Source organism: Trifolium pratense, linkage group LG7 (genome assembly GCF_020283565.1).
Source record: "Trifolium pratense cultivar HEN17-A07 linkage group LG7, ARS_RC_1.1, whole genome shotgun sequence".
Classification (NCBI taxonomy): domain Eukaryota; kingdom Viridiplantae; phylum Streptophyta; class Magnoliopsida; order Fabales; family Fabaceae; genus Trifolium; species Trifolium pratense.
The window spans coordinates 11,000,654-11,072,742 of record NC_060065.1 but is presented as its reverse complement, the minus strand read 5'-3'; the positions used below and the strand labels follow the sequence as shown (position 1 = coordinate 11,072,742).

General features: G+C 32.3%; 6 protein-coding genes across 10 annotated transcripts in view; 4 read left to right on the top strand and 2 right to left on the bottom strand.

Annotated features, from left to right (window-relative positions):
* Positions 1-68, bottom strand: part of LOC123896944 (heavy metal-associated isoprenylated plant protein 24) — a 1,260-nt gene extending 1,192 nt beyond the window's left edge. The window contains exon 1 of the mRNA XM_045947386.1: positions 1-68. This exon is cut by the window's left edge and continues 332 nt beyond it. The gene's annotated coding sequence lies outside the window, so the exon portion shown is untranslated.
* Positions 69-26,305: 26,237 nt separating this feature from the next.
* On the top strand, positions 26,306-28,534 carry LOC123896942 (protein FANTASTIC FOUR 3-like). The gene is made up of 2 exons (XM_045947385.1): positions 26,306-26,358; positions 27,351-28,534. Exon 2 carries the CDS (start codon positions 27,466-27,468, stop codon positions 28,345-28,347), a length of 882 nt encoding a protein of 293 aa, XP_045803341.1. The 5' UTR covers positions 26,306-26,358; positions 27,351-27,465; the 3' UTR covers positions 28,348-28,534.
* Positions 28,535-30,722: 2,188 nt separating this feature from the next.
* Positions 30,723-33,481, top strand: LOC123896941 (F-box/kelch-repeat protein At1g22040). Of its 4 annotated transcripts, none has more exons than XM_045947382.1 (2): positions 30,723-31,004; positions 31,676-33,481. In XM_045947382.1, the coding sequence occupies exon 2, from the start codon at positions 31,701-31,703 to the stop codon at positions 33,135-33,137; it is 1,437 nt and encodes a 478-aa protein (XP_045803338.1). In that variant the 5' UTR covers positions 30,723-31,004; positions 31,676-31,700; the 3' UTR covers positions 33,138-33,481. The 4 variants fall into 4 exon arrangements, with proteins under 4 accessions (XP_045803338.1, XP_045803339.1, XP_045803337.1 ...); XM_045947383.1 differs by lacking the exon at positions 30,723-31,004 and adding an exon at positions 31,014-31,100; XM_045947381.1 differs by lacking the exon at positions 30,723-31,004 and adding an exon at positions 31,090-31,369.
* Positions 33,482-42,824: 9,343 nt separating this feature from the next.
* On the bottom strand, positions 42,825-54,289 carry LOC123896940 (coiled-coil domain-containing protein 18). Its single transcript, XM_045947380.1, has 11 exons — positions 54,023-54,289; positions 53,378-53,570; positions 51,193-51,393; positions 50,595-50,717; positions 50,345-50,382; positions 50,134-50,263; positions 45,454-49,995; positions 44,883-45,017; positions 44,620-44,721; positions 44,409-44,551; positions 42,825-43,437 (listed from the first exon to the last, which is right to left on the bottom strand). Exons 2-11 carry the CDS (start codon positions 53,453-53,455, stop codon positions 43,155-43,157), a joined length of 5,775 nt encoding a protein of 1,924 aa, XP_045803336.1. The 5' UTR covers positions 53,456-53,570; positions 54,023-54,289; the 3' UTR covers positions 42,825-43,154.
* Positions 54,290-58,982: 4,693 nt separating this feature from the next.
* Positions 58,983-62,618, top strand: LOC123896939 (probable RNA-binding protein EIF1AD). Of its 2 annotated transcripts, none has more exons than XM_045947379.1 (5): positions 58,983-59,354; positions 60,868-60,974; positions 61,115-61,190; positions 61,713-61,839; positions 62,346-62,618. In XM_045947379.1, the coding sequence occupies exons 2-5, from the start codon at positions 60,936-60,938 to the stop codon at positions 62,554-62,556; spliced, it is 453 nt and encodes a 150-aa protein (XP_045803335.1). In that variant the 5' UTR covers positions 58,983-59,354; positions 60,868-60,935; the 3' UTR covers positions 62,557-62,618. The 2 variants fall into 2 exon arrangements, with proteins under 2 accessions (XP_045803335.1, XP_045803334.1); XM_045947378.1 differs by having other exon boundaries at positions 59,020-59,354; positions 60,857-60,974.
* Positions 62,619-64,239: 1,621 nt separating this feature from the next.
* Positions 64,240-66,395, top strand: LOC123896938 (tRNA (carboxymethyluridine(34)-5-O)-methyltransferase). The gene is made up of 2 exons (XM_045947376.1): positions 64,240-65,385; positions 65,912-66,395. The coding sequence occupies exons 1-2, from the start codon at positions 64,502-64,504 to the stop codon at positions 65,997-65,999; spliced, it is 972 nt and encodes a 323-aa protein (XP_045803332.1). The 5' UTR covers positions 64,240-64,501; the 3' UTR covers positions 66,000-66,395.
* Positions 66,396-72,089: the final 5,694 nt, after the last annotated feature.

The following is a 72,089-nucleotide window of genomic DNA, read 5'->3' as shown; positions in this document are numbered from 1 at the left end:
ATTGAGTGATTGAAGTGTATGAAAATATAGAAAGGACATGAGAGTTAATTAATTGACAATGTATATGAGGAGGATGCCTTAAACTCATTGCTTTCTTTGACTTTATATATAAGTTTATTTAGTATTTTTACATGTCCTTGGCATACTACAGGTGGACAAATAATATACGTATATATTTTATATGGAGGTGAATCTTTTTCATATATCATTCAATGATTAATTTATATATAGATCAGTTGGGTAGTCTTAGTCCGCTAGAATATTCTAAAGATTTGTATTCAAATCTAATTGCCACCTTAATAAAAACCAAAAAACAACACATAAAATTTAAAGAGGATGGATAGTATATAGTTTCGGACCGGGACTAAGCCCAATTCACTTATGTACCATATACCTTAGCAAGGTCAATGATCTTTAAGGGTGTATTTGGTTGGGTGGAAGAAAATGGGAACCGAGAAATTAATTTGGACAAAACCTTAGTACACTTTCATTCTTAGATTTTTGAAATTTTCTTTCTACTCCCTTTCATTCCGCTCAACCAAACACACCATAGAGTCTCATAAGTTCACAATATATATATCCACGTTAATTTGCAAATCACGCTGATACAACTCAACGGATTTTGTCATGAAACCAAAAAATCTATTCTATAAAAGAAGACTTGATGCAAGATGAAGGCACACAATTCTCTAGCCATAAAAACCTCTCACCCTCAATTACAAACTAACTTGATCGTTGGAGTATTTGAAAATACACCACTCCTCCAAAAAGTTGATTTGATACTTTTGCTAGCGCAATCGTCAATCTTGGTCTACTCCAAATCATTTCATTATATAATAAAGTTTTAAATTTGAGACGTTTATCCATAATCCTATCAAGTACTTTCATCAATATAAATCTTAATTTTGAGAGGTTTATCCATAATCCTTAAGGTCTCAGTTCGATTCTCTCTGGTGACAATTTGAGTGTGTTAAATTAGCTTCTTAAAAAAAATGAGAGGTTTATCCATAATCCTATCAAGTAATTTCATTAGTGCGGAGCTTGCATGGCAATGGGGCGGGACGAGGACGGATTTTGCCCTCCCCAAACTCAAACCCATAAAATTCGGGTTTCTCCAAACACATCCCAAATTCGAGCGGGGATAAAAAGTATAACCCCAAACACATACCCAACGGGGATCGGGTATCCCCAACGGGTTTCGAGTATCCCCGTTACGTTTCTTTTTACATGAATTTATATTGTATTTTTTTATTAAAAAAAAATTAAATGTCCAAAATTATTTTTTCTCACCAATATTTTTTTAAATAAAGAAAAGAAATAGAAAAAATTGTTTGTTTAATACTCAAATTAAAAATAAACACATGAATGTAATTTAAGATATTGTTGAAACGTTTCTAATTTAAAAGAGGTGAAATCTAATTTTTAGTATACGCTGGGCGGGTTCGGGGTTGGTATCAATGTACTCATTACCCGCCCCAACCCCATCTTTTGAAATCGGGAAAAACTCATACCGGAAATCAAACTCATTCAACTCGAATTTTCCCCGTCAAAACGGGTATGATTTGGGCGGATTTTATTGCCATGACTAGTGTGGAGTTAGTAAGTAAGCCCATAAATATCATCGTATGTATCAATAGTCAAAACAAAACGTGGATTTGCCTCCATAATTAAGGATTGATCAATTGTGTGCTTTAGAATATTTTGGAGAAAACAGAGTATAATGCTTCATGATCATCACATCACAAGTAAGGCGGGTGATCTTATGATCAATATTTGGGGAAAGAATCATCATATCATAGGTCAAAAGTTATGAAAAAATTCACCTAATATTTTGGTAACACTCGTAACAGTATATACATGAATAATTGATAATCTATATACTTGGATTATTGAATGGCAATATGGCATCAACATTTGACAAGTTGCAGAAAGGTGTGGTTGATAGTTGTTGATGGATACATATCGATGGTAGATTTGTGAGCCATGTGGCATCATGATTACAGCAGAGATTCATGGAGTTCATAATCTGTCCGGTAGCAATTGTCCACTTATGAAATTTACACGGTTGATTAATTGATTGAAGAGTTTCATTAACAGGCTATGAAGATAAACTACATGAATAACTTTTGTATTATATTTGATTGATGGATGACTCCTACTTTCAACATTGAATATTAAACTTTCAATATTTGGTGACGTTTGATCGTTGGACGTTTCAACATAGTTCCAACTTGGGATCTTAAATTATAAAGTTAAAAATTTTCGTCCAATATGTTCGGGTAAATATGAGATGAATTAAATTTTACATTGTTTAAAAAATAAAAGTTGAACATTTTATTAATAAGAAGAATGCATAAACCTAATACCTTAATTAAAATTTTGAGTAGGGGGTAAACCGCGGTTGGATTGGATCAATTTCAGCCAAATTAATTATCCGACTTGATCAAAGTTAAGTGTATTGAGTTTGATGTAAAACACATATTTTATGTTAAATTTAAATCGACCCAACCCAGTGGTGAGCGGGTTGGATGGATCCACAGTCTTACATATAAATTTTTTAAAACAATTCTAAAGAAAATATATATAGTTAATTATATGACATTTTAATTCATGAAAAAATTTAGTTTAAAAAAAATCATGAAAAATTTAAAAGTTAGACTAAATTTTACTATTTAAAAGGTGAGGCCTACTCTACCCGACTACCCCTTGTTAAGTTGGGGATATTTGTCCAACAACCAATGAGAATAAGCCATAAAAGTAAATTTGCATGTGGTACCTACAACTAACTTGTAACCAACTTTTATTTCACATGCATATATATAGCTTATTTTTATTGGTTGATGGATAAATAAATTATCAAAGGTAAATTAAAAAAAAATTAAAAATTTAGACACTTGAAACTACATGAAATACTTTAAATATACTATCAAAATTTAAGATTTTAAAACACAAAATTATCAAACTATATTATAAAAAATATATATGTAACAATTTTTAAAACGGGTTGGATTCGCGGGTTCATGGGTTTTGGGATTATAAACCTGTTACCCGAACCAAACCACTTCGGGTTTGAATGAGTTGATTCGGATTGGACCCACACTCAAACGGGTCGGATAAAAATGCGGGTTGTGTTGGGTCATCAGATTGAACGGGTCACCGATACATGTGATGTGAACACTCATAGACTTTTGAGTAAAAATGTGATGTTCAACTGCTCTTAAGTTCAATATGAATAATCTCCTAAACTGTCACCCAACACAGTCAAGTTCAAATCGTAGCTGCGGTGCAAACCTCAGACACTCCTCTTGAAAAAAAAATTAGGCAATTTATCCAACATCTAATGAGAACTAACGCCTACACTTTCCCTTGATAATTCGAGAGTACACACATCTAACTTTTAATCAATTTTTAGCTAACATGCATGATTTGTTCTCGTTAGTTATTGAATAAATATCTTTAAATTATTAGGGATTTAGGGTAGTGTAGAAAAACCTTATTTATGTGTCTATTTGTGATTAGTTATTAAGTAAACTATCTACAGTAATCTAGAAAAACCTATTTATAGTATAAATAAGGATATACTCTCTCCGTCTCAAATTTTTGGTCCTTTTAGCTTTTTAGTTTTGTCCTAAATATGTAGTTCTTTTAAGAAACCAATGCACAATTAATGATATTTTACCATTTGTACCCTTACTAAAGTTAAAACATTAATTAAATATATTTTCTCTTTCTTAATAAAGTAATGGTAAAAATGACTTATCTTATCAATCTTTATCATTTCTTAATCTTCGTGCAAAACTCTAAAAGGACTAAAATTTTGGGACGGAAGGAGTAATATTTTGGCGCAAATTCTAATATGGACAGGTGTTACAAATGGTCCATGATGGAAAGTGAATATTTACCTTTAAATTATTCTTTAATCCACAATAATATTATACGCACTCCACACCTGATTTTTCTACTTACTGTGACATCTCTTTTCAATCACTCTTTCTTTTTTTTTTTTACGGTTTTTCAATCACTCATCAGTCATCTCTCTTTTCAAATTTTTATCAATTCAAAATATATAAAAATATAAAGGAAAATGTCAGGACATCGTTTAAGGAAGCAAATATCGTAATATGGCATGAAAAAACACGGGTCTGGTTATAGTGCATAAGCCAAACTTATGCACGATGCATAAACTTATTTTCTACACCCCAGCCTATTTGCTTCCTACACCCAAGTCTCCAACATAATTGATTCGTACACCCCACTTGAACATCCAAAAGTAATTCGTTGAGACCTTGCTAATTCACGTGCGATGCTAGCAAGAAGTGACTGTTGTATTCTGTAGGGTATTAGCTATGAGACCAACTACACCGGGTAACTTACTTGTGGTGACGAAATACTCTTAAGCCTAGTGATTTGCACACCTCAGTCATCAATTGGATAAGTTCTTCTTGTTCCTATAATTTTATTTTGTTATGCATAATAATAATTTATTCTAATATTTATTTGATTTATTTTGTTGAGATAATTTTATTATATGTCATATATTTTTTCAACACAAAATACGTATTTTGTGTTGTGAATAATTTTGGGAATAGGTCATAGGGTGTTGCGACAGGTGGCTGCTTATGAATAAAAAAAACTTCCACATATTGGGCATTATTAATTAAACTTTGATTAGAGGATGTGCTGTATATCCATGAAATTGATGTTGTCCCCTATTATTTTCATACAATTCTCCATTCACTACTATTTTTCTTCGTAATCATTTTGTTTGATAGAAAAATTTTAATTAGTTTAGTAGTAGTTTTTTTTTTTTTCTCAAGTAGTTTGATGGCTAAAAATTCAACTCATAAGGTGAATAAGTGGGATGACCGGAATTCGAATATCGATCTTGCATATATAATCCAATATCACTGTCAACTGAACTAAACTTAGAAACTTAGGTTATAGTAGATATATTAGATATAATAATAAGAAAAAGATGTTTTTGGCTTATAAATTTATTAATGTCTCTTATCTCACCAATGGACTTACCATTGCCGATAAGGGAAATCTAATATTGAACAATAAGACAATATTGTATCTAAGAAAAAACTAGCAAAGCCATATCTATATTAGGCAGAAAAACTGTCTCAATTATTTAATTAGGAGGGTGTCACTTTTGAGTATTGCATTGCATAAGAGAAATTTAAAATATATATATGAAAATCCAAATTTAAGGGCCACCCGACTTCTATAATAGAGACTATGTGTCCAATTATGAATTGACACAATCATACAGGAAAGTAAAAAGGAAAGAAAAAAGAATTGATTTAATAATTTAGTAATTAGATTTTTCACATTTTAAAAAATGAAAAAAAAAATATAGAATCTGTGTTCAAATCTGAATCATTTTTTTTCATATTAAAGTTCATGCAACTACCAACTAAGTTGTCACATTGTAATACTTAATATATCGTATATGACTATATGAGTGATCTGTTGGAATTAAATTAATAATTTAATCATATACAGGCTCTTAATAACAAAGATTAAATCTATAATTTTACTTTAGTGCGGAAGTCAAATAAACATAAGCATGTATATAAAACAGGATCTACGACATGTTGATTTATCAAGGATTATAGAAATACCTGGATAGATGAATCCACTTGATGAACTGACCTGAAACAATATCGGATGACGAACACCCGTTGGCTTGTGGTTCTTCCTCAACCAGGACTCCTTATGCCTTTAGGACTCTTCAGATGGGGAGAAGAGTCAATATGCGGTGCGTCCGGTATATTGGGGACCATAGCCTATATATAGTGTGATGGCCAATTAGGGTTCCCATTATTTCGAAATGGGTCATCCTGACATCCACTCATATTGAACCCATATCCAATTAATTAATCAATTAATTCTAAATAGAAATCTAATTAGCTTTTTACTTTATTTGATCACTTAATCAATTAAGGCTCCTAATTGATAAATAGCTAATATAATTATATAAAGATATTTGCCCACATAATATTATTGGAATATCATAAAATATTCCAACAATCTCCCACTTGGGCAATATATCGTAATAATTATATCATTATTCCTTAGGCGCGCATCCGAATGCTATTTATCTTTAGATTTCAACCTTACAATCCGGTTCATCTCATACATCAATAATGGGACCACCGCGGCTGTCGTCACTGACGTATAACGTGACGGAACCCCGACAACCACCACATCAATGTACTTGACGACATAGATCTGATATGGATGAGTGGCATGGAAATTTCATGCAATGTGATCTCTAAATCATGTCTATTTCCAACTGGTTCAACTAAAAACTTTAGTGAGATCAAACTGAAGTTTGCAAATTCAATATTTGCACAAAAGATACAGAACCGGTTATAATAATAATAACCTCAAACTTTATTTCTGCAGAAAACCTTAACAAAATCTGTATCAGTATCAAAACCAAATTAGAACATAACGAATGAGAGACTCCCACTAATCCAAGACATCCTTAGTGACAAACAACATATGAAAGACCTTAGGTGTCACGTCTTTGATTAGTGAGTCAGCTAGCATAAACTTTATCTCTATATGTTACATCGTTCAACAACAACTAATAAGTCAACAAACTTTATAAAATAGTTGTTGAAACATTATCCGACTGACTTATGTCACAATATAACTTGAGTTGTCTTTCAAAACCTTTTACTTTATGCAACCAAGTGACATAAATACTTACAGTCATTTCTTGAGTTAGAATGTTCATTAAATACAGACATTCAAAAAAGGATCGGAGTCAAACATCCTGATGATCTCCAAATTGTTAGATCTCCGATATGTGAGCACAAATTATTGTTCTCTATAATAATCCTTATGGTTGCCTCATTTCAACAATTTAAATTATGAATTGCTCAAGTATCTGCCAAATGATCTTATTATATAAGCTATTTCCGGATGCATATAAATAAGATCATACATAAGTTTCTCAAAGCTGAAGCATATAGGAAAATACTTTATTTTCTAAATTTCCAGATTTTTCTTTTGAACAATGACTGAGACTAGATAGTCTCTTTATAATTAAGACAATTCCTTAGTTTATTGACTTTTATGTCGAATTTACTTTCAACTTTATTGATACGACTCTTTTGTTATACTCAAATGATACATTGAGAATAATCTCTAAGTATCAAAATGTCTAATACAAAAGAGATGTGCCCAAGATCTTTCGTCACTAAACTTTTGTTAGTGATTTCTTAATTTCGCACAATAATCACATATCACTGTTGACTGAATAAAATAAAATCGACTCATTAAACTATAAAAATATAAGCATACTCCCACTGAACATGTATAACCCACAGCTCTCCAAAATGTACATCTCAAAATCAAATGAGACAAACACCTTATATGAGACTTTTGTGGTATCAATAATGAGACAACTTTAAACAAATAAATGAATTTCTTTTGTTTGCACATTATCTACTTTGTGTCTATTGACACAAAGTTTCACCTAATTGCACTTTATTGTGTTTCTTAATGCTGTCATTAAGAAACACTATCTTGATATTCATCTTATTTAGCTCCAAAAATTATAATAAGTAACAAGTGTCCTGACTATCGTAATAGAGTTTTCGAAACAAAATGAACATGAATTCTCTTTCAGCCAATACTTTATGACACTTCATACTTTAATTCTTGAATGTATTGAGTTTGATCTTCATGAATTAATCTCTTAACTTAATTGAGAGAAAGAACACTAATATCCATATGAGGATCCAAATTTACTATATAAATAGTAACTATATGAATTGATTTAGAACAAATTCTTCCTCACTCAATTTTGTTCTTTTACCATATCTCTCCCCCAAACTCAATATCTTCAAGAGACTTTGCAATTTCCGTCTCATAATGTTCATTAATATGGGACCAAAGTTTATATTTTCAAAATTTTCAACAATTCTAGATTGTCACGAGTCATAACTGAATTGACTATAATAATATTTGTATTTAAAAGACAAATTGAATCTCTAGTTTAAAATAATAATAAAGAATTTATAACATTAAAACAAAACTTAATTCACATGATGATTCACCAAATTGTCGTTTAAATACAAATATAACTCAATAACAAAAATCTAACAAATAGTTGAAAAACCATCAATCTTCACCAACTTATTTCCCCTCCAGATTGATGTATCTTTCAACATCATTGGGAATTTATCAGTTTAGATCACATTTTCTTATTGTTCTTTATTTGCCTTTATCCGTTGAGGTATTTACATAATGAGCACTATTTTATTTTTCTCTTGCTTCAACATTTTCTTCATTGCACACTTTATGAAATGATCCTATTAAAAGAATCATTTCTGACTTTAATAGTTATACAATTAATTGTGCAAAGAGAACACTAAAGGCTAAATTTTCGACCAAGTGACCTGATCGTCGAAACCACAACGCTTCAGCAAGATTAAGTTACATAATGTGCTCATAATATTTTCTCTGCTTAATAATCTGAATGAAACATTATCTCTCCAATGAGAGATTATTTTTCGCCTTATTGCTTTAGAAGCACTTTAATTTAAGCAAAGAAAAACATGACAATAATTATGTCACTCAAATAACGCCTCAAATGTCTCTGGAATTTAAAACCTTATAATCACACGACCTTCGTGATTCGGAGTATACTCGCCTTTTATACCGGAGTCTCACTTTAAATTACCAAATAGTGAGAGAACTCGAGTTTCTCCATCTTTATCTAAGAACATAATGTTCTTCTTTTATTCTTCAGAGTTAGAAAATTCTAACATGATTTTGCAGATACATAAACTATAGTAGTCTATAGAGAACAAAAAATTACTCAGCAAAATACCTAGTGCACCGTTGATGTCAAGCTCTTAGAAAATCACATCAATTGCTAGTGGTATTTTGTGACAATGATTAAACACTGACGATCAATATTTACAAACAATAAATCCTTATAATCGTCACATTATAATCGTCACATATTTATCATTATAAGTGTGAATGTAATCCACTAAATACTTATATGGATCTACACTAACACGTCTTTATTAAGCACGTCAATAAATTATTATAGAGACATGCTCAACTTTATTTGTAAATTATAAGACGAACAAGATACCAAACACACCATCAATCCCCAATCTTTGATTGTAAGAATTAACTGCAAGCGGTACTCTCAACGTAATGATCAAATGTTGGTAATAAGTCCTGTCAGATAATGTGCGCCTTTGACACCAACCATTACCCACATGGATAAACTAATAATTACCACACATTTACCATCACAAGTATGTATATTATTCGGCCAAACTGCGCGTCTTCCTTTTGGAAGACTATAACAGCTCACATGAATAATCTCATACTACATCTTGTATAATTTCAATTGAATATAGTCTACGCACCGGAGGTTGCTTTATGCAACTTTTTGTTTCGACAAACTCAATCAAAATTACTAGACAATTTAATAAATTGAATATATATGCATGTAATTATTCGGCCGAACCGTGTCTACCTTTTGGCAGACCAAAATAGTTTGTATGAATAATTTTATACATCCTTATGTGATTCTAACTAAATCAAATCTACGCAACAAGAGGTTACTTTTGCAACTTGTTGTTTCAACCAACTCAGTCAAAATCATCTGACAATTTATTAAATCAAATGAGAAAAGTCTTAAATTTACAAGGCACTACCCACAAAATGTAGGCCATCTTTATGTATGACGCCGCTTGATAATCATAAGATTACTTGACATCCCTTAATGTGAGAAGAAAAAAAAAACTCACAGGCAAACTGAAATTAGCATGAAATATATACGAAGAGCATGATAAAAGAAAATTATTGTAGAAACTTATAATAAACTCAAATATCATAATCATGCTATAAACCAAATATTTAATTTTCAAATAAAATTAAATCTTTATATGTACCAAAAAAGTATTCATGTCACAATTGATTCACATATACTCAATGATTCTTTAAATGAATAAATAGAATTCTATAATTGTATTTTCCAAAATAGAAGGAAACAAAAAACTTTATATATGTTAAACAAATAATTATAGAATCAATATTTCAAAAAATTTAAAGAATCAAAACTTTAATTTCTGTACATACCAAATTTGATTAAAATATTTTGAGAATCCTTATAATTACTATTTAACGGCAATTAATCTTGTACAAAAAATATATGGTGAACACTCCGGTACACATATTATGTGAACGTGTACCGGTACACCGTTAAGGTGTATACTTTTAATTGGTCCACATGTAATGATAATTTAACATGTAATTTTAACACTTATTTAAATATAAGTTTTCTAAATTACTCTTTTAATTTACAAAATTTTCAAAATGACACCCACAGAGATTATTGTAATTTTAAAATCTTAAAACATGTTTCAGTAATTTTTTCAAAAGCTCTATTCTCTGTGAAACAATTTATTTCTCTCTCGTGTGTCTCTTTCTCTGTTCTTCAATTTTGATCTCACTCCGGTGGCGACGCCTCTCTCCACGGAAGAACAACCGCCGAAATAATGCTTTTAGGGTTTTCTTGTTTCTCTGTTCTTTAATCTTCTATTTTGAGAATTTTTCAACCTTTGGGGAAATTGATCCTCTTCTCTGTTTTCTATATTTTGTTGTGTGAATTTGTGGGAGTGATACATAGAAGGGGATTATTTTTTGTTAAAAATCAATGAAAGATATTGCTAATTTTTTATTAGAAAATTAAAGTCGAAGGATCTTGCTGAATTTTGTTTACTGTGCGGTGGAAGGGGTCAGGGATGTTGTTTCAGGGTTTAAGCTTTGTGGTATGATGTATTCTCTCTGTCAATCCATGGTCGTGCGTGGGTTCAAACCCCTCATGGACCAATTCTTATTTTACTTTTTTTTTTTGTTTTTGTTTTTGTTTTTGAATAATCTATCCTTTTTCTTTTCTTTTTTATTTGATTTAACTTGTTACTTATACCTCAAAAAAAAAAAAACTTGTTTAGCTTATAAAAAAATATTTAAAATAACTCTTATAAAAAAAATTAAAATATTTTATACAAATAAATTAAATTTTATATTAATTTATAAGTTTTACCTAGCGAATTTTATATTTTCATAAATTGTTTTTTCATAAATAGTTATTCTCAACTAATTTTACCAGCCGTGATTTGTCAAAAAATAAATAAAAAATCACCGCCAATATCAACTAAGAAAATAATTTACCGACCGGAGTGACTAAGAAAATCAAATTTTCTCTCAAACAATTCAACACCACCTAATTGGAATGACACACACATGATTCAAACTTTTAGCAGTATAACAGCTCAATATCAATTAGTTTGATCAAATTATTTCAAAAAACCTAATTACCAATTAAGCATCTACCAATTCTATTGACAAGAACCAAGGAAATAAATTGACCAAACCGGAATAGAAAACTTAAGAATTTAAATGTGGACAATCTTATAGTTCTACATTAACTAGTTAGATTAACTATGACTCAAGAAACCTAGTTCATATGAAATGACTGTTAAGTCTCAAATAATTTTCTCAATTGTGACTAAGAGAATCAATTCATTTCAGTCAATTTGTTCAACTTGACCTAATTAGAATAATAAACACTTAAGAAGTTGAATTTCAACAATCTAACAATTTAATCTCATATATTGTTGGACTAATTATTACTCAAAAAACCTAGTTATTACGAAATGATTGTTAAGTTACAGCCAACTAGACTGAAAGGGACTAAGGAGATCAAATATTGTCAATCTGACTATTCAATTTAACTTTAATTTGACCAAATTGGAATGAGAAACACTTAAGAATTCAAATTTCGACAATCAAACCTCAACTAGCTAGATTTCGACAATCAAGTATGTCTAGAATAGAACAATATAAAAAAGTTCATTTACAAAACTTTTGTATTTTTCAAAATGAGATGAATTAAATATGAATTTTCTAAATCAAAATATATTAGAATAAAAGTAACGAATATTTTAACCAGAAAATTAAATTTTAAGCTCCTTATGTTTGGACAAACTTTTAATAATGCTTTATACATATTTGCAAAATAATCATAAATATACATCAACTTAAATAACATAACTAAAATTGCATACATGAAAATTTATTTATTTATTTTTTTTTGGTACATGCATGCATGAAAAATTAGTAGGGATGAAAACATGACATTATTTTATGAAGATAAAAAATTAAATTTAGTAATTTTGCACAAAAAATTTATTTAACCCTAAAAAATATTGTGAATCACTAAAAATTAACAGTATTACAATAAAAATATATACAGATATTGAAAATTACTATCAGTTTTTTTTTCAAAAAAAATAAATGTATTTTAAAAATTATATGTATTAATGGTTAAAAAATAAATCAATATTAAAATTTATAAACTAATAATATTAATAAAAAAATTGAAGGATACATAAGGATACACATTTAATTTATGCATTGAAATATTTGAAGGATACATATCGATACACATTTTAATCAAACGGTAAAAAATTGAAGGACACACATTTTAATAACTTATAAGTAAAAAAAAAAAAAAAGAAACTTATGAATTAAAATATTTAAATCAGATTTGATGCATTTTTTATTTATTTATTTATTTTTTTTGAAAACATGCATTTTTTATTTATTGTATACCATAATTGATGATTATATAAGGATACATTTGCAAATATTAAAAAGTAACATTTAAAATAGAAAACTTAATAAAGAAACAAAATCTACATTAAATGCCCGCCATTTGTTAACCACCTCAGCAATGTATCGGTACACGTCCACATAATAAGTGTACCGAAGAATTCACCTTTTCCGATACAATTATTATACATAACATAAAGCTGGATCAAGGATATATAAGTATAATATGATCCGAAAATTAAAATAAAATTGACATCTGGAGATCAGAAAAATAATAATCATAGTCTTTAATCCTTATTAATGGTCACACAAAATTTGACCAAATAATAGATATGATCAAAATATACTACTAATAAACCTCATAAAAGTATGTGAACCATAAAATAGAAAACAAATCAACCGGATTTTATTTTCCATAACTTTGTATATTTTGATAAATTGAAGAAAACAGTAAGATACAATCACTTAAAATCCTCATATTCAAATTTAAGCTTAATATATCATATCAATGTCCAATTTTTCCGATGCTAGCCAGTTCACGTATTAGATTTCAATTAGTAGTACCAAATAATTAAAATCACCAAACACTTCAAATAAAATAAATGATCTCAAAGAAACAACCTGGATTTAAATCAATTATTTTAGGGTAAATAGGGTTTTACCCCCTGCAAAATGGGTGAATTTTGCATTACCCCCTGCAAAAAAATTTTTTGTGATTACCCCCCTGTAATATAAAGATTCATTCAATTACCCCCCTAATTCGCCAACTAGACATGGAATCTTTTTTTTTATGATGTGGCATGCATATGTGGATTTTCTTTGAATTTTTATTTTTTTTTATTATTATAATTATTCCAAATCATTGTTATTTAAAATAAATAAAAAATAAAAAAATCTTCATCTCAAATCCCACAATTTTTTTTTTCCAAAAAACAACCTTCATATCAAATCTCAGGAAGCAACTTTCATCTCAAATCCCTAAATCGAAAAAAAAAAAATCATCATCTCCACAATTCCTCTAATTCAAACTCTTCCTCCACCTCCTCCATAACCACCACCACCAACAACAACCCTAACATAATCAACCCCTTCATCCCTCTCCTTCCTGGTCTCTACCTCTCACGTGTTCATTCCTTTGATCTTGGTGAAAGATATGGGTTGGGTTAACAATTACAAGTTCAAGAAAAATAACAACAACACATGTTCTCCAAACATCATTAATCCTGATTTAATTTTAATTTTTTGAAAAATCAACAAACAACAAAATTGAGAGTGATGATGCAAGGAAGAGAGATGCAATTGGTGGGAAAGAGAGATGGACGACGACGGTGGTGGTGGCTGGTGGTGGAGAATGAACCGTGAGATTTTATGTTTTGAAAAACTTATGAGTTTTTTATGGTTTTGGATTTATGAGTTTGAGATTGAATTGATGAGATGAAATTTAAGATTGAAGATGAAGTTTGTTGTTGTTGTTTGTTCTTCCCATGAGAGTGGTGGAGATTGTTGATGTTTCTTGCTATTTGTTTTTCCACTTTTTTTTTTTTAAATGACATAGCTCAATATGTGGCAAAATAAAAATTAAATAAATAAAAACAGTAAAAAAAAAAACCATGTGTAAAAAAAAAGCCACGTATGGTTGTCATGTCAACAAAATTAAGATTCCAAATCCATGTTGTCAATTCAGGGGGGAAAACAAAGAATCTTAATATTACGAGGGGGGAATCACAACTTTTTATTTTACAGGGGGTAATGCAAAATTCTCCTATTTTGCAGGGGGGTAAAACCCTATTTACCCATTATTTTAATGGGATCCTTAATCATCGAAACATTCAATCTGGTGAAGAAAAAAACTTGAAATTTGTCATGCCTTTAATTAATGAGGAGTGCTAGCAACACACTCTTTAACAAACACACTCTAACACACTTTCTTCTATTGGTTAAAATTTATATGGGTCCCATAAAAGTTATATGGGTCCACATTTTTTTATGGGACCCATGTGAATTTCAACCAATAAAAGAGAGTGTGTTGGAGTGTGTTTGTTAAAGAGTGTGTTGCTAGCATTATTCTTAATTAAACCCACCGGATCGATTTGAACTACCAAAACCATAACCATAAAGAAAATTGCAACGCAAAGCCTTATCATCCCAATCTATTGAATCCTAATAAATCAACTATGAAGACCGCTCTGATGCCACTTGTTGGAATTAACTTAATAATTTAATCATATACATGCTCTTAATAATAAAAATTAAATCTGTAATCTTACTTTAGTGCGGAAGCCAAATAAACATAAGCATGTATATAAAACAGGATCTACGACATGTTGATTTATCAAAGATTATAGAAATATCTGGATAGATGAATCCACTTGATGAACTGACCTGAAACAATATCGGATGACGAACACCCGTTGGCTTGTGGTTCTTCCTCAACCAGGACTCCTTATGCCTTTAAGACTCTTCAGATGGGGAGAATAGTCAATATGCGGTGCGTCCGGTATATTGGGGACCATAGCCTATATATAGTGTGATGGCCAATTAGGGTTCCCATTATTCCGAAATGGGTCATCCCGACATCCAATCATATTGAACCCATATCCAATTAATTAATCAATTAATTCTAAATAGAAATTTAATTAGCCTTTTACTTTATTTGATCACTTAATCAATTAAGCCTCCTAATTAATAAATAACTAATATAATTATATAAAGATATTTGCCCACATAATATTATTGGAATATCATAAAATATTCCAACATGATGATTTTCCTATGTATGTATTTAGAACGTCGACAAACTACGACCTTAGTGTAGCAAATATATTAAATTCTTCAAATTTCGGATTTTTGCTTGAGTTGCGTGTCATGGTAAAGTAGGTGGCTAAATTTGCCTTGGTAAACTACGCATCAAGAAAAAGAAGGCATACATACGTGTATTACTACCAAAATATTGAATTGTAGGTTAGTTGTAATTTATCAATAGTTAATTACGGGGTTAAAATTAACAAAATGTGGTCTTTTGTGTTTAAAATGAGAGAGACTTGAGTTTAAAATTAGAGATACCTACTAAAAACACGTGGTAGATATTTAAGTTTTTTTTTCTTCTTACAAAAGATATTTAAGTTTCTTAACAATTTGATTTAGTGTTAAATCTCAATTTCTTCGAAAATAAGTATTTGCAAACTTGAAGTTATGCGTGAATAATATTAAATATTTTAATTTAAAAAAATAAATGAGAGGTATCTACCTAACTTCTAACATACGCTGGCTAAAAATCATATATATAATATTTCTGTGGGCTTAGCTTAGTTTTTAGAGACATCGCATTATATATATATATGAGTTGAGTTCGAACTCTAAACACTTCACTTATTCATCCTTAAAGTGTAATTTTTAACCATTAAGTTACTCTGACTTAAAACAAAAAAAAAATCATATGGCTATTGACCAATGAGTTGTATTAGTGTATATACATGGCTTTTTCTAACATGAACAGCAGTCAGCATGTGATGAGCCAATGAGTTGTATTAGTATATATACATGGCTTTTTCTAACATGAACAAGTGGCGTACCATGCACAAGTTTCGAATAACATTATAACGAATACGAATTTTACAAAATCGACCGTTACAAAAATTAACGGTTTATGAGTTTTATTAAATACCGTTAATTTTGATGGGTTTCAATAACATATCAAATCATTTTCAATTTTTCTAAAAGTTTTCATGGATGATCTATATGATATAATCTTTTAATCCAACGGTCAATTTTGTAAAATTTGTATTCGTTATAATGTTATCCGAAACTTGTGCATGGTGCACCACATGAACCACTTGTTGATGTTAAACTTGGCCTAAATACATTATACACACACTAATATATCACAAATTTAAATAGGATGTTGACAACAACCTATAGCAAACAAAGTATACCAAGTACAAGCACATTTGTACATCAGATTTTACGTTTTAAGGCATAGAGGAATGAGTGTACATGCTGATTTTGTGCTGCCTCTATATTACATCTAAATCGCATCTACGGCCCGTTTGGTGTGCAGGATATGATAAGAAGCTGGATAAGGATATGATAGGATAGTGACATGATAAACACATATTCTGTCATGTGTTTGGTGTACACATGATAAAGACAGAGGATATCATTATTTTATCATATCATATGTTTGATGAACACTTGATCTTCACATAATATGATAAATGTTTTTATTTATTTATTTTTTGTATTTTTGTTTTAATTAACAATAAATGTAGTAACAAAATTATTCTTATATACCACAAAAAAAAATCTTATAAAATAGTTTCATATAATTGCACAAAATAATACATTGATAAATTGTGCTATAAAAATTGTTTCCAGAATGATTTGTAAATTGAAAAATCATAGAACTTGAGGTAGAAGAGAGAAAATAGATCTTTCTTATTGTATCAACAAAACTAAAAAATAGATCTTTCTTACCACCGATGGCAATTTAGCACTTATGGGGTTTCACATATTGCAAGATATATACAATGGGCGATGAAGATAAAACTCAAAACGATGGCAAGTAATTAGGAAAACAAACAAACAATGTCATTTTACCCTTTTCCAATCAATAAATTAGGAACATAAGCACCAAATTTAAGAATTAAAAGTACCTCGATTGGGAACATAAGTGCAAAAAAAAAAAAAAAATTAGGGGGAAAAATTGAAAGGTAGACACAAATAGAAATTGAGAGCAGGAGCAGGGAGATAGGGATGTTGTTGATGGAAAAGAGTGGGAGAGAGGAGACGGTTTTGCAAAGAGTGAGAATCGAAAGAGGTCCTTTGAGAAATAGAAAATACGCACCGTGATAGTGTTATGCTATCAGGTTGCTAACCCAACTAAAAATAAGGATAAGAATAACAAAGAGTCAACATATGATTAAAAATTGGTTAAGTTTATCCTTTCCTATTGGTGCACCAAACAAAGGATTTCAACATGATAGGTTAATTTTATACTATCATGTCTTCCTATCCAGCGCACCAAACGGACCCTTAGAGTACGATGAACTTTATAAATAATATTTTTGGGTTTCACGATAGTCACGTCATCTTGATTTTACTCTAGGTTTAATTAGTTAAATGGTCCCTTAAAGACATTTTAGGTTTCAAAATGGTCCCTTAAAGGAAAAAAAGGACCGAATTGGTCCGTTAACTATATGACCGTTAGTCACAATGGTCCTTTCCGTTAGTTTTTAACACCAAATGTATTAGGTGAACCACCATTACATTTGGTCCACCATAAATCTCAATAATTCTTTTAATTTAAGCCATTTGATCTTATTGGAAAATACATGACCATTGAATTTTGTGTGTCCACTATATTTAACAGTGCACCATTATTAACTAATTTTTTCTCTATTTCTTCATCTTCTTCCTTACCTTGTTCTTCATCAATTCATCAAATAAACCCATAAAAATCTGGGTTTGTTTCAAATCGTCATGTTCACAAATTCATCAAATAAATCCAGAAAAATCAAGATTTGCAACTCCAACATACTCATATTTACAACTTTATCATTCCCACACACACTATCTCCTTTGATTTTAATCTGGATTCTTTTTGCTGCCCATACACCAAGATTTGCAACAAATCTAGTTTGGATCCTTTGATGTTTTCAAAAACCCAGATTTGCAACAAATCGACAACCTTATTAAAGAGAAATCATAATTCTGTCATCTGGGTCTTAGCGAAAATGAAGAAAACAGAGTTTTCAACCTCCAAGGCGAGATTTTTATCAGAGATTTCCATGGCGGCGTGGTTAGAGTGAAGAAGAGATTGAATGCCGTTTCTGTGCTCTAGTGTAGTATTTTTATGGTGATTTCGTTTTGGAAAATACGGTTGTGGTGGTCGAGATCTGACGAATAAGGTGGCGGTTGGAAAGATAGTGGTGGTGGCACGGCCATATGGTGCGGCCACAAAAACGGAAGATGGAAAAAGATAGAACGGTAGAGAGAAGAAGATGAAGAAAAGAGAAATATTTACGTGATGATGGTGCACCATTATATTCAGTATACATGCAAATTTTACCGTTATATTTTTAATAAAAAGATCAAACGGTTCAGATTAAAACAAATTAACGGAGATGACTAAAGTGGCAAACAACCAAAGCGGAACTTTTTTTCTTTAAGGGACCAATATGAAACCTAAAATGTGTTTAAGGGACCATTTAACTAATTAAGTCTTTACTCTAATATTGTAACTCTAAAAACTCATATCGGATCTTATAGTTTTACATCACATATTATGACAGCACCGTTATGAAGTGATTACAGAGAAAAAATTAGTTACAGTGGTGTAGCATCTGCTAGTTATACATACATCTAACAAAGAGTAAAGTAGTTATCTAGTAACAGTTCCTCACACGCTTGCTAAACAAAGTTTAAGACACTAAACTAATACACACGTGATAGAGTATTCCAACAATGAAGTTTAGCGAATATTGTAGCGTTCATATTCAGTGGCGTCTCCGAGTTTTTGGAGGTTCTGTGCGAAATATGAAAGTGGACCTTTAATAAAAAAAAAACGTAACTTTTTTTTATAAAAAAATCATCATCGATTTAAATTGCAAATAACATAAAATTATAATCATTCTTGTAATTAACATAAAAAAGATTCATAGTCTAACAATAACAACAAAATACATTATAACTACTTTGCTTATAAAAAAAACATTCTCGCTACTTAAATCGACTCATTCTTGCTGCATTTTTTGAAGCAAATTCATTCAACTTTAATGGAGTTTTTGAGAATAGAAGGAAGGAGGTTAACCGACGTTAATGCCGCCGGTGATGGTGGCAGATCGACTCCTGGTGGTGGTGATTTAATGGAGTTTTTGAGAAAGAATACGCAGAACGCAAAACGCAGAACGCAAGATAGTCTTCTCTTGTTTGCTATTTTTTTCCTTAGGAAAACGGGTTGGGTTGTGCCTTATCGTCCTTACAACATTTTCTAACATAAATAATTAATTTTTACACTCCATAACTTACTAATACTACTAACCTATAAAAAAAAAATGTGGCCCTCATTTTTAAGAAACCTTGTGCCACGGCCCATGTCGCACATGGGCCTAGGCCGCCCCTGTTCATATTTGTTCTCCTGATTCTATACATAAAAGTTTTGCAGTGCAGTTTGTTGTCCATCTAACTTTCGTTTATGTATGTGTATATATTAAACTAAAAAATTAGTAAATAGTAATTTAGTTTTTTAAAATTAAAGACATACATACCAATTTGAAAAGTTTTACATTTGTCTTGAAGCAACAAAAGACAATTCAAATTTAAAAGTAATCTAATGGCCAATAGGTAGGTATTTGATCAATTTCAACGGATATTTTCTATTTTTTTTTAGGATTAAATTTACTAGCATTATATAGATAAAAAAAATTACCTGCATTCTTTAATTAAAGAGTATAATATTCATTCCGGTCCCAATTATAAGAGAAACTTCACTTTTTAAGTTCATTGAAAAATTAATGTATGAACTATATGTAGTTCATATACATTAGTTTTCCAATAAATCTAAAAGTAAAATTTCTGTTATAATTAGGATCAGAGGAAGTAAATTATATGATCTATATGTAAAATTTTAAAAACAAAATCAAATCATATATGATTCATACACAATTTCAAAGACAAAAATGTTGATTGTCCATAAGTGTAGGCAAAAATAATCAAAGTGATAACACTAACACCCGTGAGGAATTTTAAGATTCAAATTAATGAAAATATTTTCTTCTAGAGAATTCCTAATATAATTCACAAAGCATTTTACGGACACTAATTAAGAAAAAAAAATTATTACATCGAAAATAACAAATTTCTTTTTGACACAGAAAAAGAACAATTTTCAAACTTTTAAAAAAAGAAATTGACAATAAACTTTCACAAAATTAAATACACCATTTTTCAATATAATTGTTAGAAATAATATAAAACCATTAATGTGACCATATCTTAACCGCTAAAGTTTTTGGGATAATCGGTTATCTGACATTGTATTAGAGCCTCTATGACTAAGTGGTCTAGAGTTCGATCTCTGCTCCCCTCACTTTCTAATTAAAAAGTGGAATTTAAGCATATGGTAGGTGGGTCTATGCATTATCCACGCTTTAAGCCCAAATGGACTCTTGCGTGAGGGGGCGTGTTAGAAATAATATAAAACCATTAATGTGGCCATATCTTAACAGCTTAAGCTTTTGAGATAATCGGTTATCTGACAATAATTTTTCTATATTTCCTTCCCAAACTATATTTGTTATTTTAACAAATGTCATAAGAGTATTCTTGAATATTTTTCAAAATTAAATGGTGAGATATGCAAGACTCGTTTTTGAGTCTCTTGGGTTTCTAAATCTGCTGAGATTTGCACGTTTATTTGTATCTGGTGGACCTATTTCGCTTCGGTGTTGACTATTTGGAGCGGGCTGCAAGTTGGGGACTTAGCTGTCTAGGTTTTCATTCTACCGTTGCCCCATCTATTTTTGGCTCACAAAGCTGTTTTTTGTATTCTTATGGCCGATCATTTTTTATTCGAGATCGGGAGTTAGAGTCTGCTTGGGGCTTCTTTTTGGGTCGGGTAGATGGTCCTCTTTGATTGTCTGGTGATTATGGTGTGTGCATTAGGTGGTCTGGTGCCTGTGGAATGTGTACTAGGTGGTGTCCGTCTTTTAGCTTTTCCATCGGTGTTGTTCCGCTTATATACGGCACATTTGTTTTGTAATTTCGTTTATCCCGACCTCTGTTCGTCTTGTGCCCGTTAAAAAAAAATCTCTCATTGAAACTCGATTTGGTTCAAGCAGATTAGGCCCAATGAAGGCCATATTTCATATCAAGTGAACAGCCTAGCCTATATAATGCGGGGTCTTCACATTAGGTAGTATATTGATTGGATGTTTTCTCTTTAGGCCTCCCCTTAGTTCTTTTTCTCCTCCTGGATTTTACTTTTTTGCTCTTCAATAAAAATTTCGGTTGCTACGAACCAAATTTTTTTTGCCTTGAAAAAAAAATTGGTTTCTGTTAACCGAATTTTCCCTAAATTTGAACTAGAAAAAACTTCGGTTCCTGCAAACCAAAGTTTTTAGCAAGAGCAAAATTAAAATATTTAGGAGTATAAAAAATACATGGGAGTACTATAGAGAAAACATCTATCTATTGAACTTCTTATGAAATACAGTATCCACTAGCTTCCTATCCTATGAATTGAAAGGTGCGAGGCCCCCCACTTAGAGTTGTTACACATGGAGAACTATCAAACCTACTCTAATGTTGAACTTTGCAAAGTTCAAAATAGGGGCAAGAAATGACCCAAAAATTTACTAGTATTTACTAGTACTATAGAGGCTTTGTCTAACATGCACCACCACATTAAGTGGTGTATGGTGCACAAGTTCGTGATACCGCTATAACGAATACAAATTTTATAAAATCTATCATTAGATTGAAAGTTTGTATCATATAGATCATCCATGTCAATTTTAAAAAAAATTGAAAATCATTTGATATGTCATTGAGACTCATCAAGATTAACGGCATTTTATAAAATTTGTATTCGTTATAGCGATATCACTAATTTGTGCACCATGTACCGCTTAATGTGATTGTGCATGTTAGAATTGGCCGTACTATACAAAGTAGGTTTTGGGGGTGATTGTTCTTCTCCTTTCTTATTATTCAAATAGATAAAATATATTGTTGGATGAATTCATTTTCAAGTGAAAACTATACACAAAATAAGGATTTCATTTAATCTTTAATACAATAAAAAAAAAATCTTTTTAGATTCGTAGAATGATTTATATTTGGTCTAACATCAATCATTCTATGAATCTAAAAAGTAATTTTTTTTAAGAATCCTACTTCTCCCCCCCCCCCCCCCGTCCTACATGTGCACCCCCTGAAAACCTCATTTTACCCCTTTCGCTACTTAGGATACGAGTGTGTAACTATAGCAAAAATGGGTGTGTGGGGGGGGGGGGGGGGGGGGGGGGGGGGGGGAGGAGGGAGAGTTCGCTTTTTAGAATGTAAACTGCAGCTGAGTTCGCTTTTTATAATGCGAATTGCAGCTGAGTTCGCTTTCTAGAATGCGGACTCATTTTTTCATGACTTTTTCCATTCTAGGGAGTGAACTTGAGCCGAGCAGATCATATTGAAAAAAAGATTTTTTCTCAATTCATTTATATCTAATCTTTGGGGGGCTCGACCATATCACCACTTAGCCGAGCCCCCAAAAACCGAGACAACCTATATTAAAAAATATCCATTCACCAAGAAAAATGAGAGAGGGGGTTCGAACCCTCGATAGTTCTTTGGAAATATACCGGTTTTCAAGACCAGAGCTATCAACCAATCCGAGCGGAGAACTAAACCAACAGCGCTCTAAAAACATTGACACTCGCTACTTAGAGTGCGAAAAAATGTTCGCATCCTAGAAAGCGGTAGGGTTAGTTTGGTAATTTCAGGAGGTGGCCGAGAATATTCAGAGGGTACGAAAAGTTGGATTCTTTTTTTAATATTAAAACTAGAGAGGTTAGAAAAAAATTGAAAAAAAAAAAGAGAGGTGTGTGTTGTGTGTTGGGCTTGGCCCAAATTGATGTCTGTGAAGAGGGATTTTAATCGCTAATGTGAAAATGATAAACATATTGCACACAAAAAAGATAATTTGAAGGCTTCTGAACATTCCTTTGTGCACTCTGGTCTAGGGGTGCTCGCGGTTCGGTTTGGATCGGTTTTGAGGCAAAAACTCATCCGATCCAAAAATAAATTCATTTGCGGTTTGGTTCGGTTTTGAATGACAAATAAAAAAAATCCGATCCAATCCGATCCAATATTATGCGGTTTAATTTGGATCGGTTTTTGGATATCCAAATTATAAATTATAATTTTTTTAATAAATATAAATATTATAAAAAACGCTACAAAATAATAGTTTGACATTTTTGACAAAATAAATATTAAGTTTGATGTAAAATATAACATATAATATATTGAAAATTAATATTTTGGAATGACAATTACCAATTATATTCAAAACATACAAAAAGTAAAAAAAAATAGATTAAATTAAACTAACATATAGTATTAACAAAATTTAAAATGAAAAAAGGTTAATGCAATAATATATATTTATACTAATAAAAAGATAAATAAATATTAAAATATATGTATGCGGTTTGGTTTGGTTTGGATCGGTTTTAAGAAATCAATCCGAAATCCGATCCGATCCAGTGGTTTTCACAAAAGAACATCCAAACACATCCAAAAAACTTCGGTTTTTTGCGGTTTTCGGTTTTTTTTGATCGGTTTTCGGTTTTTATTTGGATTGGTTTGGATTTGAGCACCCCTACTCTGGTCTCCGGTCGTATCAATTGACATCAGAGCTTCGGTTTTTTTTTTTTTTTTTTTGAAATTAATTGCTAGTAAATAATGGAAGTCAACTTGTATGGTAACTTTCCAATTGATCAAATTATTCCTTTTGTAATGGTAAGTTTTGGGATTTTAAGAGGAATTTTTTTAAATTAATTTTAATCCTCTTAGCGAAATAATTTCGATGGACGGATCTTATTAAATCATTAAATACAATATGTTATCTAATATTGTAGTTGCTTAAAAAAGTATAATATTTTTTATTGAACAATGTTATTTCTAAAATATACGTCAGACCAAATTTTTTAAAAAAATATAATTTTGAATTTATAATACTCAATTGGCTCTGTATCATAAAGAAAAGCGATGAAAATGTTTATAGTGCATTTATTTTAAGACTTACATATTCGATCTAATGATTGACTAATTTTTCAGATATAAAGGCTTTGAGAGGAATTCGTTTCAAGGTCCCAAACTTTTTTTGTCAGGTTCATGAGAATTAAATTTGTTGAACTGTTTGATCAAATTAGCGGTTAAAATTATTGATGAATGTAAAATAAAATAAAATTACATACTTAGTTTAAAATTTAATTTCATCAATTAATATTAAAAATTAATTAGAAATTATAATAGAGATAATGAATTTAAGTTATTATATAAAAAGAGATAAATTTAAGTTCATCGAAAAATGATAGAGATAAATTTAGGGGGGTGTATTGGATTAAGATTTCACAAGACAATTTTAGCAAAAAAAAATCTTGAAGATTTTAAAAGACTTTGTGAGATTGTATTGATTTTTTTGAATGACTTTTTCAATCAAGATTCTTAACACAAGAATTTGTGAGACTTTATGACACAGACTTTTGAGATTTTGATGTACTTTATAGACTTTTAAGATTTAAATGAGTCAATAAATTTGATATAAATTCCTTCTAAAATAATAATGAATCAATCAATGAAAATTAAGCATTCCTTAAAAAAATCAACAATCATTAATATAATAAAAAAATCAATGAATAAAATTCTACAAAAAAAAAAAATCAATGAATAAACAAAAAAACAATTTAAAAAAAAATGACGAACAAGGTTCTGTTGCTGTTGTTGAAACATGTTGTTGTATATATTTTCAATGTCTATATCCTATAATGAATCCTGACACTATTTATGGTAGCAGGACAACCATGAAGAGGAAACGTGATAAAGAGGTAGGGAGAAAATATAAGCGATTATAAAAAACATGAGATAATCAGGAAACATGAAATAGAAACATGAGGAAAGGTGAAAGAAATAAAAAAAAATGAGAATCCATCAAAATCTCATGATATGAGGAAAGACTTTTTGTAGCTCAAAGTTCACTAAAAAGTCCATTAAAATCCTATTTTTTAACAATCCATCGAAATTAGAATACTTTTGAATACCACAAGACTTTTTGTAAGTTGTAAAGGGTCTTGATTTAATGCCACTAGACTTTTTTAAAGTCTTTTAAATTCCTAATTGAATACCACTAGACTTTTTTAAAGTATTTTAAAATCCTAATTGAATACCACAGGATTTTGTAATCATAAAAAAATCTTTTAAAATCCATTGAAATCATAATTGAATACACCCCCTTAAATAAATTAATTTTTTTTTTGTAAAAAAATAAATTAATGTTTATTTTTAGAAGTTGGTCATTTAAAATAATATATTATTAATAGTAATAAATATCTGATTTATTTATATTAAATTAATTTGAATTAGTCAAAAAAAAATTAAAGTAATTTCATTTAATTTTTTACTTTATATAAAAATTTAACATTCTTATGAAAAATAAATAAATTTAACATTATAAAAATAGATTATAAATGTATGTGTTGTGATGGATTAGTTTCAATGCGAGTGAGAAAGAGAGGAACAAAACAGAGGTGGGGATGTGATATGGGAGCCAGCAGAGATACAAAACCCAACAAAATCAGTTTATAGAAAAAAACACAAGATGCTTCTTCATTTCACACAACTCACACCGAATCAAAGTATAACATGAATCAGGCGTTTCAAAATAAGTGGAAAAGACCTTCATATCCTTGGTGTGGGGCCAGATAAGGGTATGTATTTTGAGGTAACATTGTACTATGTCTATAAATCCACAACTCACTCTATTTTTAAGATTGCTTCAACAAAAAAAAAAGAGATTGTGTTGTGTTTTTTTCTTCTTTGTTTTCTGTCCCTTTTTTTTTTTTTTTTTTTTTATCTTTCTCGGTGATAGAGATCACATAGTGATGCAAATATATGCAACCTGATTAAACCAGCAACAATGTAAGATCTTCTCTTATTTCATTATTTTTCTTTGATATACATGTTTCATTGTTTTAAAATCAATTTAATAATTTTCAATTGTTAATGTCACACATTCATGTTGATCTGTCAAATTTCATCCATTAGATTAGATTTTATTTTACAAATATTGTTTTTAGATGTCTTATGAGATGGATGTGATATATATACATACTTCGTGTTATAATTTCATGATGCTCTTGATCTTTGACATGTTTATATTGCATTGCACTTTGTCTAGAACATATACTTCAGATTTAACATGCATCAACATATGTTAATTTAATTGCACTTTTAATCTCCTATCACATCTACGAAAATAGTCCTTTTATTTCAAAATTGATTTGTCCCTCAATCATCACATTTGTTGTAACTTTGATTTCAATCTATAATTTTATCAGAAAATTGTGATTTTTAGTTTAAAAGTTGTGTTTTTTTACACTGAATGTAAGATTATAATTGGAGCAATTAATCACCATTTTATGGGTCGACGACCTATTGTGGACTGAAGTTGTAACAAATGTCGGGGACTAAAAAATTCGATTGTGATAGACGAAAAAATGATCCGTTGTAATTGTAAATTGAAAGGACTATTTTGCAAATATTATAAATTAGAAGATCAAAAGTGCAATTAAACTTAAAGCTGCAAACAGCTTAGCTAGGTCTTATCTGCTATCGAGTCAGGATTAGATAGACACAAAAATTAGGTGGGTTCCACCATCATTAAATATTTTTTTAAAATACTTTAAACTTATTTGTATTTATCTCTCCAAATAGAACTATTCGTCTCTTTTGAGAAATGAAGAGAATGGTAACTTCTGTTAGTATATGCAATCGATCATATCAACATTTTCTTCCAAATATGATCGTTTATAACATTATTTTCAATTAATATAGTAAAATTCAATCAATTCTTGCCAGCTATATCTTGCCAATGCAATCCTAATTAATTTTCTCTTTTTGATTTGTATCAGGATAATCATCACTGACCAATTTCATGTTTATTATGCTAAAAACAATTGCAAGGGTATAATAGGAAACTAAGAAAACACCATATTTTTGTTTCCTTTTTGGAGACAAAACCAAGAAATGGATATATTGAATGAGTATTTATCAAGCAAAGTGGAACAAATAGCTTCATCTCTATATAACTACACATTAAGGGCAAAACGAAGTCATAATGGTGGACATTGTTGTCATTGTTATCATTGTTATCATGGTCTCAAAACCCTTGTTCATTTAGAAGAAAAAAACATACAAAAGAGAATTATACATTCCTACAACATGTCCAAAACCAAAACTACTACAATGTCAAAAGATTCAAATATGTATTCTTCGTTGTGGGAGAGACTATCGAAGTCATTGTGGTCGTCATCTCCTGGTTCTCCGACATTACTATCGACAGTAATGGGAGATTTGATTGGAACGGAGAGCGGAGATTGCATGAGCTGTGATTTAACTGACGAGCGTCTAGGCCAAAGTCAAAGAAGCGGATTTATAGTCAAAGAGAAGAAGAGAGAGAAAAAAGTATTTCCTCCGGCAATAACATTGTTGAGAGAAACCGGAGCAGGAGGAATGCCTTCGTGTTTTAAAAAGGAATGTGGTGAAGATGGAAGGTTAATTTTAAAGTCGGAGAATATGAAATGTCATTGCGAATATATGGAAGCCAATCGAGAAAATGGCAGGCTTATCATGAGGATGACCCATCTCGATGATAATGGATGGCCCATCGATGTTGAGGAGGAGGAGGAGGAGGAGGAGGAGAGTGATTTAGAAATTGAGTTTGAGAAAGAGTTGGTGAAGGAAGGTAGCAGTGATGTGTCCAAGAATGAGAGTGGAAGTTGTTGGGCCGATTTACGTCAATGTGCTTCTTATGGCAATGGTGGATTTATTCGGGCACAATTAGAAGGATCCTTTTATTTGGGACTATCTGGTTCTGCGCCGCTTCCGCCCATTACTTCTGTCATGTGAGCTTGTTAAGCTTAGCTATAAACTCTTTTAACTACTGTGCGATGCAAGTTCAACAAAAGAGATACAGCGAAATATCAAGTCTAGTGAGTGGAGTGTCTTGCTAGTGGAAAATATGTTGTTGTTTTTTTCTTCTTCTTCTTCTTCCTAATTCAGTATTTTGTCTCCGACTTTTCAGGAATTATTGCATTTGCTCATTGTTTATTTAATTTTTGATGGAATTTGTTCATTGTTTAATTTTAAGACATTAAATAAATATAAATTATTATTTGGAACTAGTATGGAAATTATATACTAGTACCTATTAGGAGACTGTAGAAATGTCCTCAACATGTGTTAGATGCACTTCTAAATAAGAAACTTGCTGCCATCTCGTGTTAACATGCCCTGTGTCCGAAATGGTATGGGAGAAGCTTACCTTTTGGCCGAAAGTTATGCCACATCTGTCCAATCTGGCGGATTTCAGTATGGTTTTATTAAACCGGCTTAAACAGCTTACTGCAGCAGAACAAAAACAAGTCTCCGCGTGCCTTTGGAGTACTTGGAAAGCAAGAAATGAGCATCAATTGAATAAACAAAAATAATTATGCTAGTTAATTTTTTCGAGCGAGCTGCCACCGTCATGCATGAATATAGTTGGGAGCCAACAAACTGTGCAGAGTCAGCAAGACAACTCGGTCTCACCTCACAGTATGTCTTTCTTGGACCAAACAGAAACCAGATCATTTGAAGTGTAATGTAGATTTCACACTATTCCAGAAGCATAATAAGATTGGATTTGGAGCCATTGTCAGAGACCTCAAAGCAGTTTTTCCCATGGCTCAGACAGCTTGGTCCATGAGTATGATGGAAGTGCATGAAGGCGAGGCAGCAAGCCTTTTGTAAGCACTTAATTGGATGCAGGACTGGGAGGCTGACCGCATCATATTTGAGCCGGACTGCAAAACTGTCGTGGACGTAATTCACAGAAATAGAGTTTGTGTGTCAGAGTGGTTTTTGCTAGGAAACAAGAAAACATGGTGGCTCGTAAATTAGCAAGAGCCTCCATTTCATACGCTAGTACCGATTTCTGGTGCTGGGCAGGACTTTCTGTCTCGACTTAACCAAAACTTTTGATGTGCAAACGCGTTCAATTTCTTATGCTTCCTCAATACGAGAAATGGTCATCACAGTAAGTTGCATCTGCTCCCTTTGATGTGGAATGCCAAAACAATATCGTATCTTCCAGTCCCGTGAATTCTCCTGAGCTAACTCGCCCCCAAACATTCATATTCCATATCACACATGTTATTCATTTCATTAAAATAATTTCATTTTCTCTTCAGATCATGCATTGCTACTTAAATGCAGCGCAAGAGACTGCCACTAGGCATACCTCCACTGCTAACTTTATTTTGTCGACCACTTCTAATCCATCCGTAGAAATTTTACTGGAATTTGCATTTTTTTTTCTCTCCATTGAAGCTTGATGTGTCATCAAGACAATCACGTCCCTATACAATGGTTGATTTATTCACATTAACAAACAAATAATGTTTCAAAATATGTCACTTTCTATTTTCAAAGTTACATTATTGATTTTATTCAATTCTATGTGCATCACTTGGGTTGGTCTAGTAGTGTTGCCTTTGGGTCATTGGAGTATGCTCATCTCAATGTCTCAGGTTCGATTCCCTCTGGTGCCAATTTCGGTGGGTTAGTTCATACAGAGCAAAAAAACTCTAGCTTTAACTGGACCTCCGCAAGTGAACGGTGGGATTGTTCCTCTCGGATTAGTCGGTCCGAACGTCGGATACCGAGTTTTAAAAAAAAAATTATTGTGCTACAATTTTCATTTATGATCTCTGAACTGACTTAAGCATCGGAGCGCCTGCAGGTACAAACCCCCCTTCATGGATTGTTCAACGACGGTCTTGCTAGCCATCAACCTTCTCTCTGATCATCAGGTAAGATTAGTAACAGACACCATAGTTCATGTACACCCCCTACAACCAATACTTACTCTCCTTGCAACATTTCTAAGACCAATAGATTCATCTCAACAAACTCCTTAATTACTCCACGTTAGCTATTGTCAGTTGTCACAATAGTTATAATCGTCTCCTCCTTAATCAATGATCACATATTGACTTGAGCATTATAGTGCTAACATGTTTCGCAAGTAATCCACCGTGATCCATCATACCTTTTATGTCTATCACCACTTAACTAACCTCAAACCTCGCTGTCGGACTATCTTGTTTTTATTTTTTAAGAGAATAATGTTTTTTTGGTACAGAACATAATAATCTTCTACCACTTAAAAGAATAATGTTTTTTGAAAGAATAATGTGACAAAATAATACTCAGTTCAACATAATTTTTTTAAAAGAAAAAATAATACGCTGAAATTTCAATTCAACCATTTCATTTTATAAAAAAAACAAAACAAGTTTCTACGATATAGTTCGATCAAATTTACTATTTAAGTAGTAGAAGATTGATGTGTAAATTTCCTTCCAAGTTCATCATGTTTCAAATTCAACTTGCTCATGACATGATGCGGTTACATTGATATTTCCGAATATTGTCACTTTTCCTCATTTTTACGTTTTCATAATCCCAACATCGATTCTATTCTATTCTTCACCAATCCGTTTTTTCACCGCGCCTATAGTTAGGTACGTGTCACTTTTTTCTCCTCATCATTTATCTTTCTTAAATTGTATCGAACACTTATCTTATATACTAATAATTATATCTCTCACTGTAACTGTGTAAGTGTCTCTTAAACGCTTTGTTCTTTTCATATCATTTTAATCATATTGATTGTTGGTTGTTCAATTTTGGTCTCTGATTTTATTTTTCAATTCAATTTCAATGTATTACACTTTTGAATTTCATTATTTATTTGTTTGGTTATTCAATTCTGGGAAAAGGGGAAGAAAATTCATATAAGTTGTGATTGAAATTGTGATTGTATCTTTTGTATAAATTGTTTGAGAATTGAAGATAATTGTTGTACTCTCTCAACTACACCACCAGGGTAGGTAAACTTCTTAATTTTTGTTTTCAGTTCTAAAATGTTCTTGGATCTAGATATCATGATTTCATGAAACTGGATAGATTCATGAAAACTCCTCTGAGAAATTGTATTGAATTTCTTTTTTTTTTCTTATTGTTTTAGTATAATTTGATGGATTGTTGCTTTGGTTATACCGATTCTCTGCCTGTCTTTAACTTAATGGATAGAAAGTGGTAGTAATTTGATTGATGTTTAGATTAGATGCCTTTAGTTTTGTGATTGAGAAAGAAAGAAAGTTTATCTATTGATAATTTGGTTTTGTTGCAGATATTGAGTTTTTTTTCTTCCAGATATGGGTTCGTTTTTCAGTGTGTCGAATAATACCAATTCTGATCGAAGTGACCGGGAAGGAATCTCTTCAAATGAGACATGTAAGAGGCAAAGAATGTCGCCTACCGTTGATGAAGAGAATCCAAGACTATTCCCTAATCTTCCTGATGAGGTATCAATTCAGATTATCGCTAGACTTCCTAGAATTTGTTACTTCAATTTTAGGCTTGTGTCGAGAAAGTGGAAGTCAACTATCATGAGTACGGAACTATATGAAGTAAGAAAAGAATTAGGAACAACGGAAGAGTGGTTATATCTTTTGGTTAAGGTAGGAGAGAATAAGCTTTTGTGGCATGCTGTAGATCCTCGTTCTCGAATATGGCAGAGACTGCCTACTATGCCTAATGTTGTCGATGAAGAAGAATCTAAGAAGGGTTCTTCAAGGCTTTGGATGTGGAACATGGTGGAAGGTATCAGAATTGCTGAAGTTATTAGAAGCTTTCTTGGAAAGAGGGATGCATTTGATGAAATGCCCTTTTGTGGTTGTGCTATTGGAGCTGTTGGTGGGTGTCTCTATGTTCTAGGTGGATTCTCTAAAGCTTCAACTATGAGATGCGTCTGGCGATTTGATCCGATACAAAATACGTGGACCAAGGTCACTTCTATGTCTACGGGTCGGGCATATTGTAAGACAGGAATCTTAAACAACAAGCTTTATGTTGTTGGAGGGGTTAGTCAAGGTCCAGCTGGATTGCTACCTCTTCAATCTGCTGAAGTTTTTGATCCCTCTACAGGTGCGTGGTCAGAAATGCCTAGTATGCCGTTCTCAAGAGCTCAGGTCCTGCCGAGCACTTTCTTGGCCGACATGTTAAAACCAATTGCGACAGGGTTGACATCATACATGGGAAGGTTATGTGTTCCACAAAGTTTGTATTCATGGCCCTTTTTTGTTGATGTCGGGGGAGAAATCTATGATCCTGAAACAAACTCATGGATAGAAATGCCAATTGGAATGGGCGAGGGTTGGCCCGCACGACAAGCAGGTACAAAATTGAGTGTCGTAGTGGATAACGAATTATATGCTTTTGATCCTTCCAATACAATGGACAGCGGAAGGATCAAGGTATATGATCAAGGAGAAGATGTTTGGAAAGTTGTTATTGGAAAAGTCCCTATATATGGTTCTGATGATTCAGAATCTCCTTATCTACTTGCTGGTTTCCATGGAAAACTTCATGTCATCACAAAAGATGCCAATCATAATATTGCTGTTTTGCGAGCGGAGCTACGCCATAATTTGGATTGTTCGCCATCATCACCCTCGTCAACACTGTCACAAAATCCCTTGCCTGAATTTGTGGTCCCGCCGGCCGAAACAGATGCAGTTGTTTGGAAAATAGTTGCAAGTAGGTGTTTGGGACAGGCTGAACTAGTTAGTTGCCAAGTAATTGACATGTAGCTGCAAACACAGCAAGCAATAAATGTGACAGACAGACAGACAATCTTTGAAGGGTTGGTTTGTTTGAAGTTACTACATTGAGTTGGTTAGCAGCCCCACCTGGACTGAGTACATTTGGATTTTGAGTAAGATGTTGGTAAATTAAAGAGTGCTGTTATATTATAGTTTTGTTGTACCTATTTACATTTTTATGAGGTAAATAAGTCTTATAGGAACTGTCAGTTACTGACATGATAGAATAATATCAGAGAAAGAAATTTATAGTATCCATTATTTGTCACACTATATACATACTACATTAAATAATGCAGCTAACAAGCTGAATATTATATTTATCTTGAAAACCAACCACTCGTACATTCAGTTTTGCATACAGTTATAAAGTTAAACCAAAACAGTAAGAACAGCTATTAAACATCATTCTACTATACTATGTAGGTCACCTATACATATACAGTATAATATTAATACATACTCCCTTTATCCCTTGATGCAGTATTCTTTTAACTAATTTGCAGGTTTTAAAAAAGTGGTTACTTTAATTGATAGCAAGAAATTTATGAACTTATGAATTACATTTTAAAGTTGTATTCATATAACTATTGGCCTCATAATTCTAATATCTGGCAATGTTCTAACATAAACCATATCTCTAAATAAACCAAGAACCTCCAAATTATTTTGTCCACATTGTGGTGATTTATTTTTTTTTTGACTAACATTGTGGTGATATTTAAGATCCAGATTCAGTGACTTTGGTCGCGGGAAAGTCACAGGCACAGCCACTATAGTGGTGAATATATTGATTTCTTCTACAATCATATGAAATCAATAAACAAAAATGGAGGGCAAAATTAAACCATGTTTGCATTGCAACAAAACAAAATACATAAACTCCTAAAGATATAAACATTACCTCAATTTCATCAATTTGACATCTATCTCCTACGAATAACACAATTTGTGAAATCATAAGAAGAATCTTGATGACGGCAATTTCAATTATGATCAGCCAAATAAACAATATGATATTGCCAGCCAAAACATTCAACATTCGATTAACTTTTTTCACTACCATTTTGGTGTTACCCAATGCCAAAGCAATTGTTCTCCTCTCCCTAAAGACATTCACCGGGACAATAAAATGCACAATATTGTTGTTAATTCTTATCACATGTTTTAGACCGTATAGTAAATATGACCAACTACAAATTATGCATCATATGTTTGTTAATTCTTACCATCCATTTCTTCAAGGTAGATTTGCTGATTTTTCTAGAATCAGAGGCTCCTTCAAAGAGATTTTTGGTTTTTAAACCTTTGTATTGTTGCACCACATCTTCATGGTAGAGGGGATTAATAAACAATGGAATCATAAAACATTTTAATTTCTAAGTAACACTACATTAATGAATAATAATTTGTCGTGCCTATCAACATTCTCAAATATTTTCAGATTTTCAGAGAAACTTTTTTAGCACCATTTTCACTTTCGATTTGCGTGGCATGCTCATCCATCGTAGTAAGTGTATCCTGACAAACCAAATTAATTAACTTCTTCATCTTCCAAGCAGATACATTTTTTGAATCTATCTTTTTTAATTGGTCTATTCCAATTCCATTCCTCAACCTTCCACCAGTCTTTGAGATTTCCACTTAAGGTGGCCCTGAGAGTGTTTCAATCACAAATTGATCAAACAACGACTCTTTGATCCTTTCTAAATATGTGGTCGAATAAACAATGGGAGTTAAAACTCTAACCACTAGAGTTTTTAACAACCACACAAAAACACCCGCCAAAAAATCAACTAGAATCTTGGTGATATATGAAACAAATACAATCTTTGTCTCTCTTTTAGCTCTCTCGTGGAACAGACATTGCCACATTGTAAAGATAAGTACCATCCAAAAAAAAAGTTCCACTATTTTGCTCATGATATATACACGAAGAACCTTTTCCATCGAGGGAACTATATATTCAACAATGCAAACAACGACTCTAACAATCCATCAAGAAATCAATCCCCCACATACGAGAAATAGAATCATCAACATCCATTTCCATAGATTGACTTCTCAAATTTTACACGCTTAAGAAAAAGAACTATCAATGTTGCTGCTAATAAACAAATAATCACAAAAAAGACGAACCAAAGAATCCAAACGCCAAAATATTGTTTCTTCTTATCATTATCTTGGTGACCCTCTTCCATAAGCGGGTCATCCTCTCTGTCATCGCCTTTCGTTCCAAGAAATCGGGATGAAAGTTTTCCCGATTTTTAATCCGACCGATTCTTATGCGAAGACCATCGTATATTGGAGAACTACCAACTTGATTTTGTTATTAAGAAAGTACATATTAATTTCCAAAATAAAGTTTTCCTCATGTGATAGATAATCGAAAATGTTTTTCATTTTTTTGCTTTTATTCTGTCATAATATCTGATTTTGTTTTCCTCTTATTTATTGATGTATATTATTTGGTTCAACAAGATAACATTTGTTTAAACAATCATCTTTTTCACCTCCTAATCGTGGCACAATGCAAGTTGTGTTGAATTTCTTCAAGTAGCTTCATTCTTTGCTATGAATTAGTGTCTAAAAACTACTAAAATAACATAAAATAAATATAAAATTATCCTAACAAACCGAATGGATCGTCCATTGTAGTAAGTGTCTCCTGACAAACCAAATTAATTAACTTCTTCATCTTCCAAGCAAATACATTTTTTGAATCTATCTTTTTTAATTGGTCCATTCCAATTCCATTCCTTAACCTCCCACCAGTCTTTGAGATTTCCGCTGAAGGAGAGTGTTTCAATCATAAATTGATCAAACAACGACTCTCTAATCCTTTCTAAATATGTGGTCGAATAAACACTAGAAGTTAAAACTCTAACCACTAGAGTTTTTAACAACCACACAAAAATACTCGCCAAAAAATCAACTAGAATCTTGGTGATATATGGAACAAATACAATTTTTGTCTCTCTTTTAGCTCTCTCGTGGAACAGACATCGCCACGTTGTAAAGATAAGTACCATCCAAAAAAAAAGTTCCATTATTTATCTCATGATATATACATGAAGAACCTTTTCCATCGAGGGAACTATATATTCAACAATGCAAACAACGACTCTGACAATCCATCGATAAATCAATCCCCCACATACGAGAAATAGAATCAACAACAACCATTTCCATAGATTGACTTCTCAAATTTTTACACGCTAGCTTAAGAAAAAGAACAGCAGTGTTGCTGCTAATAAACCAATAATCACAAAAAAGACTAACCAAAGAATCCAAAGGCCAAAATATTGTTTCTTCTTATCTTTATCTTGGTGACCCTCTTCCATAAGCGGGTCATCCTCCCCGTCGTCGCCTTTCTTTCCAAGAAAACGGGATGAAAGTTTTCCCGATTTTATAATCCGAACGATTCTTCTGCAAAGACCATATCGTATATTAAAAAACTACCAACTTGATTTTGTTATTAAGAAAGTACATACTACTCCGTCCCATAATATAGGCAAAAAAAAAATTTCACACTTATTAAAAAAAGTAAAATATGATAATTTCAAGGTTGACTTTTTGTGTGTTTGTTGAAATAAGTTTCATGGGAAGATGTAAAAACAGTTTTTATTGGTTATTGATTATGGGGAAAAGAAGAGAGAGAGTAAATTAAGTAAAAGTTTATCTTTAAAATGATAAAAGTTAGTTTTTTTTGCTTATAATTTGGGACATGAAAAAGTGATTTTTTTTGCTTATAATATGGGACGGAGGGAGTATTAATTTCCAACATAAAGTTTTGCTCATGTGAGAGATATCGAAAATGTTATTCATTTTTTTGCTTTTATTCTCTCATAATATCTGATTTTTTTTTCCTCTCATTTATTGATGTATATTATTTGGTTCAACAAGATAACATTTGTTTAAACAATCATTTTTTTCACCTCCTAAGTGTGGTACAATGCAAGTTGTGTTGAATTTCTTCAAGTAGCTTCAATCCTTGCTATGAATTAGTGTCTAAAAACTACTAAAATAACATAAAATAAATATAAAATTATCCTAACAAACCGAATGGATCGTCCATCGTAGTAAGTGTCTCCTGACAAACCAAATTAATTAACTTCTTCATCTTCCAAGCAGATACATTTTTTGAATCTATCTTTTTGAATTGGTCCATTCCAATTCCATTCCTCAACCTTCCACCAGTCTTTAAGATTTCAGCTGAAGGTGGTCTTGAGAGTGTTTCAATCACAAATTGATCAAACAACGACTCTCTGATCATTTCTAAATATGTGGTCAAATAAACATTGGGAGTTAAAACTCTAACCACTAGAGTTTTTAACAACCACACAAAAACACCCGCCAAAAAATCAACTAGAATCTTGGTGATATACGGAACAAATACAATCATTGTCTCTCTTTTAGCTCTCTCGTGGACCAGACATCGCCACGTTGTAAAGATAAGTACCATAAAAAAAAAAAAAGTTCCACTATTTTGCTCATGATATATACATGAAGAGCATTTTCTATCGAGGGAACTATATATTCAACAATGCAAACAACGACTCTGACAATCCATCGAGAAATCAATCCCCCACATACGAGAAATATTATCAACAACATCCATTTCCATAGATTGACTTCTCAAATTTTTACACGCTTAAGAAAAAGAACTATCAATGTTGCTGCTAATAAACCAATAATCACAAAAAAGACGAACCAAAGAATCCAAACGCCAAAATATTGTTTCTTCTTATCTTTATCTTGGTGACCATCTTCCATAAGCGGGTCATCCTCTCTGTCATCGCCTTTCTTTCCAAGAAATCGGGATGAAAATTTTCCCGATTTTATTATCCGACCGATTCTTATGCAAAGACCATCGTATATTGGAGAACTACCAACTTCATTTTGATATTAAGAAAGTACATGTTAATTTCCAAAATAAAGTTTTGCTCATGTGATAGATAATCGAAAATGTTTTTCATTTTTTTGCTTTTATTCTGTCATAATATATGATTTTTTTTCCTCTCATTTATTTATGTATATTATTTGGTTCAACAAGATAACATTTGTTTAAACAATCATCTTTTTCACCTCCTAATCGTGGCACAATGCAAGTTGTGTTGAATTTCTTCAAGTAGCTTCATTCTTTGCTATGAATTAGTGTCTAAAAACTACTAAAATAACATAAAATAAATATAAAATTATCCTAACAAACCGAATGGACCGTCCATTGACAAACCAAATTAATTAACTTCTTCATCTTCCAAGCAAATACATTTTTTGAATCTATCTTTTTTAATTGGTCCATTCCACTCCTCAACCTTCCACCAGTCTTTGAGATTTCCGCTGAAGGAGAGTGTTTCAATCACAAATTGATCAAACAACGACTCTCTAATCCTTTCTAAATATGTGGTCGAATAAATAATGGAAGTTAAAACTCTAACTACTAGAGTTTTTAATAACCACACAAAAACACCCGCCAAAAAATCAATTAGAATCTTGGTGATATATGGAACAAATAAAATCGTTGTCTCTCTTTTAGCTCTCTCGTGGAATAGACATCGCCACGTTGTAAAGATAAGTACCATCCAAAAAAAAAGTTTCACTATTTTGCTCATGATATACACATGTAGAACTTTTTCCATCGAGGGAACTATTTATTCAACAATGCAAACAACGACTCTGACAATCCATCGAGAAATCAATCCCCCACATACGAGAAATAGAATCAACAACATCCATTTCCATATATTGACTTTCTCAAATTCCATATATTGACTTCTCAAATTTTTACACGCTTAAGAAAAAGAACTAATAAACCAATAATCACAAAAAAGACAAACCAAAGAATTCAAACGCCAAAATATTGTTTCTTCTTATCTTTATCTTGGTGACCCTCTTCCATAAGCGGGTCATACTCTCCGTCGTCGCCTTTCTTTCCAATAAATCGGGATGAAAGTTTTCCCGATTTTATAATCCGACCGATTCTTCTGCGAAGACCATCGTATATTGGAGAACTACCAACTTGATTTTGTTATTAAGAAAGTACATATTAATTTTCAACTTGATTTTTTTTTCCTCTCATTTATTGATGTATATTATTTGGTTCTACAAGATAACATTTGTTTAAACAATCATCTTTTTCACCTCCTAATCGTGACACAATGCAAGTTGTGTTGAATTTCTTCAAGTAGCTTCATTCCTTGCTATGAATTAGTGTCTAAAAACTACTAAAATAACATAAAATAAATATAAAATTATCCTAACAAACCGAATGGATCGTCCATCGTAGTAAGTGTCTCCTGACAAACCAAATTAATTAACTTCTTCATTTTCTAAGCAGATACATTTTTTGAATCTATCTTTTTTAATTGGTCCATTCCAATTTCATTCCTCAACCTTCCACCAGTCTTATAGATTTCCGCTGAAGGTGGCCCTGAGAGTGTTTCAATCACAAATTGATCAAATAAAGACTCTCCGATCCTTTCTAAATATGTGGTCGAATAAACACTGGAAGTTAAATCCGTAAACTCCTAAAGATATAAGCATTACCTCAATTTCATCAATTTGACATCTATCTCCCACATCATATGGGTGCATGACAAATAAAAATATGATTGCCTCAAATATTGATTTCGCGGTATTTCCAAATACAAACGCGAACAGTACAATTTGTGAAAGCAAAATGAGAAGAATTTTGATCGTGGCAATTCCAATTACAATAAGACAAATAAGGAGGATGATACTGCAAGCCAAGACATTCAACATTCAATTCACTTTTTTCACTACCATTTTGGTGTTACCCAATGTCGAAGCAAGTGTTCTCCTCTCCCTAAAGTCATTCATCTGGACAATAAAATGCACAATATTATTGTTAATTCTTACTAACATGTTTTAGACTGTGCAACCAACTTCAAAATATGCATCATATGTTTGTTAATTCTTACCACCCATTTCTCCGAGGCAGATTTGCTGATTTTTCCAGAATCAGGGGCTCTTTCAAAGAGATTTTTTGTTTTTAAACATTTGTATTGTTTCAACACATCTTCATGGTAGATAAAGCTCAAGTGCGGAAAAAGGAAAAAAAATGACAAAGAGAGTGGATTAATAAACAACGGAATCATAAATCATTTTAATTCCTAAGTAACACTACATTAATGAATAATAACCTATCGTCGCGCCCATCAACATTCTCAAAGATTTTTCGAGCAACTGTTTTAGCACCATCTTCACTTTCGATTTGTCTAGCATGCTCATCCATCGTAGTAAGTGTCTCATGACAAACCAAATTAATTAACTTCTTCATCTTCCAAGCAGATACATTTTTTGCATCTATCTTTTTCAATTGGTCCATTCCAATTCCATTCATCAACCTTCCATCAGTCTTTGAGATTTCCGTTGAAGGTGGCCCTGAGTGTGTTTCAATCGTAAATTGATCAAACAACGACTCTCTGATCCTTTCTAAATATGTGGTCGAATAAACACTAGAAGTTAAAACTCTAACCACTAGAGTTTTTAACAACCACACAAAAACACCCGCCAAAAAATCAATTAGAATCTTGGTGATATATGGAACAAATACAATCGTTATCTCTCTTTTAGCTCTCTCGTGGAATAGACATCGCCACGTTGTAAAGATAAGTATCATCCAAAAAAAAAAGTTCCACTATTTTGCTCATGATATACACATGAAGAACTTTTTCCATCGAGGGAACTATATATTCAGCAATGCAAACAACGACTCTGACAATCCATCGAGAAATCAACCCCCCACATACGAGAAATAGAATCAACAACATCCATTTCCATAGATCGACTTCTCAAATTTTTACACGCTTAAGAAAAAGAACTGTCAATGTTGCTACTAAGAAACCAATAATCACAAAAAAGACGAATCAAAGAATCCAAACGCCAAAATATTGTTTCTTCTTATCTTTATCTTGGTGACCCTCTTCCATAAGCGGGTCATCCTCTCCGTCGTCGTCTTTCTTACCAAGAAATTGGGATGAAAGTTTTTCCGATTTTATAATTCGACTGATTCTTCTGCGAAGATCATCGTATATTGGAGAACTACCAACTTGATTTTGTTATTAAAAAAGTACATATTCTCCAACATAAAGTTTTGCTCATGTGAGAGACATCGAAAATGTTTTTCATTTTTTTGCTTTTATTCTCTAATAATATCTGATATTTTTGTTCCTCTCATTTATTGATGTATATTATTTGGTTCAACAAGATAACATTTGTTTAAACAATCATCTTTTTCACCTCCTAATCGTGGCACAATGCAAGTTGTGTTGAATTTCTTCAAGTAGCTTCATTCCTTGCTATGAATTAGTGTCTAAAAACTACTAAAGTAACATAAAATAAATATAAAATTATCCTAACAAACCGAATGGATCGTCCATCGTAGTAAGTGTCTCCTAACAAACCAAATTAATTAACTTCTTCATCTTCTAAGCAGATACATTTTTTGAATCTATCTTTTTTAATTGGTCCATTCCAATTACATCGTCACGTTGTAAAGATAAGTATTATCTAAAAAAAAAAAAAAAGTTCCACTATTTTGCTCATGATATACACATGAAGAAATCGGGAAGAAAGTTCCACTATTTTCCAAGAAATCGGGAAGAAAGTTTTCCCAAAAAAGAGTTTATGCTTATATATCACTTTATCCCTTTAACAAATTATATGGAGGTGGGCACAAACCTAATAATCTATCAAATTTTCAAATAAAATAAGAGTCTTGTGTTTGTAGAGTCGATGAAGTTTGTTTACAAATTAGATTTGATAATTTCAATTGAATTTTAGCGTGTGACATTGCCATTGGCAATTAAGAAGATGGGAACTCTATGATAACTCTAATAACTAACCAAAATTACCCAACAAATTATCAAAGTCTAGCATCTCAACAAAGAGGACTATATCATTAGTTGTTTATTGATCATTTTAAATAAATTGGAGAATAAACAAATTCTCAACCGAAATGGTAGCAAAACAATTAGACATGTATAATACATCAATTCAATAAATACATAACTTGACAAATCCAATGAAAAAAATGAGAGTTAAGATGTTTTAGTACCTTTGCTATGTTGGAATCACGGTTAGGCAATACAATGGGGCAGGACGAAGACGGGTTTTGCCTTTCCTAAACCCAAACCAATAAAGTTCTGGTTTCTCCAAAACCGTCCCAAATGAGAGTTAAGTTCTGTTTTAGTACCTTTGATAAATATTTTGTTTAAGAGTTGATAATTTAAGAGAGGTAAAATGTAATTAGATATATACGGAGCGGGTTCAGGATAGGTATCAATGTCCCAATTATCAATAGATGTGCATAACTACTGACTTCCCAACTACCAAGTACAAGTATTTTATAACAATATCAGAAAGAATACACACTCCATGAAGCTCAGCCAATGACCAACAAAAGAGGATGTTCAGGCTACATTTATAATGCAATCAATACTTCAAAAAACCTAGAACTGCCCTTTCCATCATCAAAGGACTTGCATAGGATTATGTTGTTCTAACTTCTAACACACGACATTGTTAATTATCAGCACAGAGCAATGAACAATACATATACATTGCAAGTAACCCAAACAAGTGGATGTGAATCGAAACCCCGACTTTTTTTATCACTCCAGAAAAACAATTAGTGTGTAACAACGGAAATGGACCTTTAAATACAAATATTATTGTAAGATCTTGTCGCTGTACAGAAAAACAATTACAACACTCAAGAGTTGATGACAAACACTAGTTTATTTACACAAATTATTATCTGCATCTTGTGAAAATTATGAAATGATAACATTACCAACCCTTGCAAAAATATAACTCTTGACATAGCTGATGAGGGCCCTTATATAACATAATCTATATACCTATATCTATATAATAAACAAAATGAAAGATATAATGGGGCCACAAATATCTCAATTTTTAACCAATCATCGATTATTGGCCTGCGCAAGGGGGTAAACTAAACTAAAAAATGGCACCCTAGTGCGGTGATAAGGAATGGTCTCTGAAGTAGGTCGATGAATTTGGAGCCTTCTTGGATGATGCTCGAGTATTCTTAAGTGTCATTATGAGTTTTTGTCTCTCGCCTTCAACTTCTGCAAACTGAAGACTTAGTTGAGAGTAACGGTCATGCATCTCTTTCAGTTCTGTCTCCATGGAAGAATGTCTCGTCTTTAGTTCTAACATATCTTTAATCAGCTCATTGATATCCCTGAAACTCCTGAACACTGCTTCTTCGTCACTGTGTTGCTTCGAAAAAGAGCTGGAACAAATGAGGAAAATGTATCAAACATGAAGGCTGAATGGTCTCGGTGCAAATTTTCGTTACAAGCTCATGCACGCGAGCATACAACAAAATCAACTACAACAGAAATTTTGAATATTGCATTTATCCACAACACAAATAAGCGCTAAACTTATGTATATTTAACATTAAGAATAGAATTTGCCTTCAAGTAAATATTTGATAGTAGTATAGGGAAAAACACTTCAAAACAATGAGTAGCCATTTGTCATGTCTATGGTTTTATTATTATTTAATAATAATGTACCGATTATATTTGTCTCTTTTACGGTGCTACATTTATTCTTATTGCAACATGTTGGGCCGATTATAATTGGGATTCTCTGAGCTCAACCTAACAGTTGGGCCGACATGTTGCACTCAAATTCTAGTATTTGGAAATTTTCAGCGTGAAACTAAAGTGGAGGAAGCTTTTTATGATCAAAGGATGTATCTTCCAAAAAGTGGAGAACCCGGGTTCAATTCCTGGGTGGAACAATTTCTTGGCCAGACTTTACTTATCTCGCGACCGAACTTTGGACTACTAGGGCCTCTTTCCCCTAGGAACCAGAGGGTTATAAACCAAAAAAAAAAAAAGGATGTATCTTAGAAATAAATAACACTGGTTAGTTAGTTTCATAATTGTTAGTTAATTGGTCATAAAATATGTTATTATGTTTTAGTCAGTTGGTTAGTTATACCAACTCTCCTTTGTTTCTATAAATACTTTGTAATCACCCTTCATTCAGTTAATGCAAATCATTCTTTCTGATTCAAAACCAATATCAGAAACGATTCCGCACTCAGATCTTTCCAAAAACAAAATAATAGATTTATAACCAACTAACAATTATGAAACTAACTAATAACTCCTATGGTGAAGTGTTTCCAAGATGCAACAGTGTTTATCAAATTATCAGATCTCATTACTTTTGTAAAGAAGAGTGTACCTCTGAAATTGGATGCTTGACTTCTTCTTGGCTTGCAATGTTTCGGCAAGCTCGATTTCCAAAGCAAGCACTCTTTCTAATGCATTACCACTGACAGAGAATTTATTGAACACAGGAAACATGTTTCCTAACTCTTGATTGGCCTGAGCAAAGAACATAATTAATACGAATCTACAAGAAGATATGATCAACGCAACAAAAAAACATTTACCTCATGTAACTGTGTCAGTTCTCTTTGCAGACCAGGAAAACGCGCCTCGTGGTTTTGACCATCTTCTGTAGGAAGCATATTATCATTTTTCATCCTTTCCAACTGCAAACATAGGACAAAACTTAAAGATCACGTTTTCATCACACGCAGTTATAACAGTAGCAATTGGGAAATGAGAAATAAAGAAAATTTTAATGGAAACTAGAATAGATGAAAACGGACAAATATTGAAACATAACTTGTTTATACATCTTAAAATTTACCTCCTTATTCAAGTGATCAATGCTAGATTTCAAACTTTCAGCTAAAGCCAAATGCTTTTTTTCTTCATTTTGTTGTAAATCCTCTTCAGTTTGTTGAGTTTGGCATCCATTTGTAACTCTAAATGCAAGAGAATCCTATCGAAAAATTATGCAAATAAATTGTTGAGGCTTACCAGTTACCAATCAAGATTGATGAAGGAAGACATGCTTTTGATATTGCACTATGAGAATGTACATAAATGTTTCCTCGAAGTAAGGCTAGGTTTGAGAACAAATGGGAAATAGAGACAAAAAAAAATGATAACCGGTTCCAAAACTTTATCACATGTCCCAAGATGATGAGTTGATGAAAAAGCTCTAATTAGGACTTAGGAGGTCTAAAGTTCAAGCCCTAAAAACTAACATAACTACTAGTTTATTAACATTAGCCTAACAAAAGATAACTTATCACAGATTCGCCTTTTTTCTCGGCATATTTCGTAGTGCATGTTTTAAGAAGTGATAAAATATAATCAACCTAGAAAACAGCTGATTTCGATCATAATTGATATTTAAAAAATCAGTCAGTTACCTCTGGTTGTATATTGGGGATTGAATTTGCACTGTCTGGTGCAGCAGGGGTTGATTTTTCTTGAGGATTTAATGAAGACAGTGTGCCATTGCCCTCATTCAGAACATTCACATTAGATTTCAAAGTCTCAATTGATTCCTTCACCAAGGTAAGCTCTGATTCAATTTTGGACTTTTCCTCGCTGCATTTCAGAAGAGAAGCTTCGAGCTCTTGTTTTTCTTGCTTACAGCATTCAAGTGATATCACGGAACACTCCTTTTCAGCCTTTAACAGGTCATAAGCATTTAACAAATTGCGTTTGTCAGAAATTACAGCCTGTAACTCTGCCTCCAATTCCAAGATCTTCATTCCCAGCTCTTCATTTATTTTTATTTGAGAAGCTTCGGACTTTTTTCTACTCTCAGTTTCTTCACTCGCACTTTGTAGTTTCCACAGCATTTCCTCACTATGCTTTTTCGACAAAGACAGTTGCTGTTTCAGTTCTTGCAACTTAGTTTCATATTGTTCCTTGATAAATGCAATTCTCAATGACTCTTGCATAGCGGTCGGTGGTCCTTCATGTCCTCTTTTGTCACGGGTATTAAGGCACTCAGTTTCAGCTTTGTCTTTCAGTTCCTTCAAATGAATAGACAAATTCTTGAACTCCTCTGTCTTAAGAACCTGTTCAGAAAGCCTCCTGGTAAGCTCGTTACATTGGTTCTGCAACCTTATCAGCTCATTATCTGATTGTTTCAATGAAGTAATTGCAGTTTCTAGTTCATTCAATTTTCCTTGGAGAACTATACATTTGACTTCAGCTTCTACATTTGATAAAACCAGTCCTTCCCCATCTCTACTAACATTTTCCAGCAATTGCTCCAGCCTTACAACCTCAAGCTGACACTCACTGTCACATAAGTAAGAAGAGTTGCTGACATTTTCTGTCTTGCTCTTGTGTTCCTTAAGCTCTGATATTGTTACACTATTTTGATCAATTAGTGCTCTACACTGAGCAGTATAAACCGCTAACTCAGACTTTAGGTAGTCAAGACTCGTCGACAATGTTATATTTTCTTCCATGCAATTCAATTCTCTACAAAGACAATGATTCAATTCAGATTCCAAATCAAGATTCTTATCACAAAGCACATCCACTTGTCTGCAAGCAGAATGAAGTTTCTCAGTAAGTTCCTCTACATGACCTTCGAACTGAGCTCTGGTAAAGATCGTAACAACATCCGTGGCTGTTGAAAATTCATGCATTTCAGATAAGTGACTTTCCAGACAACTAATAGAAGAAGATTCCTTTAAAGCATCTTCAAGACGTTTCTCAGATATCTGTAGAAGATCTGAGAATTTTGATTTCTCAAATTCCAAGTCTTTGACCACTTGCTTGAGATGGACCAGTTCTTGTCTGTTCATATCAGAATCCTGCAGGTGGTGTTGCTTTTCATTCAATTCTGTGGTAAGATCAGCAACTTTTTTCTCCAATTTTTCTCTGAAGACTTTTTCATCATGCAACTCATTGTTCAGAGAGGACATGTTGTTTTTCAAAAAATTAATCTCAGATGAAATCTTGGCTGATTCTTCTGTTTTATCCTGTAAAGACAACTCCAAAGCCTTCTTCTCATTGTGCAGTGAAGACAAGTTGTTTTTCACAAGATTAATCTCCGATGCAGTCTTAGCAGATTCTTCTGTTTTGTCCTGTAAAGACAACTCCAAAGCTTTCTTCTCATTGTGCAGTGAAGACAAGTTGTTTTTCAAAAATTTAATCTCAGATGAAGTCTTGGCATATTCTTCTGTTTTGTCCTGTAAAGACAACTCCAAAGCTTTCTTCTCGTTGTGCAGAGAGCACAAACTGTTTTTCAAAAAGTTAATCTCCGATGAAATATTGGCAGATTCTTCTGTTTTATCCTGTAAAGACAACTCCAAAGCTTTCTTCTCCTCTGTAATTGTTGCTAAGGTCAGCTTACACATTTCAAGGTCACTAGATAGAGTACCTAGCTTTATAATTTCTTGAGTAAGATCTTGATTTCTTGAATTAAGTTGCTGAAGTTCAGCTTCCAAATGATCAAGACTGGAAAACAATTCATTGTGCTGCTGAGAGTATATATCTTCAGATTTAAGACCAGCACTGATCCTGTCAACAAACACCTCAAGATTTGATTCAAGTTTCTGCAACTGGATACCAGACACACTTATGTCACTTACCATCTTCTGTAAATCACACTCAAACTTCTGTTTCATGACTAGAGCGTCTGATTCTGCGGTGCTTAAAGATACTTGAACCATATGTTTTTCCCTCGCCAAATTTTTCTTCTCTTCAATGAGTATCAGGATCCTATCAAATGCATTGCGTTGTTGTTCTTCTAGTCGCAGTAACAGACCTTCTAAGTCTTCACATTCTGAATCCAAACAAGCAGAACTACTACAAAGAGAAAGTTCAGTGCATCTATCATCATATGATGCCACCAATTGCTGCAACTTATTAGATAAAAAGACGACTTTATTTTGCAGATCATTCTTCATGGAATCCAGTTCATCAAAGTTAGTTCTGAAAGATTTTAACTCTTCCTTCAAAATAGATATCTCATCATGAAGATTGTCATTTTCTAGGCTCTCTTTTTTCAGTAAGTCCTTCAACTCTGAGTTTTCTGCACTGCACGCAACAAATTTGCTTTTATAGCTTCTGTAATCTGTCAGAAGGACTTCCAACTCATTAATTTTATGAGTAAGAAGATTGTTCTCATGAGAAAGAACTTTTAAACTATCCTCTAACCTTTGATTCTGTTGAGTAAGATCATTGCTTTTTGCTATGCAAATCTCCTTGTACTCCTGTAATGAGTGGATATCATTCGTAGCATTCTGCAATCTCAGCACCAGTAACTCGTTGGATTGATTTTTAAGCGCCATCTGCCTAGAGAGTTGAAAATTTTCATCTTTCATGTCCTGAATGTTAAGGCTGGCTTCAAGTAATGTCTCTTGCAGAGCCTTAGAAAACACATCTGAGTATATATTTACAAAATGCATTTGGCCGATTTCTTCTTCAACTTGTCTGTATAACCCCTCTTGCAATTGAAGTGATCTTTTCAATTCGCTTAGTAAAACGTCTTCACCCAAATGTTGTCTTTGAAAGGAAGAACTGTGATTTTGACGTAGCAATTGATTAGAAGCATGACCTGCCGATTTTTTAGTATAATTCACTGGCTCCGGGAAACCATCAGTGTTTGAAAGTGAAGAATCGGAAAGGGTCTGGCTTATGAGATTCTCATTTGTCTCATGCATAGAAAGAACCTGGCAAGAAAGAAGTTCGAGATCTTTTTGCAATTGACCGACAGCAATAGAATAGTTCAATCTAGCTCTTTTAAGGGCTGCTTCTGCAGAAATAGTCCTTCTTTCAAACTCACTGTTGAGAGATTCCAAAATGCGCTTATCTTCAGAAAATTTCATTATCTGCTCATTCATACTTTGGTGCATTTTCTCCATCTCAGTCTTACCAGCAGAAATTGCATACAGACAAGTAGAATGTTCATTCCTGAGGTTCTGCAACTCGGCCATCATCTGCCTCTGATTCTGCTCAAGTTCCTGAATAAGAGCTTCATAGTAGCACTCCATCTGGTCCATTTTTCGCACAAAGCCCTCCCTTTCAGTTTTGGACTCGTCTAGCTCCCTTAGAAGTTCGAAAATTTTCTCCTTCATAGCAAGGGTGGGATCTACAGAATCAAACTCGTGAGACACAAGGCCAGGTACGGTAAGATAACGAGTCATGCTTTCAGGTTGAAATAAAGCTACATCAGACCCAATATCTGTTAAAAGTTGATCACCCATTTGTAAATCCATTTTCTTGGTCTCTCTTCCATTGGCAACTTTAGTCCCTGGAATTGGATCTCCAGATTCATGTTTAAGATCCTGCAATATCTCAACCGCTCTTTCCAACTCCAAGTTAAAGAACCTAAAATCCCTTTCAGGAAATCCCATTGATACCTTCTGAATATCTCTTAACTTATCTTCCATGAGCAAAAGCCCTTTATGCCATTTAAGCTGTAAGTTATGGAATAATCTATCCCTATCTGTCTCAGTTGGCTCATTGCAAGCAAATGCTAAGCTTAACTTAGAACTTTTAAGCTGCTCAAATTCATCTTTAAACTTTGAACATTCTGATTTTAGTACAGCGACCTCTTTTGCTAGCGCTTCTCCTGATGATATCTCAGTAGCAATTTGCTCAGAAAAAAGTTTTGTTTCAACACCTATTTCATCAGAATGACTTTGCAAACTGTTCACCTTCAGTTTTAGATCAAGAATAGATGACTCGGCTGCTTCTAGATTTCCCATAAGACTGCTACTGCTACAGTCTTCGGAAGCAGCAGCCAAATTATTTGCAGCTGAATAGTCTATGCTGCAGATATCATGCTTTTCAGTATATACACTTTCAGAAGTCGTAGAAGAGCCGTCAAGTCCACCAGCTGAGTCAGCATACTCGTCATTTAACCTTGATTCTCCTTCGAGCGAAGAAGTACGAGGGAGATATTTTGATTCCCTTTTCAATTTCAGTCTTGAATTAACCTAATTTCATGAAATAAATAAAGGTGAATCAGAGATGAAAATGAAATTTAAACAACATATATGTATGATTTTAGCAGATAATGTGCAAAAAGACATATCATATATAGAGTATACATGTAAGAAAAGAAGGTAAGAAACCTTATTAATGTGATTATTGACATTCTGGTCTGGAGATGAGTCTTTGCTATCAGCAGATTCATCATGACTACCTTGGTCAGAGGTTGTCTGTAGACCCTTCTCCCTGAGTTCCCTCTGCTGTTCAAATTCTCTAAAAGCAATAATAACTTAAATAAGTATAGTGTGTCAAGCTAAAGCATATTCTTAAATGTCATAGTTCACAATATGGTACCTGAAACCGGTTTTGGAAGTGAGAAGCTGCACTGCGACCTGGCTTCGGACAATGAGAAGAAAACGAAAATTAAATTTGATACCGATTATATCTTAAGCAGCTAAAGAACTCTTAACAAATATGCACGCATGATATATTAATGACAAGGAAACAGAAATGCATCAAGTAACAGAAACAAATTCGAATAAGTGGAATAATGGATAAACACAAGAAAATCACTTCAGAGAATATGAAGTTCAGAGATCCTCACATGTAGTGTGACTCCAGGCTCACTTCCGTTAAGAGGCAAAGCAATAGCTGTAGGCTTCAATGCATCAACAAAATCTGCCAGGTCTATGTTGGCCTCACCAAGGATGCTAGATCGTGAAGAGCCCTGAAGTGGTTAGGGGAAAATAAAGTTAGAAAAGTTCTAAACTCTCTCAAGACTAATAGCCACAAGAATCTCTCCTATTTGAAAACATATACAATTTTTAGGCATTTGTAATGGTGGCAAGCAACAAAAAAGTTGTTATTAAACTTAAATTTTACAAATATTATAAGTTGTTCATTACACTATTAATTAGATTTTAGTCTTAAATACATAAAAAAAGTATCACTGATTATTGCGGCTCACTTCTAGAGAATATAATCAAGATCTGAGAGTATAGATAATGTAAAAGACCCAAAAATAAGCTTATTCAATATGCATCATGAATATAAGCAATATAATGGAGGATTTTGCATAAAGTTGTAAGCAATGTGATTGGTTTCGTTGAGCTGGTATTCTGCTTTAACATGTGAAACTTCTATAAATGCTATGACAGAATAGAATAGAATATACACATTTAAAAGTCGTAAAAGAATGTTACCATCCCAACAACAAGTTTGTAAACTTTCTCGTCAAATTGTCTTGTTTTAATGTCTTGGAGCAATCTTGTAGTTTCATAAATTGGATCTGACCACTTGCAAGTTCCATTTCTCACATTCGCTTTGGTTGTTTTTGATGTAACCTTCCCAGAGTCAGCAGGGATGAAAGAAATAAATAGTTTATCCCATCCAGATTGTGGAATCTAAACCGTTCAAAAACAAAAGTTACCGTCAGTAATAGGATAAACAAATAGATCAACAGCTATGTAAATGACAGTAATAATAATACATCCGCCATAAAGACCTAATGTCATGAACACTCAACAAAGTTATATTTCTGCAATCCATCGCCTTGATTTAATTAATATTGGCTTCTAAAAAGAAACTAACTAATCACGGTGACTGCTAAATAAAAATTCTCTCGAAGATCTCACCGAGAAAAGGGATAATAAGTCTAATGTTGAGTACAGACCATATTATGGGCCATGGTACCAAATATTGAACTTGAAGTAAGTTTGTACATGTTAAATTCTCAAGATGACATTTTAGAATTGCACATAATCATGACATAGGTAGGAAATTTTTTAAATAACCAATACAATGAGTTTCAAACGAGCTTAGTAGATCAAGAGCTGGATACTTGAATTAAGGGACTTCGGATGCCATCTATATTCTCTAGCTTGATTAACTTTTCAGTAAGTCAGGAGAAAGTTGAACCTAATAACTGCTTCAGGATGCTAAATTTGGTCAAGAATTTTAAACCTTTTTTTCATGTTTGTATAAACCTAGAAGTCTTACAGAAAATCATTTTGGTCTTAACATACAAGTTTAGAACCAGTGTCAAACATGGAATCCCGAGCCATCACATGATAATATAGATTATTTCTCTTATTAAGAGCCACTGATTTCAGTTAAAGACACAGAGAGTTAAAATTTGATACTATGAAATTGAAATTATGTGTAATGGTTTGTGTCGCCTTTTTAGTATTTATAATAGAAATAGAATCAATTACAATTAATGTTAATTAAATATAATTGATACGACAACTAGCAAATCATAACATTTTATTTCAAATCAAGGTGGTTAATGAGCTCCCCTAGGACAAATTGTTCGGGAGAACCCGAGTTCAATTTCTGGTGGGAACAATTCTTGGTCCGGCTTTACTTACCTCGTGGCCGAACTCTGGATTACCAGACCCCCTTCCCTGGGAACCAGAGGGTTAAAAAACCAAAAAGAAAAAAAAAAATCTAAGCCCTTCTGTTTATTGTTTTGGGACCACAGCCATTGAAAAGTTTGTCATTTTACATTTAAACATGTTGCTTGACCCTCTGCTTCTCTTGTTTAGATTTTCTTTTGGTGCAAATATTTTAAATGGGTCATGGGTCATAGGTTGCTTGGCCCTCTTATGTTTAATCAGTAGCCAATCTAATATAAAAATTGAAAATCTTATATAGAAATTAATAATCAGATAATATACCAAAGGGAAAGAAGTTTACAAACCGGTTGAAACACAAGATAAATCAAAACATCATACATACTCCCTCCGTCCCAATTTGATTGACACAGTTGACTGTTTCACTTATGCCGATGCATAACTTTGACGATTAATATTTTTAATTGTATAATAGTAAAAAATATAAAAATTTGATATTTTGAAAATACTCATCGAGACGAATCAAACAACATCTCATATGTTAATATTTATTTTTGTTTATTAGTAGAAAAATAAGGTCAAAGCAACATGTGTGAATAGTGCACAACAGTCAATTGTGTCAATCAAATTGGGACGGAGTGAGTACTATGTTTGAGTTAGGCTAAACTAATTTGAAAGGACCATACGACAAAATATACAATTGATCATTCACTCAAACACATGAATATTAGCAAACAGATTAGGAACACAAATTAAAGAGTCAACAATCACATTGACATACTAACAGGCACACCGAACTTCGAATAAATTCTGACAACAGTAAATTTAAATGCCAACTTTGACCAATTGAGTAGTGCACACTAGTCATGTTTGAGTAACAGATTGAAGTTCTCTAGTTCAAATCAAGTTACAACGATTAGATTTTTCCCTTTTCAAACAACCAAAAAAATTAAATCCATTGTCTAATTGAAAATCTAAATTAGCAAACCAAAAAATGAAGGAAAAATTGTATAATATAATATGGAAAACTTACATGTGTAGCATGGAATTGGAGACGAAAAACCACCTTTACTTTTGTTTTCTCAATCTTCCACTTAGTAACTCTAGACATTGTTCAAGAAAATCAATCCCACCTAAAGTGCATTAATTGTCAAAACTTGAAAGGTTTCAGTTTCATTCCCAGTTCCAACACCCAGTTAATTGTTGTTTCCAGTAAATGTAGTCACCTGAATGCAAAAGAAACAAAAAATCCACACTTACAATTCACAATAATCCTTGTTTAAACATTAACTTAAGCTATTTTACTAACATAACTTAATGCTTAATTAAACAGACCTTAAAAGCAAATCAGCTATTAAAAAATACTCAAAACAACTCAAGACCCTACTGATCTAGAATTAAAAATAAAGTAATATGTAATAAGTACTTAATAAAGAAGCTTCTTAAGATATCTTAAATAATAATGGAATGAAAATGCTAGATCTCTAAGTTAAATTTCCTAAGAAAGATTTTCCCTTTGATAATAATGAGAGTTGAACTGAATCATTTCACAAATGGAGCATTAAATCAAAAACTTATTCATTTTCAGAACAGAAAAAAGAGGGGAAAAAGGAAGAAAAAACATGTTTTTTTTTTGTATTCCAAAGAAAACAAAAAAACATGTTTTTTTACAAGATACCTTGCAGAGAGACAAAAGATGAAATTTTTAGGTGGAAGAATCCATGGATCGAGAAGAAAGAATTGGAATTTGAAGAGATGAAGATAATGGGAAAATGGGTTGAAGAAAGAAGTGATTTTTGAGAATGGCACTAGTTTGAGAATGGCAATAAATTCAACCCCACACCAAAAGAAAATACTCAGAACCCAAGGACTGACAAAAGTGAAGAGTAAAAGAGAATCCTAAACACACAAAAATATGTTTACACAAAGCTAGAAAAAATTATGTACTTAAAAAAAGTGCTATTTTTGTATTTATACTTTTGTATTTTCCTCATTATAGAAGATAGATAATTTTGATAATGTTGTTTTTAATTGTTAAACATCAAACTCAAACCAATAAATTAATTTTTTTTATTTTTAAACAGTGCAACACAAGAACTTTACATGAGGTCGCCCATCCTATTACTACTCTCGCATAAACACGTTTAACTGTGAAGTTCAGATGGTATCTGATGCATTAATGCTGGTATAATCGCACTTAACCAATAAATATGAAATACCCTAATTTTCCATTGTACCAAAAATAAAAATCTCAATCCAACAATTTTTAGTACTACTAGTAGAGTAGTACTACCATTTACCGAAGAAGAAATTACCAAGACTTGGACTATACTATTTTTATTTATTTTTTTAAGAAAACTTGGACTATATATGTTGACTACCGAGTCATGGAGTTGTGCATTTAGGTTTTCTTTTTATTTTATTAATCCTTTGGTTATTAGGTAAAGGCGTTCTGCTAATTCAAGTTTGGTCTTGAGATAAATAAAATCTGATTAAAAATTGTTTTGTATCGATAATTGAACTCGGGTTCTCCAGAACAATCTGTTTTAGAAGGAATTCATTAATTATTTGAATTCAATGTTTTGATTATTTAGCTTCGATTAGTAGATAAAAATTAGTTTTGGTATTATTTTAGACAATTGGTGCAAGAAATAAAAAGTTGTCTTATCATTTAGTGAAAGAATAAGAATTTCAGTTTTTGTCCAATCTCCTACCTTTAATTTGTTTAATATAAAAACAGTTTTAAAATCAAATATAATATGTTTCAAAAAAAATCAAATATAGTTCGACTAAAATTACTGTTGAATCTTTTATTTTTAGCAAATTAAACAGTACTCTAAGACACGTCAATGATCGGTGAATTTTATATTTTTTTAAAAAAAATTGGGATTTTGACTGGTCGATTTTTATCCATCGGTTATTGATTTACTGCTGATTGTGTGACTGAATTGTGACGCATGCACAACCAAATGCAAATTACCATAGGGATAAAATCATAAAACAAAAAAACAATCAACTAATAATCACCTAATGCCACTAAAAACCTGACGCCCATAATTTGTCAAAGTCAGCATATGCAAGTTATGTGTTTTTTGTTATTATTATCATTATTATTATAAATGGAGCATAGTATTTTATTATACTAGTAGTTATTATAAATTAATTATAAATAAATTAAACAATGTGTAGTGCTGTAGGGGGGGCAACTACTCTTTCCTCAGATCTGTGGACTATCTTATCTTAAGAAGCAAGAAAAATTAAATCTTTAAAGGCAAGAATCAAGATTGAACTAAGACCCACTTTTGCTTATAGAAAATGAGAGTACGATTTGAGGTGTGTTTTCATTGTAAGTTATGGTTTAACATTAGAGATTATAGAGAGGAGATTAAGTGTTGCTTGGAGTGAATTAGCATTAAAAATTGTCATTAATAAGTAAGGTAGAGTGGAGCTTGAAGTATTAGATGTTCTATCAGCTTCATAAACCAGCTAACGCCTCTCATTAGTATTGGTGATTATCATTCAACCACTATTCAACTACTACTATTTGTCTAATTAAACATATAATTATTACTTAAGGAAATGTTTAACAATTCAGGTCACATTCAAATTTTGTATGTCTCCATTTATACGTATCGAGTTTAATTTGTATGGAATGGTTACTGTCAAATATTTTATACGAGTCCATGGTTTTAGTCGGATCACACCAAATAGACTTTTATAGAATTTCCTTAAAATACACAAATAGACTTATTTTATAAAATGCAACTTTAGTCCTACTATGAAATTTTGGTTTACCGGACAAATAGAAAATATCACATAGATGTCATACAAATTCATTTAATAACATGGACGCATAGGGAGTAAGCATTTCGACCGGATTTATCCAATCTAAATACGCCCCGGTGAGTACAATACTGTTGGAAACTTGCAGACAAGTAACTTGAGCCAAATATATTCGATTGGTGACGTTGCTAGATCGATCATGCATTCATGTGTTTGCGGTGGTGACATAGACATTGTTGCCTTGTTGGGATCTTCTTTTTTGTGGTCTCTATCCTTGCACATGCCTTTGTTTTAATGGAGTGGAGCCTCAACTTATTATGTCAAACAGCTAAGCCAATATAACCTTTATCACGTGCTGCCGCGATGCTCCTTAATTAACTCATGTCACATTATCATGGATTCCTGAAAAATTACACTGTGTTTGGTTCGCAGGAAAAAAGATGGAAAAAAAATTCATGGACGGAAAGCACAAAAACCAATAAACCTTGACTTTTTTTTTTATCTTCTTTCTTGCGAATCAAACACAGTGTTAGTTTTAACTTTAGTCTCTGTTTCTGGAATTGCAAATTTATTTTTAAACATGTGACATTGAAATTCTTTCATTATCATCTTTGTTTTAAATTTTCTTTTTCATTTTCAACAAATTTGAATTTGGATCCTCTAATATATTTAATTATCAGTTTAAATTAGTTAACTACTTAATCAATATATATATTAATTAACTGATAAATTCAAGTGCATCATACACGCAATTTTGAATCTTATTATATTAATCTACTTCTATTGATCTTATTAATTTTAGGTTGATTAACAACTTATATGACAAGATTTCTCAAACCTACTAATAATGAATTAGTTTAAGTGGTAAAAGTCTTAATATTTTAAATAAATGATCAAGAATTTCATCTCTGCTTATTTTCATTTCGGCATATAAATATAAATTTATTTATAAGTGTTTTTAAGTCACAAGATCTTCCTTACCTATCAACCACACACCATTGTCTCACCTAAATATTTTATAATAAAAAAATCTACCACTTCTCTTTATAATATCCTGAAAATAATTCCTTACAAGTGTTTTTTTATCTCAATTTCTTCAAAAACTATTTTTTTCCGGTAGAGGATCCTCTCCATTGTAAAGTGGATCCACTGGCCACAAGTTTTTTTTTATTGCAAGTTGATCATGGTATAAAAAAATTGATGAAAAGCCAAGATCTAAACATTATTCTCTCCGGTAAAAATCACACTCGAGATGATCCATTCCCACTTTTCTCCAATAAAAAGTGAGGGTTCTCTATCTTTCCATTCATGATAAAAGACAAAACCTTTCATTGTCTTACCAACTACTAAATTTGTTCATATGATAAAAAACTCATAATTGTGGTTGTAAACAGATAAAACTTTCAAATTGAGCTAGAAAAATACAGACTAAATTGTTTTAATAATCGAAGAGACTTGTCTAATAATTGTTAGTTTAATGATAAAAGTTTTACTTTGTAACTTCAAACAATATAGTTCAAAGTTTACCTAAAGCAATTTTAAAATGGTAATTAGTGTCACTATTATTATTAATAATTTTACTCTAATTTTTTATTTCTAAAATAAAATGGGTGGGATTTTTTCTCATTACAAAGTAAATTTTTATTTTTTTTTTAAAAAAAAAAACTAACTTTTTTTAAAGTGGGATTTTTTTTTGTTTATTACAATGTAAATTTTATGTTGTCTAAAAGTATAGTTCATTTGTTAAAAAAAATGCATACTTTAAAAGAGTTCATGTCAAACTCGAGTCAAGTTTCGAGCCAAAATAATTCTTATCGAGTCGAGTCGAGCTCAGACAGGTTCAACTCGACTCGATTCATTTCCAGCTCTAGAGTAGAATTGATTTTTATTGTCTTGAAAATGAAGTTCTTTCGGTCAAAAAAAGAAAATGAAATTCTAAACAAGTGACTTATCCGTAACCAAAAAAAAATGAGAAGTGCTATTTATAGCAAACACTATTTTCACGAAATTTTCACGAACTCTACTTTTATTTGCTTTTCTATATTTTTTTCACAAATATTTTGTAAAATGGAACGGATGTTCAGGAAATCTTTTATACATGCATTTCAACTTTTGGGTGTGGCCCAAAAATAACAGTTCCTGGGATCTTTGATCTACCTTTTTCTTAAAAATTTGACCGACCTTCTAATTTAATTTCATCATGAACTGAGATATCTATGTTGGAGGTGAAACGCACATCGCTAGATACTGGAGCTGAATCCTCTTATGTTGGAAACATAGATGCTATATTGCTATGGACATGGAGTCCAAGGTGAAGCGGTTGTAGAACAAAAACATACTTTGAGAAAGAAAAGCGGTAGAGAGAAACACAAGTGGCAGAGAGAAACACAAGTGTCATAAACACAGGTTGCAGTGCGTGCCACGTCTGTTCGTGATCCTCTCGTGAAATTGCTTTTCGTGAGATTAAGCATTTTCCAAAAAATATATATGGAAGCCGAGACTAATTTGAAAGTGATCATTATTATTATACTCATGATTTTTTTGACGGAATTCTATACTCATGATGAAAAATATTGAAAAAATATTTATAAAGAGACGAAGACTAATTTGAGGGAAAACTACTGTAAAATAAATATTTTAGGAATATGCAAAAGTCTTTAAAAAAATAAAATTAAAATATGAGGGAAAACTATGCTGTAGTGGTACAAAACAATTGTTGGAGGTATAGATAACAAATTTCAGAATAAAAAAAAGAGATGAGATTCAATTCCAAAGCCCAATCTAGTCCTTCTTGTAGAGGCCCAATGATTCACTAAAAAAAAACAAAAAAAATGCAGCCTCTACTACTTTCCCTTGCACTTGCAGCAGATGTTTTCTCTTCCCCTCTCTCGTGAATCTTTTATATCCCTAATATTCTAATTTTGCCTTTGCAGAAAAATTCGATTCGCAAAAACCGAATTTTTTCTAGTGCAAATTCAGAGTAAATTTTGATTTTTAGAAACCGAAATTTGTTTTCAAGGCAAAAAAAAAAACTTCGGTTTCTACGAACCGAAGTTTTTTCAAGGGCAAAATTAAAAATTCAGGGGATAAAAGATTCATGGCGGGTGGGGAGAGAAAACATCCTTGCAGTATCAGCTAGTTGGGCTCTCTCTGAACTCATCTTCCCGGAAAAAAACCGCCGGAGCTCCGCATCGACCGCCACCAGAAACACTGACAAACTCCACCAGGTTTTCCTTCTTCTTTCCTCTTCCTCGATTTCGATAGGATGTGATATTAGTCCTTCTTTAATTAAGATATGTTTGGATAGGGAAAATGAATGTAGATGCTGTGAATTTTCCTTATAGAACTAGTTTTGGTGATGCTGCAATATCTATTGTTGTGTTGCATCATTTAAGTACTTAGAAATTAGAATAGACGGCGAAAAGCCATATAAGAGTTGGTTAGGTTTGTTAAAACAGGTGGTCTTGTTTTGATTAGAGTTTGATCTTTTGAACAAGAGGATAGGTCATTGCTTAGTAAATGGACTCCACTTGCTCATAAACATGTTGAAGAGTGGCAAGGAACAGGAAGTCCACATGCTTCTCGGGTTCCTTCGTCGTTGTTGTTAGAAAGTATTCCGGAAAGTGAGGTAAGTAGTTTGGATGGTGAGCATGTAAAGGAAAATTTGCATTTTAGTTCAACTCCGCTTTGCGAAATGGCCGAAAGTTGCTGAATTTTTATCGTGGTTGCGTTCGGGATCTTTAATTCTGTATGCAGGATGTGGGAATGGTAAATATTTAGTGTTAAATCAAAATTTGGCTTTAGCAATGATATGAAATTGAAGATTTGGAACACCGCCCGGAAGGAATGGACCTCCTCGGCGATTTGACTCAGTGAGGAATAGCACCCTCACCTCTAGTTTTCTGTTTTTGTTTTCCTTCTTTAGCATTTGTCCAACAAAAAAATTGGGTTTTTATTGAATTTATAATATATGCCTGCTCTTCGCCTCCCCTAAATTGATAAGAATCCCTCTCATGTCCCCCATTTATCGGGAGATGTCAGTAGTATAAATCTTATCGAGAGATATCTTTTAGTAGTGTAAATCTTATCGGAAGATATTTTCTAGTAGTACTTTTCTAGTGTAAACAATGCAGGAGGCGAAGAACAACCATCTTTATAATATAATGATAGTGGGTCGTATAGCATCAGCCCAAAAGTTATAAGTTGAAACTTGCTACCATAATCTCAAAAAAAAATTTGGTTACCTGTTACTTCAACTCTTCATCGTTGCCTCTCTAACCTTTCTAACCAAAGCAAGCTCTGCCAACTATTTTGTGCCTTACCCCTAACAATGTTTGCTGTTGATTGTGATGACTGATGAATTACAAGGACTTTTCTACCACCACTTGCTTCAACAGTTATTCCTCTTATCTCACTCTTTCCACCTTCTCTAACTTGTTCAGATTGGAAAAAATGGCTTTAGATTACATGTGCAAAAAATAAATAAATTACATTATGAACCAAACCAGCTAAAACAAACCTAATTACAAATTAATAGTTTTTTTATTCAATTACTTCAACTGTTGATATAATCCATTTGATGAATCTTTTATAGAAATTTAGTTAGCATATTATCTTTCTGTACTTTTTTTTCTCTGCTAAGGGTTAGATTTTGTTGCTGACATTTCTGATAGACAGAGTTTTGCGATTGTGATAAATCTTAGCAACAAGATATTAAGATTTTGTGTAGCCACATGGCAGGAGGAAGGAAGAATTTGAAAAGGGCAACAGAGGAAAAACATGTAACTCTTCAAGATGGGCAATGCATCATGCAGGTTGTGTCTCTTCGTGGCTCCAATCTTATTGAGGTACTACTACTTTACATGTTTTAAATCTTCCATAATTTTCCTTTTTATCTTTTTTTGGTTTCTTAATCATACGAGTAATATTTTATCATTGTTGTGTCTATATAGTTCTTATTTATCCTTTCATTTTGATTTCTTTCAAGGTTATGGATGCACGTGGTGAGAAATCACTAGCTCTATTTCCTGCTAAATTTCAGAAAAGCATTTGGATTAAACGAGGTTTGTCCTATAAGTACCAATTCAATGGCCATTATCCTAATTGAAAAACCATTCAATAGGGTTATTTACTCACTTTCTGAAACAACAACAAACTATTTTACTTGTATCATTATGTGTTTGTCTTTGTGAACTAATGTCATTGTGTTATCATTGATGGTTTTGCCGATCTTTTGACTTCAGCAAGACTTATTTGCTATATGTGCTCAATCATGGAATGTATCACTTTGGGGGAAAAAACAATTTTTATGAGCTCATTATGATTTTGTTGTAATGGAATTATTTAAAAGCCAGTGAACTCCACTCCCAGAACCCATTTTGTCAAACAATCCATAGACATCAAACTTGAAATATTGTCTGGGCTTTTGGCGAGTTCACTGCAGATCTCTGTTTCATGTAAATCCAGGCCTACTAGCATAAGAATTTGATTGAAATACACTATGGATTGGTTGGTTTTGAAAACTTTTTTCTTGTTACGCCTTTACTTCATTGATAAACCAATTGAAGTGTTTTCTCCGTCTCCAGGGAACTTTGTTGTAGTTGATGAAAGTGGAAAGAAAGAGGCTCTTGAATCAGGAAGCAAGGTTGCATGTATCGTTATTCAAGTTCTTATCTATGCACAAGTCCGAGCATTACAGAAATCTGCAGAATGGTGAACTCTTGATAATAACATCTTTGATTTACATAGTTTTACTTGACATAGTTTGTTCATATTCTCTATATCAAACTTGGATGTTATATGGTAGTATCTAATGGTATCTTAGTGGCGTTGCCAGGAACCTGGACTAGGGGGTTCAAACTATTAAAATTTAATTAATAATTATAATTAGAATATATTATAAAATATACATAGTACTAAATTAGTTAGTACTCAAAAAATTACATAGTACTTAATTAGTTAGTACTCAAAAAATTACAATATATATATATATATATATATATATATATATATATATATATATATATATATATATATATATATATATATATATATATATATATATATATATATGCTCTATAGTTGTCCTCTACGCGATGCCATGTTCTGAAACCGTCGCATAATCAACTCATTGTCAACTTTGTCGAAATAACTCATTCTTAATCATGCTTTATGTATAGGCCTGAAATAACTCATTCTTAATCATGCTTTATGTATAGGCCTGAAATATTTAAACATGATTCAAATGAGAGACCCATCGTGCAACAAGAGAATGAGACGGACACAAGTGATGATGACGGACTACCTCCATTAGAAGCCAATACAAACAGGATAAGACCTTTTCAGCCCAATGTCGATGAAGATTTAGAATCCGATCAAGACAATGATGATTATTTTGTTGGCTCGAGTAGTTCAACCAACACTATGTAAAGAATGCTCTTGTACTATATCCATGTGATGATTTTCTTGAGTATTTAAATGTTTTAACCCTACTAGGAAACGAGTTTGCATTAACATGCCAAATTATAGAACACAAACAAACAACCATTTGTTTGATTAATTTCACAAGTGTTTTGTTTGGGGTAAATTAATATGAGGACAACTGACAAAGAAATTTAGTTTAACAGACACTTTCTTTTACCGTTGCTGATGTGTATTATATAAAATGTAGTACTATTTAGAAAGGATCGAAGGACATTTCATTTCACTTAAAATCTCTCTATTTTTTGCTTTTTTCATTTTTTTCCATTATTAAAAGTTTGGAAATATAAATGTATTGCTATGACATTTAGTGAGTTTAATTATTTAATATAATCCTAAAGCTTCTCAAAACCATAATAATGGAGAGGAGAAATGGAGAAAACAAATGGAGAAGATCTTAACTCCTAAATGAATTAGGATGGCAAAGTGGTTGGCGGTGTCCCACTTTTTTTTACTAAATAAAAAGGTATTCATCTATTCAAATTGATAAGAGTACATCGATGCAATACAAATTTAAAATCGCTAAAAACAAAAAGGATGAATCTGCGAATAAACTCACAGCATCCATGTTAATAGCATAAAACGGCATATTGCGTAAGCCTATATATTTAACTATATTGAAGCTTCCGGAATATCTATGCCTCCGGATCTATAGTGTTGATGGCACAAAAGTTGACGGGATAACAATACTCCACACTAAGACAGGCAAATCAAAACAAATGATGATGAAATCACAAAAACAAACAAAAGAAATACTAAATATATATATATATATATATATATATATATATATATATATATATATATATATATATATATATATATATATATATATATATATATATATATATATATATATATATATATATATATATATATATGTGTGTGTGTGTGTGTGTGTGTGTGTGGAAATCACACTTATTTAATTAAAATAGAAAGAAAAACGATTTGGAGGGGTGATTTTCGGCCTAAATTGACCCTAAATCATCTCTCTCTGGTAGATCAAGAAGAAGAGAAAAAATGGTGACGACCAGTCAGAGAGGAGGAGTAATGGCAGTGTCCCACTTTTAAAATGGGATGAGACCGGCCGATTTAGGTAATTGAGTTTAAAATATCACTTCATCCTGTCTTGGTTGGTTTATGGGTCGGCATGGCAAATAATTTGATTTCGTTTTTTTTTTGTTCACATTGGTCATAAAATTCACAATTTGTTGCTATTATTAACCAAAAATAAATAAAAAATAAAAAAGGTTTTTTTTGACAGAAAAATAAATAAAAAATAGTTATTCCGATGATTTGTTGTTAAAAAAGAATTCAACAACATAATTAATAGTAGTGGTTTAACTGTGGCTAAATTTTCAGAACTCATTTTCAAAGATTTATTTCTAGTTTGTAACTTTGACTACTGAAAATATTAACTCAAGTTTTAAAAAGAACTTTTACCTACTGAAAATTTTTGTAGGGGTGAATTTAAATGATAAAGGGGTAAAATTGGAACATTGGTTGGTTTATAAAGGGGAAGGATTAAATGTAGGGGTGAGAGTGAAATATTTCAAAATTCTAGTATTCCGAAGCCCAATCCACTTCTCTCCCATCACTCACCAAAGACAAAAAAAAAAAAAAAAAAAAACAGAATGCAGCTTCTACTACTTTCCCTTTGTAGTATTGGAAGAAACAAGTTGGACTCTCTCTGAACCCATCTTCCCGGAAACACACCGCCGGAGCTCCGCATCGACCGCCGCCAGAAACACCGACAAACTCCTCCAGGTTTTTCTTCTTCCTCGATTTCGATTCCACCGCGATCAGAAACATAGCGCTTTTTAGCGCCCTAAAACTGAAACCAACTAGATTCCTCAATTTTGCTATTGCTATTTCTACTTCACGATTTACTTCAATGAAACAAATCAACACTGAATCTGATGAACCCTACATCACTGATAATTCAATTTCATCAATAAGTGTTAAATCTACCCCTGAAATTGAAAAAAAGTTTGTTCATCATGTTTATGATGCAATTGCCCCTCATTTTAGTTCAACTCGCTTCGCGAAATGGCCGAAAGTTGCTGATTTTTTGTCGTCGTTGCCTTCGGGATCTTTAATTCTCGATGCAGGATGTGGGAATGGGAAATATTTAGGGTTTAATCAAGATTGTTTTTTTATAGGATGTGATATTAGTCCTTCTTTGATTAAGATATGTTTGGATAGAGGAAATGAAGTTCTTGTTGCAGATGCTGTGAATCTTCCTTATAGAACTGGTTTTGGTGATGCTGCAATATCTATTGCTGTGTTGCATCATTTGAGTACTGAGAATAGACGGCGAAAAGCGATTGAAGAGCTTGTTAGAGTTGTTAAGAAGGGTGGACTTGTTTTGATTACAGTTTGGGCTGTTGAACAAGAGGATCGGTCGTTGCTTAATAAATGGACTCCGCTTGCTGATAAATATGTTGAAGAGTGGCAAGGACCGGGAAGTCCACGTGCTACTCGGGTACCTTCGTCGTTGTCGTTAGAAAGTATTCCGGAAAGTGAGGAGAGTAGTTTGGGTGGTGAGAATGTGAAAGTTAGCAATGAGTCTGAAATTTTGGGAGATTTGAAGGAAGAAAAGAATGTGAAGAATCAACAGGAATATTTTGTTCCTTGGCATTTGCCTTATCATCGTGCTGAAGTCGGTGGCGCTTCTGCTCATGCTTTGGCTACCGGTCTTGCTACTAAAGATGACGTAAAGGGTGCTGTAGTGTATAATAGATATTATCATGTTTTTAGTGAAGGCGAGCTTGAAAGGTAATGTCACTCCTTCCATTAGAATTTTCCATATAAATATGAAACAAATCTTTAATCCGTTGCTAGTTAGTTTAGTATAGCATAGCTCATTAGCTTGCAAACGATTGAACCAAGCCTTTTGATGCAATAGTTTATTGAGAATCTTGTTGAAAGTTTTCTATAATTGTTCTCCCATGAAATACATTGCTAGAGTTAAAAGTAGGTTCATGTTTTGTGTGCTTGATTGCGGATGTCAATTCCGTTATTTATTAGAGGATAAGGTATCTTAGAACTTAGAAGTCATGATAATTTGAAAAATATAAGAATTGCTCTTCAAAAGTACTAACAAAGAAGAGACTCAAGTCTTCCGAAATAAAATGGGGAGTGTCTGCAATGCAATCATGTATCTTCTTAGCTTATGGTCGTGATACTCTATATTTCAAAAATAAATATTTCAATTTTCAAAAGGGTATGTTTCAAATGACTTGACATGTTTATGTGCAACATGGAATTCTTATTTCTAATTTATTTTCATGTCCTTTTGCAGCTTGACAAATGGAATAAGCAATGCTAGAGTTGTTGATCAGTTTTTTGATAAATCCAACTGGTGTATTATTCTAGAGAAGACATCATAACAAAGAAAGAATCCTCAGTTATATGTCAGAGAACAAAACTTGGCCACTGCTCGCTCCCTTGACCAACTTATCATACCCGAGTGAGTATAGTAGGCCAAAGAATAACAGAAAAATGGTCAGCTGCAGAACTCAGACTGTGTTAATTTTCTGAGCTTATCGTCCAAATCAGGCTTAGTGTTTTTATTATTCTTGCCTTTTCAATTTGCAAAACCCAATTTTGGTTGTAACTTGTAATGTTAAAGCAGGAAGGACAGCACTGTTATGAGTATGCTGGCGTTGTTGCTGGGTACAATGCTGAACATGCTTTAGCCACATTCAAAATAGGCGCAAATGTGCAATTACAATGTTTTGGACTATTTATGGTTGGATCAGTCTATTTTGTCATCAATTGCATTATCTTATTAGTCTCTAACTCCCACAAGGGCTAGCTTCCGTTTTTGTGATTTTGGTGCAGCATAGAGGCTAAACCAATGTTCAATGCCACCATTTGATTAAAGAAGATTAAAACGTGAACACGTATATACACATTGAATTTTTTTTAAATAAGCAAAGAATTTTATAGCCTATACAAGGGGCACTCTCAGGTCGGCCCTGAGATTTTTGGTTGCATGGCTAAACTAAATATTGTCTGTAATGAATCAGTTTATTACTTGGAGTAACTAAATTTTTAACTCTTGTATGAGTACTTTTTCCCTGTTAATGGATTTGTTGAATAGTAAATTGTAAACATTTTAAATTTTTGGATGGACACTAATTTTATCTTTCATGCATGGAATCTTTGCCATTATACATTTATATATTCCTTCTTTTGATTAGCACCATATAGTTTAAGTAGGCTTTGTCTAACATGCAGCACAACTCATTAAGTGGTGTATGGTGAACAATTTAGTGATGTCGCTATAACGAATACGAATTTTACAAAATCTATCGTTGAATTGAAAGTTTGTATCATATAGATCATTCATGTCAAATTTTTTAAAAAAAAATGAAAATCATTTGATATTCATTGAGACCCATCAAGATTAACGGTATTCAATTAAAACTCATTGTCAAAAAAAAAAATTAAAACTCATAAACCGTTAATTTTGATGAGTTTCAATAACATATCAAACGATTTTCAATTTTTTTTAAATAAATTTATAGATGATCTATGTGATATAAACTTTCAATTCAACATATAATTTTGTAAAATTCGTATTCGTTATAATAATATTAAGTGGTGCATGGTGGAAGACTTAAACGCACCCTAGAACTCGCGGTTCAACTAAATAAAATTAATTTAAACTTTTATATAATTGATTTTACCCCTTGCTAATTTTTAATAGGGAATAAAATCAATGAAATACGTGGAATTATTCCTTCTTCCGTTACTACTTTTAACTGTTTATCGACAAATTGATTTTCTAATGTTAGTTTTTATTAGCACGGTATTGCTTAGTTTCACTATTTCAGTTCAATTGATTTTTTTTTTTCTGTTAATGGATTAGTTGAATAATCCACTTTGCCCCTTACTATTCTTAATTGAATAAAATCGCACATGCACAGGTAATAGTGAGATCATGGGCACCATCCTTTTCAGCCCTTTTCTTTGTCTCACAAATGCCCTCTTGGCAATGTAAGCCATCAGTCGTCTGCACAATGTACGACGAACCATAGCCAACTTCCCAATCTGCGTCTTTCAAGCAGTCAAGCCCAAAGCCTATGGGTCATTCAAGACCGTGCCGACTGACTGTGCCGAGAGCTCATTGAATCTGGATCGGAAGGTGACTCCCCGCCTAAGGCTTACTCAGGTAAGACTTCTTCCTTCTCCCCTTTCATGCTCTAAGCGGGAGGCGACTCTCGTTTGAGTACTTTTTTCAATTAATTGATTAGTTGATTTGAATTTTTTTCAATTTGTTCATCGAAAATTTAGGTTGATGGTCATGTTTTGATAATATGCAGGGAATGCAGTGACGTTCAGACTGTTTCTAGGACAAGCGTATTTCAATTATTCTCTTTTAGTTACTGTTTTGTGTAAGGAAGTGTTTTGTAGTGTAAATTGATTATTTTTGCAATGATCGGTTGTTGGTTTTTGCAAGCCAAGTATGTACAAAATTGTACAGAAGAAAGATGTTGAGACATTTAAAGTTGATTTTTTCTTAAGCAACATTTAAAGTTGATCCGTATATTGCTATATTATTTAACCGTTCATTGTGGCTATATTTTGAGTTATGCTAGGGGGACACATTCTCAAATACACACTCTTTGACACACTCACATAGGGATGGCAGAAAAACCCAAACCCGTGAGACCCACCCGAACCCAAACCCAAGTCAACGGGCGAAACCCGAATTGACTGGGTTTGGGTTTGGGTTTGGGTGACACCCGAAAATATGGGTGTGGGTTTGGTATCACTCAAACCCACACCCGAAACCCATACACCCACCCGAAACATGTTAAAATTACCTAAATACCCCCACATATATATAAGTGTAAAAGTAAAATTAGGTTTTTCACAAACCACAAACCAAAATTGTGTTTGAATTTTGCTTGAAAGTTGGAAGAACTTAATTTTGGTTTAGTTGTAATTTAATTTCTTGAAAGACTATTTTGTAATTTTAAATTCCCTTGTAATTTTAAACCTATGTTTTTGCTAAGTGATTGACAATATGTTTAAATTCCATTGTTTTTGCTTAAATTTACCTTGTTTTGCTTAAATTTGCAAAGTAGTACAAAATGTGTTGTGGGTTTGGGTTTGGGTGTAAAAAACCCGAACCCAATGGGTGTGGGCGTGGGTGTGGTTTTGCCACCCGAACAGATTTGGGTTTGGGTTTGGGTTTGGGTGTTGATTTCGGGTGTGGGTTTGGTATCACTCAAACCCGCACCCGTGGGCGCCCATTGCCATCCCTACACTCACATTCATTGGTCCACGTCATCTATTTTTTTTCAATGCTTCACCTGTTAACCGGTTAAACGGGTTACTAGATTTCTTTTATTTTTTCCATTTTTTTTTTATAGTAATTGATTATTCATCACCGTCTCTTCCACTATATCCGGTAACCCATCAATTTCTCAACCATAGCCAACACAGAATCGCACTCGCAGGGGACAAGTGGCATAAGCATAGGGTTTTCAGCAACTTGGTTTGGTTGAAAGAGAAGAAGAATGGAAAATTGGCGGTGAAGGGACTACGAGATGCGACCGATAGTGATGGGTTATGAGGTGCGGCCGGCGCTGATGCTTAATGCGGCGGCGATTGGCTTTTCAATCGTTGATTTAGTTTTTTTTTTTTTCCATTCTTTGATTTGATTTATTTTTATGGAGTAATGAATCTTTTAAAAGGGAAATTGGGTTCTGTAACAAAAACCAGAGGGAGAATGAATCACGGTGAAGTTGGTAGTGGGATTCATATGGTAGAGGTGTGAATAATTGATGGAGACAAATCTAAAACTTACCAACGAGAATGAATGTGACTGTGAGATTTGGTAACTACAACAGATATAAAACTCAAATGTGAAAATAAAAATGTTATAACAGAAACATATTACCAAACATTGTGGGTAAATTGGAGGAAAGCAGCAAACCCTTTTCAAGATGGTGAGTGAGATAGAAGATGAAAGGTTAAAAGATGAAAGGTTAATATTCGGATAAAATAAATAAATTAAAAAAAAAGTGTGTTAGAAGGTGTGACCCTAGCATTACTCCTATATTTTATTCAATGTTATTCATGCAGTATCAAAATCTTATATGTATTATAATCAATGGAGTTGGAATTGCTTTTCAAGTTGCTTATCCGATCATATTCCAGCTCTATGCAAAGACTAATGCAAGAGTACGTTATGTAATCATCACCACTATATTTATATTTTCATCAGACTAACCATATACTGTAACTTTGTGATAACCATTCCAATTTTACTAATTTCAAAGAAGATAGTTATACTTATACATCTCTCATTGCGGTTGCTGATTATGTTGATATCATACTATCATTCTCATAACCATGATAGTTTTTTTTTTAAGCAAAAAATGATGGTAACATAAAGCTAACCAACCCAAAAATCATGATAGCTCTAAATGGCCTTGGAATAGGACTTAACTTGTTGGTATTTTGTGTTATCTCCAACACAATTATGCATATCCACTTACTATTATGGTAAATAGGGTTGCTCGTGGTTCGATTTGGATCAATTTTAAGGTAAAAATTCATCCGATTCAAAAATAAATTTATTTGCGGTTCAGTTCGATTTTGGATGACAAATTAAAAAATTCAATTCAATCCAATTTTACGCGGTTTAATTTGGATCGATTTTTGGATATCAAAATTACCAATTGTAAATAATAGTTTGACTTTTTTGACGATACAAATAATAGGATTTGTGTAAAATATAACATATAATATATAAATAATTAATATTTTGAAATGACAATAATTGATTATATTTGAAATATATGAAATAGTAAAAAAATTATATTAAATTAAAGAATAACAGTTAATTTAGTCTCTAAACTATTATACTCTCTCACCAATCTAGTCCCTAGACTTTTTTTTTTACGCAAGTCCCTAGACTATTAAAAAAACATACACATCCACACATACCCAAAAATACAACCTAATGCTACAACAAATAATAACAGGAAAACGAAAAAAGCATAAGCAAAAGCAAAAGCTAAATTGGTTTTGATTTTAGAGAAGAGTTGGAAGCCTCTCGTTGAAGAGAATTATATTTTAGACTAAATTGGTTGACACCAGCATAGCTTAGGGACTGTTTAATTATTTTTAGTAGTTTAGGGACTAAATTAATGAGGTGATAATAGTTTAAGGAATAAAAATTGATTGTTTATTCTAAATTAAACTAATATATGGTATTAAAAAATATTAAAAACCAACAAATAATAGGTAAATGCAATATATCTTATTAATAAAAAGAAAAATAAGTATTAAAATATATGGATGCGGTTTGGTTGAGTTTGGACCGGTTTTGAAAAATCAATCCAAAATTCAATCTGATCCAACAGTTTTTATAAAAGAACATCCAAACAGATCTAAATTTTTTTTTTTTTTTTGTGAATTTTCTATTTTTTTATCGGTTTACGATTTATATTTGATTTTTGTTTTTTTGAAAATATATTTGAATTGGTTTTGATTTTAGAGAAATGATAAATTGACATCGTTGTTTTATAACAACAGTTGTGATAACACTGAGAGAGAGAGAGAGAGGGTTAGAGTTTTTTTTTTCGAAAAAAAAACAATTAAAAAAACCAAGAGAGAGAGAGAAAAAAACAAAGTCACTTTACTAGTGTTGTCCAAATTGTTGTAAAAAAAAAACTGATGTTCAAATATCAGTCCTCTTGATTTTAACACCTTTGATGGTAAGTAACATCATTAATTTAATGCTTATAAAAAAAAAATCATTATATATATAAAAAAAGAAGTAAACTTTCATATGTAAAAAAAATAGGTAGTTTATACAAACACGGATACATAAGATAAAACTATCTATTATGCATGGTAATTGTGTTTGTGGATAAAATCTACTATAGGCACGTGAAAAAATAGCTTAACGAGTATATGAAACAAAATAAACTTATATAGTAAATATCTATAAATAATGACGACTTTGAGCATAGTTCGAGATAGACGACTGCCAAGAGCCCCATATTTAAAAAGCACCAAATAATTTTTAGTAATAAATATAATATGTATAAAAATTGGATGAATATGAACTTATTTTAATATTATCGTAAATAGTTAGATTATATATTTGTGTTTTTGTAGTAACACTGTATTCCGTAAGTTTGCACAATTGTCTTTTAATTTTACGAATGTATGCAAAAAAGATGAAAAGAAAGGAAAGAAAAGAAAAGAGAAAAATACAAAAGAAATAAGAGATCAAACAAATGATTATGCATGTTAATGAGAACGAATTCTAATAGATTGTCGGTGTTATGCATGTAATAAATGATTGTGAGTGTTTTTGGTGATTAATATGCATGACTCTAAAAATCATATTTAATACATGAGCAAGGACGGATTCAAAGGGGGGCAGGCAGTGGCCAAGCCCGCCCCCCCCCCCCCCCCCACCCCACCCACCCACCCACCCACTCATA

Coding starts and splice junctions, on each gene's coding strand:
- LOC123896942 (XM_045947385.1), top strand. CDS start 27,466: ATGGATATATTGAATGAGTATTTATCAAGCAAAGTGGAACAAATAGCT.
- LOC123896941 (XM_045947382.1), top strand. CDS start 31,701: ATGGGTTCGTTTTTCAGTGTGTCGAATAATACCAATTCTGATCGAAGT.
- LOC123896940 (XM_045947380.1), bottom strand. CDS start 53,455: ATGTCTAGAGTTACTAAGTGGAAGATTGAGAAAACAAAAGTAAAGGTG. Junction 50,383..50,594: donor AGCCTGGAGTCACACTACAT/GTGAGGATCTCT, acceptor GTCCGAAGCCAG/GTCGCAGTGCAGCTTCTCAC. Junction 49,996..50,133: donor TCAATAATCACATTAATAAG/GTTTCTTACCTT, acceptor TCATGAAATTAG/GTTAATTCAAGACTGAAATT.
- LOC123896939 (XM_045947378.1), top strand. CDS start 60,861: ATGGCAGGAGGAAGGAAGAATTTGAAAAGGGCAACAGAGGAAAAACAT. Junction 61,191..61,712: donor AAGCATTTGGATTAAACGAG/GTTTGTCCTATA, acceptor CTCCGTCTCCAG/GGAACTTTGTTGTAGTTGAT. Junction 61,840..62,345: donor TTACAGAAATCTGCAGAATG/GTGAACTCTTGA, acceptor CTTTATGTATAG/GCCTGAAATATTTAAACATG.
- LOC123896938 (XM_045947376.1), top strand. CDS start 64,502: ATGAAACAAATCAACACTGAATCTGATGAACCCTACATCACTGATAAT. Junction 65,386..65,911: donor AGTGAAGGCGAGCTTGAAAG/GTAATGTCACTC, acceptor GTCCTTTTGCAG/CTTGACAAATGGAATAAGCA.